Source organism: Vigna unguiculata, chromosome 4 (genome assembly GCF_004118075.2).
Source record: "Vigna unguiculata cultivar IT97K-499-35 chromosome 4, ASM411807v1, whole genome shotgun sequence".
Classification (NCBI taxonomy): domain Eukaryota; kingdom Viridiplantae; phylum Streptophyta; class Magnoliopsida; order Fabales; family Fabaceae; genus Vigna; species Vigna unguiculata.
Window position 1 is genome coordinate 26,260,531 of NC_040282.1, and position 72,089 is coordinate 26,332,619.

Here is a 72,089-nt window from a genome sequence, read left to right on the forward strand (position 1 = left end):
TCTTGAGGCACTCATCAGAAGACGTAGAACACGGGTAACATGGTGGTGACCATGTGATGTTGAATCAAAGGATGAAATTCCTTTGGTGTGTTTACACACACACACACACACACACACACACACACATATATATATATATATATATATATATATATATATATATATATATATATATATATATATATATAACTATTAGCTCACCCTATATGCTTGTGTTTGGCGATGATCGTGTACACGGTGCACGAGAGCAGATGATATTGCAGGTGGATCTAGTGAGGCATAGAGCCGGAGTGGGGTTAGTTTAGGGAAGAGAATTTTATCAGAATTTTTATGTTTTATGCTTTTAAATAAATTGTAATAATTTATATTTCAAGATTTTGAGATTGAACATGGATTTTATAATTGAGTATATTAGAGGTTTTACGATACTTTATAATGTAATAAAGTTTTAAATTTTCCGTGTTTTTGGGAAAATGATATTTCAATAAATGAGGTTTATTTATTAATCCTTAATTTTATTATTTAAATTCGTAATATCCGGTCGGGATGTTATAGTTTGTGGGTCCAAACTAGAATCGATTTTTACTTTTCTCCTTAAGGAGATTTCTACTTCCTTCAAATCTCCTACCGACTTCGGACCACGATGCTCCTCTGAGGACCTCAGATCTAGCTCAACCTCCACTGCTCCATCTGTGACGGGACTTATCTGAGCTATGGTATAAGTTCTTTGTGTATGCAGGCTGTTCTCATAACATTTGCGAGCGATTTTTTGATCGACTTTCATGGTGACGACCCCACCTTCTATAGGGAATTTCATCTTCATGTGGGTAGTAGAAACCACTATCCCTAATTTAGTTAGAGAGGGCCTCCCAAGTAACAGGTTGTATGAAGAGGGTGCATTTACCACTATATACCTTACCATAATTGTTTTCGTCGCATGCTCATCCGTAAAGGTCATTTGAAGGTCTACATGGCCTCGAAATTCTATTGGTTCACCTGAAAATCCTACCAATACTCCATCAAAAGGCTGTAGCTGATATCGGGGAACCTGCAGACCTACGAACGCGTCCTAGAACATCACATCTATCGAGCTTCCCTGATCAATTAGAACTCGGTGTGCATTGCTTCCCATGATGATTACTGATAGGACTACTGGATCATCCTTGTGGGGACATACGTCTTTCATGTCCTGCCCAAAGAAGGTGAGAATTGGTGTTGGTGTGACTACCTCTATAGTGATTGTCGTCATGATATTTCTAGCGTAACGCTTTCTTGCCGACCTTGTTGGACCTCCACCTGCGAATCCTCCGGTTATTGTATTAAAATCGCCTAGAATCGAGGTCTCATATGGCTCCCCCATTGGCTTCACATGTCCTGACCGACCATCTTCGTCTTCCTGTTTGTTTGAGCTGATGTACTTCCGAAGCATTCCTCTGCGCGCTAAACTAGCCAATTTCCATGTTAAAGGGAAACAACTTTCCATGCCGTGCCCATGTTAAAGGGAGTTTACTAAACCATTTGAGAGTTGTACCAGTGAGCGTTCCTACAAACATTTTACAACGAATGACGTCACTTCCTCCCAAAATCAACATCTAAGCTCGGAAAGCTTTGAGATGGGCTTCAGGGTCGCCCTCCCCAAAGAACGATGGAACTTTGGGATGATAAAATGTGGGGGAATCAACTCCTCCATTATTCTCCTGGCAAAGGGATGCCCTTCCTCTTGATCTACGCACCTATTCACAATGTTATGGTCATGAAAATGACCACGATCTCTCATCCACGTGTGCAAGTCCTCGTTGCACTTTCGCAATTGCTCCTGTTGACGTAGTGATTCTTCTAAGCGTTGTCGGAATTCTAGTGTCTCCTTCCGTAAGTGTTCACTTTTTGCTTCCACTTCGGCCCGATGTCTCGCCTTATGTTCTTGCCACCGAGCATGTTCGTCATTCATCTGCTTCCGCATTGCTTCATCCTCATGCTGTAAGTTTTCAATATGTTGCATGATTGACTCCATGGTGAGGGAATCTCCTCCATTATTTCCAGGGGTACTCATTGCTATATCATTTTATGTGGACAGGGATGCTAGTTTTACCTACCCCACGGTGGGCGCCAATGTTCCGGTCTTGAACTAGTGACCAAAACCAGAACTGTGATTTTTTTATTACCGTAAATCAAAATTATGATTTTTTTATTACTGTAAATAAATTGCCTCAACTTTCTATTTTTTGTCTATTTTCACTCACACTAATCTTCTGTTTATCTCCCATAAAAAGCTTGATTTCTTTTTATTTCTTAATCTCTCATATATATATAGGGTCTTTCAGTCTTATAGTTGTTCCCTTATTGCCAAATTTTGAGCTAACCAACATGCCCACTTTCTCCACTATTTTCTCCTGCAATCTCGCATACGTGTTGTTCCTAAAATTCAGGGATATTTAATTGACAGTTACCATTGTTTACGCACTCTTTCCACACCACGTTTCCTCCTTTTGGGTTGTCCCCTTTGAGTTATTTTGGGTCGTGCTAATGAGCCATAATGGACCATTCTCTGATACACGTATGTTCCTATTAATTCCAACCTTCACGATTTCGACGAGATGTACAATGAGCTCGTAAAACGAGGTCAAATTCCGACCTATGAGATTGAAATCCGACCTGAGATCACAAAGAGTACAATTATCATAATTGCGTCTGTTAAAAAGATTTTTCAAAATTAAAATTGTTAAAATCCCGTTTGTAATATTTTACAACGTCACAAGCTAGCTTAGATATTTATTTTTCTCTAATTTCTGTTCAAAACAATATTTTTAAAATAATATCCAAATTGTGAAAAACTATAGATGATTCAAAAAACTGTAAAAAACTATTTTCAAAGCTGACAAAACGACATTATTATTTTTACTTAGGCAATGAGGAAAGAAATCTCATTACCGACCCCATTTATGCATGCACCCACAAGAAGCCAATGTTCAATAGTTTTGTTTGTTATTTTTTTAGTTGGCAACAAGGCGAAGAAATCTCACTCATGCATGCACCACATGGAGTCAACTTCCATTAACATATTTTCTGCCACCTTTAGCTATTGTTGATCTATTCTCGTATTAAAATAAAAAAAATTCTATATAAACTAAAATTATTTTATATTTAATCTTACTTATAAAAGGATAAATTATGCTTTGGGTATTTGAAAAATAGAAAAATTGATAAAATTGATTAGGCATATATGTTTTGACTCCCCCACTGTTTAGGTCGTAAAAAACAAATAAGAACGCGCTGGTCCTTCATGTGTGGCTTGTCCTTCATGTGTGAGTTCAGATCAGATCTTCATGGACCGAGTCAGTAGGGATCAAAAGAAACAAATCGCTACCAATCGACATCTTATAGCATTTATATTTTTTATGATTCGACTATTTTTTTTTTAATTTAGACTTTATGATTCAATTTATTTAAATTTATCTTCTAAAAATTAAATTTATGTACTAGTATTTTATTGCACAATTTTATTTATATTATACTTTAAAATTAATTATAACTATTTCAAGGCTAAATATACTCTTCAAATATCTTTGCAAACCACTCTTCATGCCTCCTTTAAACTCTAAATCGATATGTTTTAGGTCCAAGTCTCATGCAATTCAAAAGGGGTGTGTCTACAATAGACAATCTGATACTCAAGTGAGTAAAGTGTGTCAGATAATAATAAATATTTTAATAATAAAATGTAATTAATTTACTTCATGAGTTATTTATATTGTATTTATAGTCTTTTACTTGCACAGACCTGATCCACATGATTAATAACCTTAATTAATTTACCTAAACTTTACTAATACATTTTAACAATTAGCTTAAGTTAATCACAGCTACTATTGCTGTCATTATATTGTATTGTTCGAACATATGTAGATCGGGTAATCAAGATGATTTCGGATTTGTATAATACAATTATTTATCTAAATTTATATTTTAAAGAATTGATTTAAAATTAAAAAAAAAAAAGGATATTGTTTTGGAAGTATAAAATAGTGAATAGTTTTTTCATGAATATCTAGCTCACAATAAAACAGCTAACGAAATGAGTGTTGATGAAGAGTAGTTACCACTCTATATTCATTCCGACCCACACTATCATCTTAGAGAGTGTAACTCCAAGTTTATTTTATATATATATAGAGAGAGAGGTAGGTAGAGAGATTTCAAATTGTCATATTAATTATTGAAACCTAATATAAATTATAGTACTACGTATTTGTAATTTAAAAAAATACATATAATATTTTAAATTGTATTTATATTAGTTGTAATAGGCGTTTTTCACATGTAGTATAAAAAATTAAAAAAAAAAAAAAACTGAGGCCAGCTCACATGATTTGAGTTTTGGGTTACCATAATGGACTCTTCTTGCCATTTTCTTTATTTGTCTTACGCTCATCATTTCTCGGCCCTTATAAATTGGCATGTATGGGAGATGAGACTCATCATTCATAGCACAACCAAAACTTCAGCATGGCTTTGTTATATTATGGTTTCTTCGTTGTGCTTTTTCTCTATTCTCTTAAGGTCTTGTTCCGATCACGGAAATTCAGAAACCTTCCCCCAGGGCCTCTGGCTTACCCTATAGTAGGAAACCTTTTGCAACTTGAACAACCTTTTCACCGTTTTTTCACTCGCTTGTCAAAAAAACATGGCAAAATCTTCTCTCTCTGGTTCGGCAACCGTCTCGTTATCGTTGCTTCTGACCTACCCGTGGTGCAGGAATGCTTCTCCAAATACGACACCGTGTTGGCCAACCGACCCCACTTTCTCCTCGGCAAACACATCAGTTACAACAACAGCACCATCCTTCACTCCTGTTACGGTGAACATTGGCGCCATCTCCGCCGCATCTTGTCCCTCGAGGTTGTCTCAACGCACCGTTTGAATGCCTCCTACGAAATCCGAAGGGACGAGCTCACCAAACTCTTGCAGAGACTCGCTCGCACCTCGCGCAACGACTTCACTCAAGTGGATCTCAAAAGCATGTGAGTTATTAATAATATCAAACCAATATTTTTTTACGTAACACTGCTTAAACAATCTTACATATAGTTAACAAAAGAGTTTATTATTACGTTACACGTTTATCTTAGTTGTATTACTTCATCTAATGGATAAATGACATGTTTAAATTAAGGGTTATGGAAACGTCGCTCAATACTATGATGAGGCTGGTGTCCGGGAAGAGATTCTACGGTGATGACTGTGATGTGAGTGATGTGGAGAAGGCGAGAGAATTCAGAGGTATCCTGAGAGAGATGGTGTCATTGGCAGGAGTAAACAACCGTGGAGACTTCTTGCCTTTCATGAGGTGGTTTGATTTGGATAATTTGGAGAAGAGGCTCAAGAACATTGGGAAGAGAATCGATACATTCTTGCAATCTATCGTTGATGAACTTCGTGCTTCAAATAAGACTACCAATACTATGATATCTCAGCTCTTGGTTCAACAAAAATCACAACCCGAACAGTACAGCGATCAAATCATCAAGGGACTTTGCATGGTAATTATTTTTGTCCATGCAGATCAATATTTTATTGTTGAAAGTGATGAACTAGTATTTTGGAAAGAAACTAAGAAGGATTGTTATTGTTTTGGATTTTGCAGAGCATGTTACTTGCAGGAACAGACACATCAGCTTTGACTTTGGAATGGGCAATGGCTAATCTATTGAACCATCCAGAAGTTTTAAAGAGGGCTAAAGAAGAGTTAGACGCTCATGTGGGATCAGATCGTCTGGTGGATGAATCAGACATGTCAAAACTTCCTTACATTCTTAACATATTTTTCGAGACAATAAGATTGCATCCTGCTGCTCCACTTTGGTCTCCACATATGTCTTCTGAAGATTGCACCATCGGAGGATATAATCTCCCGAAAAACACGATTCTGTTGGTGAATGCTTGGTCGATTCATCACGATCCAACTTTGTGGAAGAACCCAACAGAATTTAGGCCCGAAAGGTTCGAGAAGGAATGTGAATCAAGCAGTTTGCTTTCATTTGGAATAGGGAGGAGGTCTTGCCCTGGAAACATGTTGGCTCAGCGCACTGTGGGTTTAGCTTTGGCTTCATTGATTCAGTGTTTTGAGTGGCAACGACTTGGTAAGGAAGAAATTGATATGACTGAAGCAAAGGGAATCACTATATCAAGGCAAAACCCGTTGGAAGTTATGTGCAAAGCTCGTGAAATCCCAGCTGTTACGGATCTATATTGATTTCTTGCGTCGAGTACGATAATGTATTTTGTGGAGAATAATATGGAGTTAGCCCGTAAACTTGCCAGAAATAAATGTCTCTCGAGGGTGATATTTAAAGAATAAAGATAATGTACTGTGTGTATAACAACTATGTATTTATCATCATGATGTGGTGAAAATAAATGTTTGTACTCATTGTATGTTAAGTTGAAGCTTTAATAAATTTATATAATATTATTTCATATTATCTTGATCAAGTGGAGTATTCAATTCATCTGGTAGTTTGATTGATATATTATTTAATTATTGTACTTCCTATCGAATAAATTTTAACTTATGTCACGAGTGTGGTAGAATTTAGTAAAGAAATTATTTTTATTGTTTAATTATTCAATTAGATAATGTTCTTGAAATTAGAGAATTCAATCTAAAGATTACTAACGATATGTACTGATTTCTCTGTTATTTAAAATACAAAGATCATTTAATGTTCTTAAAATTAATAAAGTTGTACTATCGAATAAAACATAACATAACTAAATCAAAGAAAGTGAAGAAGTTGAAACCTGTAATTAGTTAATCGGATAATTAAATAACATAACCAAACTAAAGAGTTGGCGTATCAAAATCATTGTACGTATATGTTCCTTTTTTTATTATTTTGGCCTCCTCCAATTAGGACTTGGGTTCAGTAAACTTAGCTTGGTCATATATATGCTGAGACCTGTAAATATGGTAAGTACGAGAATTTTATATAATAAGTAAAATAAAATTCATATCAATAAACATAAAAGAGGTCCCACTCGGCCTAAAACATAAAATACTAGCGAACTAAAAGTAATAAGTTTGGTACAGACAAGAAAGCATAGCAAATAAATCCTTCAGCAATGGACCCTAGAGTGGGCCCAATACTCGTCCAGTCCATCAATCTGTAGCATTCCTATCATCATTACCACTACTAGGGGTTCTCCCATCTGCTCACATCAATAAAATCGATGATCATCGCAATAGGAGAAGAACCACATACAAGACAACTGTACTAGACCAGAGGAAGTCGGTTTCAGATTGAGAGGATAAGTGGGTGTTGTCTCGGTAGGGTGCCGAGGGAGAATACTGTGCCAGAGGGGGTTGGTATCAAACTGAGAGGATAAGGGGGTGTCGGCTCGGTATGTCGATTCGGTAGGTTGACGAGGGAGAATATTGATCTAATTAGTTTTGTATCTGGTGATATTTTTGGGAGTTAGTAAGGTGGTTATTATATTCGTAGATATTTTAGGAGTAAAAGATAAGTTCGTTTTTTAGGGTTGTTGTTATATTTCTTAAATATTTTAGGATTAGAGGATGGGTTTTCTTTTAGTTATTATTTGGTAAATCTTAGGATCAATATTTTGTAACTAATTATGATATAAATAAGAAAGTTACTCCCATGGTCAAGAGACGAAGGTTTTTTGGGCCTAAGTAAGTCATAAAAACTTTCTTTTTGTTTTGGTGAGGAATTATCTCGTATTTTTCTGAATCAGAACATTGGCGCCCACCGTGGGGTTCGGTAAAACTTGATCCTTACCCCATTAAGATAATAAATAGTAAAAAAAAAAGAAAGGAGAGACGAATTGGAGGATGAATCGAGGCAGAGGAGTGGCGCGTGAAGGACCTACCAGGCAGCAAATAATGCAGAGCATACTGGAGTTACAACGACAGAATGAGGAGATCAGAATGAAGGCGGAGGCGAATCAGGCTCAGCTTGAAAAGGAGAGAGAAGAAACTCGTAAGAAGGCAGAAGAAGACTTACAAGCGTTAAGGGAAGAGGCTTTGGGAGAAAGAGAGAGGTTGCGAAAAGAGGCGGAAGAAACACATCAACGATTAGAAGAGGCACTTCGGCAACAAGAACAGCTACGGAAGGCGAACGAAGATATGCAAAGTCGATTGGAGGCCACTAGGGGCGGTTTCCGATATTCATGTCGGTTAAACCCCGATGTGAGTGACGTCAGTCCTCTGGTAGATGCGATTATGGAAGAGCCGATTCCATAGAATTTCGTGATTCCAAAAATCACACCTTTCACAGGGAATTCTGATCCGGAATTACATTTAAAAGCGTTCCAGGCTCGGATGATGATATCGGGCGGTAATGATGCTATACGTTGTAAAATGTTTGTGGGTACGCTAACCGAAATTGCCCTAGAATGGTTTAACACTATACCGAGTGCGTCCATCAACTCGTTCAATGATTTCAAACGTCTTTTCCTGGAGAGATTCTCAGCTAATAGAGCCAAACCAGTGGAGATGGCAGACATGTTTGATATAAGGCAAACCACTGAAGAGACGTTAAAGCAGTTCCTTAATCGATTCACCAATATCAGTATGAGGCTGATAGACCCTAACGAGGGTTTGCTCGTCAAAGCCTTTGTGAAAGGACTTCGAGCCAGCTCGTTCGGTGAGTCCCTGTACTGATATCCTCCGAGGAACTTAACAGAGATTAGACAAAGGGCAGCTGTGGAAATCGAGACCGAGGAGGCCATGCGTCACAAAAAGGCAGGGGACAAAAGACCGTTGGCCCATTCCAGGAGTGAAAGAGATATGAGAGCTTATCGAAGGGAAAGAACTCCACCTCGGACGAAGTCAGATCGACGTTTCGTCCCTTATGTCGCACAACGAAGGACCGAGTATCGGCAAGCTCAAAAAATCCCGAATTTCAAAGTGCCTCTTGCCCAAATATTGGAGGATGTGGAGATAGCAAAACATTTGCGCTATCCTAACATCGCGGGGAAGGCACTTGGCAGTAGATTGGATGCTTGGTGTGGGTTTCATCAAGCTAGAGGTCATGACACCAACTCTTGTTATGCTTTGCATTATCAGCTTTCCATTTTAGCGAACAGGGGACTTTTGGAAAAATTCACGAAATCGGATGCCGATGAGAAATCATCTGAGATTCGCACGATTCCCGATGTGCATGAAACACCCATTTTGGGGGATTTTAATATGATAGTTGGAGGTTTTGCGGGAGGAGGTCAGACCAGCTCGGCCAAGAAGCGATATGTAAGGAGTGTCATGACTACAGCTACGATTGACAAGCCGAGGAAAGTTCCGGACATACTATTTTCAAGTGATGATTTAAAAGGGGTAATCCCACATGAAGACGATCCCATAGTCGTGTCAGTGATTATGATGGGAAGGAATGTTCATAGGGTACTAATTGATCAGGGAAGTTCTGCCGATGTGATGTTTTGGAGTACCTTCATAGGGTTACAAATACCGATGGACCAGTTAAAGCCATTTGACAGAGTGCTTGTCGGTTTCTCAGGAGATCAAGTGGAGGTCAAAGGGTATGTTGATCTTCGAACAACCTTTAGAGACAAAGAAGATGCAAAAACCATATTTATACGGTATATAGTAGTCAATGCTCCTTCATCATACAATTTACTGTTGGGAAGGCCTTCCCTCAATAAGTTGAAGGCTGTAGTATCGACAGTGCACTTGAAGATGAAGTTTCCTTCTGACGAGGGGAAAGTACTCACTTTAGCCGTAAATTAGGAGACCGCTCGTAAATGTTACGAAGACAGTCTGAGGCTAAGGAGGAAAGTGGCATATTCAGTGAGCACAACTGAAGTAGTCCTGGATCCCGAGTTAGATCCAAGATTGGTACACCCTGAAAGAAGGCCTCAGCCTGTAGGGGAGGTGAAGGAGGTGCTTATAGAGGGGAAGAAGTTGAGAATTGGGGGCGATATGAGTTTAGAGCAAGAACAACAGCTTATTCATGTGCTGAAGAAAAACCTTTCTTCATTCGCTTGGAGTGTGACGGATATGTCGGGGATTGATCCCGATTTTTTATGTCACAAGCTTAACATTAACCCGTCGGCTAAACCTAAAGTTCAGAAGCGTAGGCGGTTGAGTGGAGACCGTGCTCAGGCAACTACCGAGGAAATATATAAATTACTAGAGGCGGCTCATATACGGGAGATACGGTACCCGACCTGGTTACCAAATGTGGTGATGGTGAAGAAGTCTAATGGAAAGTGGAGGATGTGTGTGGATTTCACGGATTTGAATAATGCCTACCCAAAGGATTCGTATCCTTTGCCTAATATAGATGTCCTAGTTGATAGTGCATCGGGCTGTGCTTTGTTAAGCTTTTTAGATGCTTATTCAGGCTATAATCAAATCAAGATGCACTCGTCAGATGAAGATAAGACGGCGTTTATGGGAGGAACAGCTAATTATTGCTACCGAGTAATGCCGTTTGGGTTAAAAAATGCAGGAGCTACTTATCAAAGGTTGATGGACCGAATTTTGGCATCCATGTTGGGAAGAAATGTCCATGCGTGTGTGGATGATATGGTGGTCACTTCGGTAGAAGAGAAGAAGCATAAGGAAGATCTGGAGGAATTGTTTGTTACAATCAACAAATACAGACTTAAGCTTAATCCCGAGAAGTGTGTTTTCAGGGTTAAGGCTGGAAAGTTTCTGGGTTTTTTACTTACCGAGAGGGGGATAGAAGCTAATCCCGATAAATGTGCAGCCATTATAAATATGAGGAGTCCAAGTAATGTAAAAGAGGTATAAAGACTGACGGGAAGGATGGCGGCTTTGTCCCGTTTTCTTGCTAAAAGTGGGGATCGGGGTTTTCCTTACTTCCAATGTTTGAAGAAGAATGAAAGGTTCCAATGGACTGATCGGTGTGAGGAAGCTTTCCAAAAATTGAAAGAGTATTTGAGTAAGCCACCAGTATTGTGTAAGCCGGAAAAAGGCGCTGAATTATCGTTGTACATATCGGTAACCGAACATGCGGTCAGTTCGGTCTTAGTCAGAGAAAGTGGTGCGGAGCAGAAACCGGTATATTTTGTAAGCAAAGTGCTACATGGTGCCGAGGTGAGGTATCCCACTATAGAGAAAGCTGCGTTGGCTGTGGTAGTGTCTGCTCGGCGTCTGAGACATTATTTGCAGAATCATAGTGTCAAGGTGATGACGAATCTTCCCATTAGATACATATTACAAAAACCTGATATATCGGGCAGGTTGGTTAAATGGGCAATAGAGTTGTCGGAGTATGGGATACAGTATGAATCGCGAGGACCGATCAAGGCTCAATTTTTAGCTGATTTTGTGGTGGAATTGTCTGAGCCACCTGTTGCAAATCAGGGCGTAAGGGAAATAATGTGCATCTTATGGGTGGACGGGGCTTCTAATTTAAGGGGTAGTGGTGCTGGTATAGTTTTGGAAGGGCCAGAAGGGGTATTAATCGAACAATCATTGAGGTTTGCTTTCAAAGCCAGTAACAATCAAGCAGAATATGAGGCTTTGATAGCAAGTATGCTTTTGGCCAAAGAGATGGGAATTACTAGGTTGTTGGTTAAAAGTGATTCCGCATTAGTGGTAGGTCAGGTGAACGGAGAATTTCAAGCTCGCGACCCACAGTTGGCCAAGTATTTAGAAGTCGTCCAAACTGTTGCGAAGAATTTTGTTCTCCTTTAGTTCGTGCATGTTCCGAGGGAGCAGAATTGCCGAGCTGATTTGTTATCCAAATTGGCTAGTTGTTCGAAACCGGGGCAGCATAAGTCAGTGATAAGGGAAACATTAATAGCTCCTCGGGTGGATACGCAGGAGAAGCATCAAGTGTTGAAGATTTTGACAACCGAAGAATCTTGGATGACACCTTTAAAAAGTTATCTTGCAGATGGTAAATTGCCTGAGGACTCTAATGAGTCACAGAAAGTAAAGAAAAATTCAAGCAGGTATACGCTGATAGACGGTTATCTGTTTAGGTATGGATATTCCAGACCTTTGATGATTTGTGTAGGAAGAAAGGAGGCATCTCGGCTTATGGCCGAACTTCATGAGGGCATCTGTGGGAGTCATGTTGGGGGAAGAGCATTGATGTTGCGAATAATCCGAGGAGGGTTCTTTTGGCCCACTATGAAAGGCGACTGCGTAGAGTATGTCAGGAAATGTGAATCATGTCAGAAACATGCCGATTGGAGTCATGCTCCACCAGAGGTGCTGCACTCTATTAATACACCTTGGCCTTTTCACACTTGGGGAATAGATATTTTGGGACCGCTCCCCAAAGCAGTGAGACAATTCAAGTTTTTGATCGTAGCTGTAGAGTATTTTACAAAGTGGATTGAAGCCGAGCCGGTTGCTGTTATCTCGGGTGGGCGGATTCGAGAGTTTATTTGGAAGAATATAATATGTCGATTTGGCGTACCACGTCGAATTATTTCAGACAATGGAACTCAGTTTGCATGTTCGCAGGTGAAGCAATTGTGCACTGAAGTCGGGATTAAACAGGTTTTCTCTTCGGTGGAGCATCCCCAGACGAATGGGCAGGCGGAAGCAGCTAATAAGGTGATATTGAGGGGTGTGAAGCGAAGATTAGCGGCGGCAAAGGGAGAATGGCCAAACGAGATACCTCGAGTGTTGTGGGCTTACCATACCACTCTCTAGACGACTACCCGAGAGACTCCTTTTTCTTTGGTGTATGGTACCGATGCAATGATCCCTATTGAGGTCATGGAAAACACTGGAAGAGTGAGGTTGTTCGATGAGGAGGTTTCTGAGGTTGGCTTAAGGGCAAACCTTGACGTTATAGATGAGGTTCGGGATTTGGCTCAGATTTCTATTGAAGCAACGAAGAGAAGGTTAGAGAGAAGTTACAAGACTAAGGTAGTACCTCGGAGGTTTCAAGCGCAAGATTTGGTATTAAGGAAAGCACAGTTAGTTCAGATGGATAGCAAATTGGCGCCGAAGTGGACTGGGCCTTATCGTGTTAAGCAAGTATTGGGAGAAGGAGCTTATAAGTTGGAAACATTAGAGGGAAAGGAAATCCCGCGAACATGGAATGCGGCAAATTTACGTTTTTATTTTAGTTAATGTTTTGGTTAAGTTGTTTTGTTTTTGTAAAGACATTTTTGCTTTGATTTTTAATACTACAGTATTTCAGTTTTACATGTTCTATTCCGAGCTTACACGCTTGAGGTTAAAAGAACCTATGAGTTCTATTCCGAGTTTATACACTCGAGGTTAAAAGAACCTATGAGTTCTATTCCGAGTTTATACACTCGAGGTTAAAAGAACCTATGAGTTCTATTCCGAGCTTATACGCTCGAGGTTAAAAAGAACCTATGAGTTCTATTCCGAGTTTATACACTCGAGGTTAAAAGAACCTATGAGTTCTATTCCGAGCTTATACGCTCGAGGTTAAAAGAACCTATGAGTTCTATTCCGAGTTTATACACTCGAGGTTAAAGAACCTATGAGTTCTATTCCGAGCTTATATGCTCAAGGTTAAAAAGAACCTATGAGTTCTATTCCGAGCTTATACGCTCTCGGTTTATAAACGAGTCATTATTAGCCTTGGTGTTTGCAGGATTGAGAGCTCAGTTTATAAACGAGTCATTATTAGCTTTGGTGTTTGCAGGATTGAGAGCTCGGTTTATAAACGAGTCATTATTTGTTTTAGTGTGGTATTTGCAGGTGTCATTATTCGCTTTGGTGTTTGCAGGTCATTAGTAGCTTTGGTGTTGGCAGGATTGAGGGCTCGGTGTATAAACGAGTCATTATTAGCTTTGGTGTTTGCAGGATTGAGAGCTCGGTTTATAAACGAGTCATTATTAGCTTTGGTGTTTGCAGGATTTAGAGCTCGGTTTATAAACGAGTCATTATTTGTTTTAGTGTGGTATTTGCAGGTGTCATTATTCGCTTTGGTGTTTGCAGGTCATTAGTAGCTTTGGTGTTGGCAGGATTGAGAGCTCGATGTATAAACGAGTCATTATTAGCTTTGGTGTTTGCAGGATTGAGAGCTCGGTTTATAAACGAGTCATTATTTGTTTTACTGTGGTATTTGCAGGTGTCATTATTCGCTTTGGTGTTTGCAGAATTGAGAGGTCGGTTTTAAAACGAGTTATTGTTTGGCCTTAGTTGGACGCTTGCTTGTAGTGTGGAGAGATCGGTTAGTAAGCGACTTATTATTTTGTCTTAGTTTGAATATGGGCAGGACGGAGAGCTCGGTTCATGAAAAAGTTATTTGTTAGTAAGCGACTTATTATTTTGTCTTAGTTAGTAAGCGACTTATTATTTTGTCTTAGTTTGATATTTATAGATTTAAAAGTTCAAGTTTGTTGTTATTTGTTTTAAAATCGATGTAAGGAGTTAAAAGGGTTATCTAGTCGATTAAATTTTCATCCATAAGTTACGTAAGAAGAGAATAGGGGAAAGTAAGACTAAAATTTTAAAACATAATGTCTCAAGCCATAATTGGGAAGTAAAAGTAGCAAGCTATGAGTTCGAAGGGCAAAAGGAGAGCGGGAAGATTAGAAAAGAAAAATGAATGTTTAGTCATCAGTATCCACTAGTTGTCCATCAACCACCGACTTGGAGATGTCCGCTGGTGATAGATCTGCATCTGGGTAAAGAACTCGGACTTGTTCTAGGGCTAGTTGGAATCCCATGTTTAGGGAGGAACCGATCTGATCTTTAAGAAGTTCTGAGTTGTGGAGAAAGTCTTTCTCTTTGATAACCCAGTTTTCTTTCTCGGCTTCAAGGGTTCTCAGCTGATTCTGCAGAAGCAAGTAATTCATCCGATTTTTTGACTTGGGTGGTTAGTTCAGCAACTTCGTTGGTTAGGCGGGACGTTTCAGTTTTGGAAAGAGCCAAGGCTCGGTCTTTCTGCTCTAGGTCAAGGGATTTCTGAGTAGATTGAAGACTGAACTGGTCCATTAGCATGATGCTAGATGCCTCTGCCCTATGGAGATCAGCCAGGAGATTTTCATGAAGAGTTTGGAGGTCTTGGGCTCTTAACAAGTTGACGTCGTGGCAAAGGTAATTGTGCTTCCAACTATGTTGGGAATGAAGGAATTGGGGATGCCAGAAGCTTGATTCAGTATCGTCCGCGGTGTGGAGTGGGGCTACTGGAGTTTGGGAGCTTGAGTGTTGGGAGGTGGTTTCGACAACTTTTTTACCTCAAGCTCTGGATTTTCGAGTTAGAGCTTCGAGGTCAGGCTCGGAAGTTTCTTCGTGGAGTTCAATACGGGGAGGAGGAGCTGAAGGGCTTGCGCCAGGGGTAGAAGTTTTTTGTCTTTTAAGTTGACGGGCTCGTTTCAGCATATCTTCGTGGGACATCGCCATCAGGTTCTCTGTAAAAATAAGTAAGATCGGTTAAAAGGAGAGGGTCGATATCAAACATGTTATAATAAAAGGACGGTTGTAAAGTAAGTACCGATGTGGAATTTTAGATCTACCACTCAGAATTCCAGCTCTAAAAGTTTTTGAGTATCAAAAACAACATCCAGTTGTTCCAGCATCAGGCAGTCTTTTTTCTCGGAGGGGTCCAAGTCTTCTAATTATCGAGGGGATTGAAGATTAGGTGATTGACACCAATACAAGGGGAAGCCTTCTAAAAGGGAAGGACTGTGGTCGGGGGCAACTATTTTTATGAAGATACCTTTGAAACCCTTGTAAGAGGAGTTATATAAGGTTAGAAGGGCTCGGCCACTAACTCCACTGAGAGAGGCTAGTAGTTGTTTGTGAGGGGCTCGCAATTCAAAAAAGTAGAGAAACATGTTGCTTGAAGGGGTAATACCGAAATGGGTGCATAAAATCTGAAATGCACGGATGAAGGCCCAGCTGTTGGGGTGAAGTTGACAAGGAGAAACGTTCAGGATGGTAAGAAGTTCCTTTTCGAAGGTGTTAAAGGGAAGACGCAAACCTAGCTTTTCAAATAAGGTAACATACATAAAGGTAAATTTGTGAGGGGAAATAGGGAATAAATTGCCATCCCTACAGATAGGTTCATCGCTGTCATAGGTGATTACAGTTACGTCAGATTCATTGCTTTTACACAACGTTTGGTGGCGTCTAAAAGCCCTAACCCTAGTAAGGGTGGTCATGGTGGAGGTTTCTCTCCGCAAGGCCAGAGGGGCCCAAGAATAGAGGGCATTATAGTGATCGTTCATGGAGGGCGATTAAAGTATGTCGAAGGAGAGGTATTCTCAAAATAAGTTAGGGTGATCAATAAAGGGAGAAAAAGAAGGTGCAAGCTAAAACACAGTACAGAAACAGAGATAATGTATAAGAAGCCAGTACAGGAAGCAAGAAAATGCAGGTGTAGAATCTGAAACGAGAAAAGAAGAAATACCTGGAGGAAGGAAATGGCGGTTGAGCAAGATGTTGGGGAGTTGAAAAGCTTGAGTGTGACGAATGCAGGGGGTAGGGGGATGGTTAATGGAGTGAATTGAAAGGGGGAAATGAACGTCGTTTAGTATTCAAAAAAGAGGAAGTTGAAAGGGTGTCCGTTGGATAGATTACACGTGGAGGCGTAAATGCAGGGAGTAACGGCAGATAAGTTACATGTGGATGCGTAAGTGTAGGGAGTAATGATGATTTTACGGGAAGTGGTGAAGGGCAGTGTTGACAAGACAAATTCTGCTCTCTTCGTCTTAAGGGCGAGATCGTGTAGAATTTGGAGAGCTATGTACTAGACCAGAGGAAGTCGGTTTCAGATTGAGAGGATAAGTGGGTGTTGTCTCGGTAGGGTGCCGAGGGAGAATACTGTGCCAGAGGGGGTTGGTATCAAACTGAGAGGATAAGGGGGTGTCGGCTCGGTATGTCGATTCGGTAGCTTGACGAGAGAGAATATTGATCTAATTAGTTTTGTATCTGGTGATATTTTTGGGAGTTGGTAAGGTGGTTATTATATTCGTAGATATTTTAGGAGTAAAAGATAAGTTCGTTTTTTAGGGTTGTTGTTATATTTCTTAAATATTTTAGGATTAGAGGATGGGTTTTCTTTTAGTTATTATTTGGTAAATCTTAGGATCAATATTTTGTAACTAATTATGATATAAATAAGAGAGTTACTCCCATGGTCAAGAGACGAAGGTTTTTTGGGCCTAAGTAAGTCATAAAAACTTTCTTTTTGTTTTGGTGAGGAATTATCTCGTATTTTTCTGAATCAGAACAACAACCAAACACGCAAACAGAGTAAGCTAGAGTAAAGAAGTCTTATGTCACAATAGTCAACATGCAATCTCAGAGTCAAACATGAATAGCAGACATTCACACATGGATTACCAAAATCATTTAAGACTCCCAAGACTTGACTATCCGGATATGCATAATGAGGCACCACCACGTGGCGGTGGAATTATGTCCTAGCAGTAAGGCGTCACCGCGAGGCCTTCGCGGAATTATACCCTTACAAGAGGCACCACCACGTGGCCTACGTGGAATTACGTCCTAGCCTTGAGGCACCACCACGATACTCACGTGGAATTACGTACTTATGTTGAGGCACCACCATGAACTCTCACCACGAGGTTCATGGAATTAAGTCCAATAGGTGAGGCACCACCAGGGACTCTCATTAGGAAGTCCATGGGATTATGTACAAAAGTTGAGGCGCCACCAAGAGCTCTTACCACAAGAGTCATGGAATTATGCCCTACTCACACTTTGTACATGCTTCACTAACCATTCAGAAATTTCTCATAGCACTAACATCATGAATAAACAACCAATCATACATCTCATGCTTTCCCACTCATACACAATAAAGCAATATATCATTTCCCCTTCAACCTCATATAATAAACAAGGCATCATCCCTCATACCATTCAAGTAAAGTATTCAAGCCAGGCAAACAAGAAATAACATCATTGACCATTCACATTATAGCACACAACTCGCCCCTGTCTCGCTCAGGCTAGAAGAGAGAGTTTGACGGCTGCGAAATCTGTAGAGTAAGAGGAATGGAAGGATGAGGGCAGACTTAGGGTCTCCTTTTTCCCCTTTGGACTAGCCCTTAGGCCCAATAGCTTGGGGCAGCCTTTAAAATAAAAGGTAGGAAATAAAGTGGGCCTTACAGCTTGGTCATATATATGTTGAGACCTGTAAATATGGTAAGTACGAGAATTTTATATAATAAGTAAAATAAAATTCATATCAATTTATGTATTATAAATATTAATTTGCACTTTTATTTTTAATATATATTGTATTCAAATAATACAACAAATTAATAAATTTATTTTAAATATAAATCAATCTTACAAAGTGGGCGTTTAAGTTAAGGTTATACAGTGTAAATTGGTTTTATTTCTAATTGTTATAAAATTTTCAACACACTTTTTCACACCGAAACATATACATATCACTCATCAAACTAGATATTGATGGGTGATCCAATAACAAGTGAAATAATATATCCAGCAAATAACAAACTTTGTTAGAATATACTATAATTCATGAGTCTTACATCTATCAAAAAATGAATTTTAAATCTAAAACAACCTTATAAAATTAACTAATAAAGTGAGATCTACACCCAGTTATAGAAATTGGCATTATCTCTCATTTCAATGATAAAGGGTTTGGTTAAATGATTTTGAAAGTGTAAGCCCCTTTTATTTTCTGTCCTAAAACAATGGGTTTGTCCTTAACTGTTGGGCCTAAGGCCAGTCCATAGGATGTTCCAAAGACCCCTTACAACCACTTGTTTCCTTTCATTTTGCACTTTGCCAAAAATAGCTCTTTCACTCACTTTCTCTTTTTCTACAACAGAGCTTTGCTAGGGTTTGCCTCTCATTCTTCGTCGAGCTAGTAAACTCCAGTTTTACTCCACGTGAGTTGGTCCTCAACCCATACCTTATCTTTTCTAGTTTTACTTTTGTAGTTCCAGCTAGGGTTCATCGTAGTAACCTGTCTTCGTTCTGGTGTTGGTATTTTCAGCTCACAAAACTGTTCTTAGAGTTGTGGTGCCATTTTGCTCGTGCCTAAACCCCCTCACAGTAGCTTTCGATAAGGTAAGGGAAGCTAGGGTTTCACTATTTTTACGTTATTTTTCCTGATTGGATCTGTTTATGTTATGAGTGCTTGATATGTACTATTGAATGTGTGATAATATACTATTTGTGCTCTTGGTGTGGTTGGAATCTGGTTTGGCACGCATGAGAGTAGGTGGGTTCTACTGAACTCGCCCAGGCGAGCTGGGTGCTCGCCCAAAATGAAAAGCTCTCGTTTAAGCAAGGAGCTCTCGCTTGAGCGAGAACAGCAACAACTCACCCCTCTCTCTATTTTGAGGACTCGCCTAAGCGAAGGCCTCTCGCCTGAGCGAGATGGGCTAGCTTGAGCGAGACCTCGAAGTGCCCACTGTTTGCAATCTCGCCCAACGAGATCTGGTAGCTTGAGCGAGAGATTCCTCTCGCCTGAGCGAGAGCTCCCTAGCTTGAGCGAGATTGACAGTGTTGATTGGATAAGTGTATGTTTCTAATGATTGGTTGGCTTGTCACTTTAAAAGTTATGTATGATGCCTTGTATGTATTCTATATAACACAATGAAACTGGAATTTATGAGCTTGGTATGAGTAAATGCATGTATCATGGTTGGTTGGTTGGTTGTATATTTGCATGAGATTGGTATGCATGATAAATCTATGGTTCGTTGGTGAGACATGGCTATGGTATTAGTTAGACGTAATTCCATGAATCTCTCGGTGAGATCTCATGGTGGTGTCGTATGTGATGGACGTAATTCCATGAACCTCTAGGTGAGACTTCATGGTGGTGCCTAATGTGATGGACGTAATTCCACAAACCTCTTAGTAAGGTTTCGTGGTGGTGCCTTAGTGTATATAATTTAGTAAGGATTCAAGTAAGGATTGCATCCTGAAACTCTAAAGAGTCAAGTCTCACGTAGATCGGACTGACTCAAGTGGTGAGAGTAGCAGTAGGCCCTAGTCTTTGGCAGGATAATGGCCTTAGATGTTTGAAGGCTAACCTTGTGCGTGGTAGGGTGAAACCCATTGGCAATGGCTCTGCAGAGCAGTAGAGGCCATCACAAGTGCAAACATCTAATGAATCCGATCGATTATATGTATCCGGATAATTGAGTCTTAGAGTCTTGCTTGGTTGCTATCACATGATTGTTTGCCTGTCTTGTTGCATGTTTATGATCTGTTTTAAGTACTTGCGTGCCATAACATGTGAAAATAATTTATACTCTAGCTTACCCTTTCTTTTTGCTTGTGTTTGTCTTGTGTGTGGTTTTTCCTTTTTGCAATGATCATCAATTTATTGATATGAGTAGATGTGAAAACCCCTAGTGGTCACCAGGGTGATGAAAACTCTGCAATGTAGCCCGGCTTGGGTTGGATCTCATTCCCTCGAGTACTCCCTATAGGCACTGTTGCCTATGTAGTATCTTGCTTATGAGCGAGTTATGTCAGATAACTGTGAACTTTTATATTCCTGACATTGTGTAGTGTCTTTGTTTTCCTTTTAGGTATATTTGGATGACTGTAAAATTTTTATATTTTAAGTCTCATGCCTTTGGATATTATAATTTATGTAATGTTTTGTTTAATTAGATTTATCTATTAAATTAAATGGGACGTTACAAAAAGAATCTCTTAAATAATATTTCTCTAATTTCAATTAAAAATAATTTTGAAAATGATTGAAATCGTGAAATAAATTATTGAATCAATAATAATGATGGTAAAAAAAAGTATAAAAGATTATATTGAAAGGTTTAAAAGCGACATTACTTTTGTAGTTAGGTACCAGGAAAAAAAAAAAATCTGAGTACCCCACCCATGCATGCATTCCTCGAAGGCAACGGGCAGTAGTTGTGTTTGGTATTCTCATTTCATTAGGTAGCGAGGGAGAGAAAAGAAAGAAAGAAGTGTGTATACATGCCCCACCTGAACCCAATGCCCAGTACCGTGTCTACTTCAAAGAATCTAAATTATGATACTACGTATTCGTATGTTTTAAAAACAACGTTAAAATTTCTAATATTTTATAACAAATCAATTTGAGCGTTTTAGGTGCGTTATATTAAAAATTGAAAAAGAAAACTCTGACCTGTCACATCTGTGAGTTCCGGGGATTGCGGACTGAATCGTGCCTAGAAATGGCAAATAAACTCATTTTCGTAGGTATTGTCTGAATTCGTCTTCGAGTTGACGGGGAATCTCCGCATTGACTGGGTATGGGTATGGGGAATCCCCGACTTTTTTAATTGGGTATGGGGATGGAGATGTACATATCCCCGCCATAATACTCGTCCCGGCCATATCTCTATTCCCGCTTAAATTATTAAAATCTTCATAATTAATTAAGTAACCATATATATATATATATATATATATATATATATATATATATATATATATATATATATATATATATATATATACTTTATATTTTTTATTTCTTCTAATTATTTGGTTTGTATGAAACTCATTCGTATCCAATATATTTTTCATCTTATCATAAATCTTTATGTAATTATGTTAAAATGATGTATGTAATTAAAATTTTTTATGTCTCACATTTGAATATTTATATCATTTTTTAATATTTTTATTTATTGTATATTTTCCTTTCACATGAGAATGTTTAATACTCTCAATTTAAGTGTTTAATAGCATAAACCTTTCATTTACAAGGTAATATAAAAAAAAATCTTTACTTATTATTAATAATTTTTGTTTCATTTAAACAATTTTTTTTGTTTCTCTAAAATAATTTTTGTTATTTATTGACCATTGAGTATATATGTTGATATTTGAAAAAAAAATAGATCTCTAAGGTATTTTTCATCTTATCATGTCCTTAATTATACATTTATTTTCCTTTGTGCGATTTCTTTTAGTAGACTCTCAAATTGTTTCTAAGACACACATTTGTTATTTTTTAATACTTTTATTATTGTTTATTTTAATCATGTAGAATACTCTTTTGATATATTTATCTAATTATTTTTTATTTTCTAACTCATTATCAATCATACTGTAATATTTTCATTATAATTGTATAAATAACTTTTATTTATTACAATATAAAAATTTAATGTAATTGCCATGAATATTTTTTTATCACCATAACATATATTGGAGTTCAAAAGATCTTTTGCGGCATTTTGATCAAGTGATGTATTATAACTTTTTGGTTAAATAATTTCTTTGGTCCCTATTTTCGTAGTAAAATATCAATTTGGTCCCTCAATTTTTTTTTATCTCAATTTGGTCCCTATTTTGGGAAATTTGATGCAATCAAGTTTTTTCCGTTAGTGGTGCAGTAACGGTGTTAAATGGGGCGCCATGTGTAAGTTTCTGAATTTTTTGAATTTTTTATTAATTTTTTTTTAATTTTTTTTTTATTTTTTAAATTTTTTTTAAAAAATTAACAAATTTGCCACGTGTCAAGCTGACATCGTGTCACATGGTAGTGATAGTGTCACGTGTCACAATTATGCCAGGTGTCATTTCCTTATTCTCAATTTGGTCCCGGTATTTTAATTTTTGTCTCAATTTATTCTCAATTTTTTGTAAAAATGGTGTAATTTTGTCCCTCTCCAAATTTAAACCAAATTAAATTTGTATATAAATGTGCACAAATATTTCTATCAAATTTGATAATTCAAGTTAATATTTTTAACAAGATTAAGTTTATTTTAATTTATATTTTACATCAAACTTTATTTAAAATTATTTTAAAGTTGTTAATAAAAAATAATGCTAATAACAAAAAAAAATCATAAATTATATTGATATTTTATTACATCATACTTTAATATTGTTTTTTATTTGAATTTATATTTTAAATAATTGCATATTTTAAAATGTGTAAAATTCAATAATTTTTATACAAATGTTTTAGTTGGTGTAAAAAGAATAATTATATAAATTTAAGAAAAATTAACTAGTTTATGTAACAATAAAAAACAAATAAATTTAAAATTTGAAAACAATTTTAGGTAAAATTGAATGTGAAACAAATTTAAATAAACTTAGTTTTGTCTAAAATATGTAATAAAATTATCAATTTGAATAAAAAAAATCAAATTTAATAAGAATATTTGTATAACATTTATATAAAAGTTAATTTTTGTTTCAATTTGGAGAGAAGCGAAATTGCACAATTTTTATAAAATTTGGGACTAAATTGAGACAAAAATTAAAATATAGGGACCAAATTGAAAATGAGAAAATGACATCTGGCATAATTGTGACACGTGACACTGTCACGGTCACGTGACACGATGTCAGCTTGACACGTGGCAAATTTGTAATTCTTTTAAAAAAATTTAAAAAAAATAATAAAAAAATTCAAAAAATAATAAAATATTCAAAAAATCTAGAAACTGACACATGACACAACATTTAACATCGTTACTACACCACTAACAGAAAGGACTTGATTGCATCAAATTTTCCAAAATAAGGACCAAATTAAGATAAAAAAAATTGAGGGACCAAATTGATATTTTGTTACGAAAATGAAGACCAAAGGAATAACTTAACCTAACTTTTATTAGTGTATAAAATAAATATTGATTAGAATTTAAGAAATTGAAGTAAACAAACATTTAAAATATATTTTAATTTGAATATTTGTTTTTCTTTTATATTTTAAAAAATATTTTTAAATTTTATCAACTAGGTTTCATTAATGTTTGCAAATTTAATAAATATTTTTGTTCTAATGAAATTTTATTTGGTATTCTAATCTAAAATGTAAACAATTATAATTTATTTCAAAGTAATTGATATTGAAGAAACAACCATCGTCCTATATATTTGATAATATTATGTTTCTTTTACCATAATTTTTATTATTTTATAAAAAATAATTAAAATTAACATTGAAGTGGTAAGACAACGAGTATGAGTATGGGTACTAAATTATACCCGTTACCCGGTGGGGATGGGGATGAGACAAAAGTTTGATACCCGTTGAGTTTGAGTATGGGGATAGGGATAAATATTTTTTATGGAGATGGATATGGGATAGCGAAACTCGTCCCCGTCCCGTCCCGTTGCCATCCCTAACCGTGCCTTACCATTTTCTATATTTTTTTTTCTCTCGTCATTTCTCGATCTTTATAAATTCATAACTATAATGCAGAACTTCAATATATGGCTATGTTTTATTTTTGTTTGGTAACTGTTCTTTTTTCTCTTTTGTCCTATTATCTCTTTCAAAGCTCATGTTCGAAACAAGAAAATTCAGACCAATTTTTTCTAAACAAAATTAAATATTTTTATAATTTTTTTTAGATTTTTTTTCGTATTTAATTTCTTGTTTATAATTTTTGAATCAAATATTTATGCTTGCTTTCATCGTTTAATAATATAAAGAATGTTAATGTATTACTGAATAAACAAATAAAACATAATTGTAAATATTTGAAATTATTAAAGATAAAATACTATATTATTGTGGGAGGAATAAATATCAAGTTATATTTTTAGATTAACTTAAAGGACATAAAAGTAGAATAATAGGTTGATTGTGATCAACTCTCATATGTCAAATAGTTGCAATATGAAGAAAATAAACCAGCATCCATTAAATTTTAATTGCGACGTGTCATTGTATATATTTTTTTTACGAAAGAAATATATCATATACCAAAATTAATTTCAAGTACAAGAAGTTTAAAAATATAAAATTATAATAATTATCTATACCTATATATAGGATTTTTTTTATCTACTTTTGTTTTCCAATTTTATATTTTAAATACTTTTTTTAAATTAAAATAATTATTTTAGCTTTTTAATTTTGGCTTAAATACCTTTTTGGTCCTCATTTTCATAATGTTTGTTGCGGATGGTCCTCATTTTGACAGAATGTTTAAAATGATCCTCATTTTTACCGAATGTTTAAAATGGTTCTTATTTTCGCAATTCGTGTTTTATTTGGTCCTTTTCTGTAACGCCGTTTAAATCATTAACGGAGCATTGTACAGGTGACATGGTTTGTATTAGGGTGTGTTACGTGTACTGTACAGATGTGATAATTAGATATTTGGGATAAATAAATGAGCTAGGGTTTTGGTAAGGAATGTTTGGGTAGTTGGTGAGTTTTGGCAATCTTGTTCCTCCATTCCTAATTGGTGTTGTTGCAATCTTCTTCTTCCTGCAATCCCATTATATAGGTATGCTACGGTCCCAATCTTCTTCTTCCTTGCAGCACCACTACCAATACCAGAAGAACCATCTCAGCAATTTAGGATGAAATCACAGATTAGGAGGAGGTCATGATAGCAACTACAAACGTCTTATTTATTTTTTGGAATTTCTGATGTAGAATTCATTATTGATGTACTGCATTTTGACTTTCCTTAAACTTCGTTCAATTTCACTTTTGCCAAACATTGATGTAGTGCATTTTGATGAGGATGAATTAATGTTATGAATTTAACTTCTTCCATACTTATATCAATTTAATTTTTCCCAAGCTTAGATCAATATCACTTACTTCATTTTCAATGCTCAGATTAAGATGTCATTTTGAACATGTTGGGACTAATATCAACATAATCAAACTAATTCATTTCTTCATTTAACAATAGTACAAAACAGATTAGACTTTAAAAGATACACACAATAACAGTACGAATAATACAATAACAACACAAGTGAACCCTATTACTAATTGCAGCCTCTTCTCAGCAACCTTCAATGACTTCTCCAAATCATTAATTTGCCTCATTTGTGTCATGATGACGACATTCTTTTCATCAACACCACCATTTGAAAAAGTTGGAGCCCACATTATTGGAACCACCACTCTGTAAATCAATAAACCAAATATTAAAATCAATTTATTATTAACACAAAAATAAAAACATATTGTACCCAAAATTTTCTACCAATATTCTTTGGAGTTCTTGTCATCCTCACAATTGCCATCTCTCCGCAGCTACAAATTGGGGTTAGTCCATTTCTCATTGAACCACCAATAGTCCACGAAGTGATACAACACGGTTGTCTCCAACGATTACAACCAGAGGTAAAGGAAGAAGATTGAGACCGTAACATACTTATATAATGGAATTGCAGGAAGAAGAAGATTGCAGCAACACCAATTAGGAATGGAGGAACAAGATTGCCAAAACTCACCAACTACCCAAACATTTTTTACCAAAACCCTAGCTCACTTATTTATCCCCAAATATCTAATTACCACATATGTATAGTACACGTAACACACCCTAATACAAACTGTGCCACCTGTACAATCTCCGTTAATGATTTAAACGGCGTTACTGAAAAGGACCAAATAAAACACAAATTACGAAAATGAGGACCATTTTAAACATTCGGTAAAAATGAGGACCATTTTAAACATTCTGTCAAAATGAGGACCATCTGCAACAAACACTACGAAAATGAGGACTAAAAAGGTATTTAAGCCTTTATTTTTTAAGTAACAATCTCTTTAAATTTGATTGTTTTTTGTTTGATTTGACCGTTTTTTTAAATTTAATCAATTTTCTAATTATAAAACTATCTACAAAATAAATAATGTGTTGTCACTAATTATAATTGAAGAAAATGGATAAAAATAATTAACGATAAAATTTTGAAGTAAAATATGAAAATAAAAATAATGTGGCTACAAAAGGAGATAATAATAATAATAAATAAATACATAAAATGGTATTTAAAATATATTTTGATCCTATTTAATTTGGGTTGTTTTTAAAAATTCTAACCGCAATTATAAGAAAAACCAAGATTACATATAATCAAAATTAGTAGAAAATATTATACATTTGTAGGTAATAGTTAATTACTAATGGATTAAAAATAATCCGTACATAGAAACTTCATAAATAATAATTATATATAAATTTCTAAATTTGTAGGTAAATTCTGTAATTCATAATAATTACTTAGAGACCCCATATAGAGGTAATTACATACATATGAAACTTGTACCTCAACATTTTTGTTGACAATTCTAATATACTTTTGGATGCCAGTCCCTTGATATAAATTAGATAGTGTCACACTTATTGAGTATTTCTTTTCTATCTTTCCACTTAAATCAAAGTTAAGTTTCCAAAAGCAAATTCTCATTAAATTAAAGAAAGAAAGAACATCACAAAAATTTAAGGAAAGCATATGGAATTTCAAGCGAACTTACAAAGATCATTTTGAATAAATGATCAAGACTTTTTATACGAAGAAATATCCGGGAAGATGCAAAATTTAGATTTAGCAAAACTCCAATGACTAAATTTTCAACAACTATAAACAGAGGACAAACTGGTCAAGAAAAATACAACAACGTTTACAACAATAACAAAGAACAATTCATTGTCAACTTTACTTAATGAAAAGATTAAGTTTGAGAAAAGGAAGAGTGATAAACATAATATTATCCATCTTCGCCGTCATTTTAGCAAAATTTACACACTACCTTAAAGATAAATAAAATTTTAACTATACTTCTTGAACATGGTGTAGCCCGATCACATTAATTCAAGTATGGTTGACAACTATGTATGTGGCATATGTGAAGGCTCCATGCTATTATATTCCTTTGCTTTCGTGCTTGTTGTCTTAACATTGTTAAATAAACTTAAATGGACAATTTTAAAGGGTAGTTAATGTCATAGCACTTTTGTTAGTTATAGAGTACAAATGTCAAGAATTTATTGTGTCATGTTATGATAATGGTCAACATTGTGTCATGTTATGACAAATTTTTTTGTCGGTAATTACTGACGAAATTCTTGTTTCATTGATAAAATTAATAATGATGATTTTACTGATAAATTTTTGATAATCGGTAATTTTGATTTACCGACAGATTTTAGTCATTGGTAATATCAGTTTTTCTTGTAATCTGTGATCTGTTTGAAAAGGTTCAATTGGGTTAATTTGTTTGATTTGTGAATTGTTGCTTTATCAACTTCTTTGAAATATGGGTGTCTTGAAAAGGAAAGATAAGGAATGTTTGTCTGTGTTTGAATTAACAAAAGAAACATGGTGAATTGCAGTACACTTGGTTTAAGTTATTAATGCCAATAGGAGCCAAGTGTTTATGCATATGTTTTTAATGATAAAAGTTTTGTTTAACACCATACAAAAATGTATTTGATAGTTTCATATGGGATATTGAAGCTTGCGACAATGTTCTTCTATTGGTTGTACTAACTACATGGAATATGACTAAATTAGCCTTTACATAGTGAAATAAATCACAAACTTATTAATTTTTCTAAAGTTAAAAGGTAGTGTAACATTTTTATATGTTATAAAATTATTTTTTGAGCAAAATTGTTTACGAATTGTTGGAAGTCTCACATCGACTAGAGATAAGGCAATTTCATAATATATAAGTGAGATACAAACCTCACCTTACAAGCCGGTTTTGTAGGGTTGAGTTAGGCTTAAAGCCCACTTCTAACATGGTATCAGAGCCAAGTTAGAGTCTATCATAGCGAGCTTTCTTGGACCTTCTGGTCTATCCGATATCAGGCCGCTAACGGACCACCCACTAATTTCTAGTCCCACGCACGAGATGAATATACCTCGACGTGGGGGTGTATTGGAAATCTCACATCGACTAGGGATAAGGCCAATTAACAATATATAAGTGATGTACAAACCTCATTTTACAAGCCGATTTTGTGGAGTTGAGTTAGGCTTAAAACTCACTTCTAACATGCATTATGGTTTTGTTTAATTTATTATCGCACTTCTTATTTTTCCTTCGTTATTTTAACTGATTCTTTCTCTACAAGAATCACTACAACAAAAATTCTAAATAATGACCAATTTTAGTGACAAAAAATAATTAATTATTATAGTGACCAATTTAAATATCAATTAATAAAATAAAAAATATTGGTAGTTAAAATAGTTTCTAAATTGATCATTAATAATGAATTGGTCAGTAACATTAGCTACCAAGGTTTTGGCTACCAAAGAAATTGGTCTCTAAATTAGTAACTATTAGAAACCAATTTAGAGACCCAAAATCTTGATAACTAATGTCAGTGACCAATTTAAAGACCAATTCACTATAATGGTCAATTTAGACACCAATTTAGAAGCTATTTTAGTTATCAATAATTTTTAATTTATAAATTGGTATCTAAATTGGTTACTATAATGACTAATTGTTTTAATCACTAAAATTTGTTATTATTTAAAAAATCTTAAAGTGAATTGAATGTCACTCATACAACTCAACCCAATTATAATGACTTATTACATTTGACTTGTAGTAGTAATTTTCCTTAACTTTATAACTATGCATTTCATATGTTCTAAGTCTTAAACTTTAGGTGATAATAATTATGAATAATTTTTATTATCAATTTGTTATTCTTTCTGATAACTATAATACCTTCCAAATTGAATGGATTGGAATGTTATCTTCTATCTTCATCAAATATCACTAACAAATTTATATTTTATATATTCATATGCACTAATTCATTCGTCATTTATCTCTCAAATTATTGTTGGGTTGGATTCTCAACTATGTGTCTAAAAGATCTAATATAGTCAAGTCCAACTCAAGTGGAGAAAGGTGTTCTAGATTAAGAGAAAGTGTTATTTTCGTAACATTTGAAAGAGAGAAAAGAGAATAAATTTTGTTAGCATATTCACTGAGGTACTTCAATAAAATTACTATTATTTCTTCATTCGTCATCGGATCAGAGTCAAATTTTGATAGCAAGTTTGCGACATATGGTTCTTAATTATTGTTAAGACAATCAATTGAAGGTTTGTAGTTAGAGAAATCAATCTTTGGTTTCTTTCTTTATTCTTCATATTTGACATTAGATTATATTACTTTGATGTATTGGTTGGTTGTAATCTTGTTGTGCTTTTGATTTAATTATTTTGTACTCATGTTTGATCTTAATAGAGTTTGATTGATTGACTTGTCTCCTTGAGTTTTTTATTTCTCACATAGAAAGAATTTTTCGATGTTCAAAATATTGGATGTTGTCTTTTATGATTGTTGTCATTTTGTATTGTTGTTGCTCCTTACATATTCTTAAGTTTAGAAAAATTAATTTTGTCATATACATTGATATATTTAGTTATTGTATTATTCCTCCGATCAATCATCCATGTCCTTTTCTTTTTCTTGTCTTCATTTCCTTGCCCATACAAATTTCATTACTAACACATTTTTAATCACTAGTCCTTATTCAAATTATGAAATTCGATCTCATCCTTCATTAAAACAATATATTTTCTCCACATATATTACTATTCCACCACACTTCAAATGTTCTCCAAGTATTAATTGTAATTCTTGTACTTTTTGTCACACCCATCATACATCTTTAAGTTTCCCTCCTCAGTATGTACGTATAATCACACCATGTTTCAATATACCTCCATTTAGACATGTCTTTTTCTGACCTAATTAATCAAATAACATTTTGTTGTGGGGTTGGAGTTGAGGTCGGTGATGAGTGTGATCATTATGATAACGAATTGCTTTAGAATATTAGGCTTCAGAATATGAGACCAAATTTAGATATTAGATATATAAATGCTACAAACATATCTCACTGTTAAAAATAAAGGATTCAGATATGTTGTGGAGTGTAGTTGTTAACAAATATGTAGAAAAAAGAAGCTCAATGCAGACAATTATTGTACTAAGAAATTGTTTACTGTTTTTTAAGATCTGGTGTTGCATAACTGGTTTATGTGAGGCAAGGTTGATAGAACCTGTATCAATTAAAATATTAATTTTCTTAGTTTCAGCATTGTTGCAGCATGTGAATTCAGACTTTCAATTAATGTTAAGTTGTAGGGTTATGTCATTCTATCACCTTAATTAATTCTTTAACCAAGAAATACAATATGTAATATAACACATGCGTTCATCAAATCATCTTATCTATATTCGTAATAACATTGTCATGTAAATTTAAAATATCTTATTAATTAAAGCATTAAAATTAAACAATTATTTCTTTAATATATTTTTCAAAATATAAAAATAATATGTTGTCCTTTTATACTTTTATAATAGTTTATTACACTTTTCCAACACCTCATATTTAATTAAAATAAATCCTTAATAATATAAAAAGAATTAAAAAAATAGTCATTTGAACTCTTGTGTTCCAAAGTCAATTCAAGCAAAGATAAGAAAAAGAAAATAGGAGTGATAAGGTGGTTAAAAGGAAGAGGAAGTGGTGGGTTCAACCTCTTGTTAACAATTTTTGGTGAAACAAGATTGGTTTGATGATAGGATTTTAGAAGGAAGAATGAAAGAGGTCGTGGATTCAATTCGACTCCTCCTTAACAATTACCAGTAAAAAATTAATTATTTTAATGTAATATATAATTAGTAATATAAACAAAATTAGTTAGTAATCAAGATTATAAGATAAATATTATTTCTTAATGATTTTAAATTGATAAATTTTAATTTCACTATTCTTATATAATTATGATAAAATAATATTTAAAATTCTTATATGAGAATTGTTTATATATATATATATATATATATATATATATATATATATATATATTTATTTATCTGCTTAGATTTTTAATCATCGTATTGAATGTCATGTTGCACATACACCAGATTGAGATGGCTTAATTAATAATTGAATGGCCCAACAACGTAGAGACAAAACTGGATGTTTTGTAATGCAATTTTGGCCTATCCCGTATTACAATTATGAGTTATTTTTTATATTTAAAAGGATTAGTAACTAATCAGTTTAATTTATCAATTTACTCCGACTTTTAAAACTATGATTAAAACATTAATCCTTTTATATTTTTTTAGTTAAAACTAAAATCTTACATCAATAAAAACACAAGTCTTTATTCCTATCATGTTGAAATTTAATTTCTAGTAAGAATAATATTAAAAAATACTTAAAATAATATATTTTTGGATGACAAAAAATTTCATACGAACACATATGTGTAGGTAAAATTGGTGACAAAATCTATGATAAATATTAAATAAATATTTTTAATGAATATCATAAATAATGAGTACGAGTATTTAATTTTGATGAGTTGATATAATATCAATGATATTCAACCTGCAAATATATTTCATGTTAATAATTATTAGTGAATTTTTTTTAAATTGCAGTAATTAAAATCTACTTATTAATGAAAGAAATATTAATTATGAAAGAATTAGTTAAAATTTGACTTTATATATTTCTATATTTTTTTATTTAGACGTGGTATGCTTTGATTAGCTGGTTGAAGGTTCAGAAAATTAACAACTAACTCTGTAATGAAAGTAAAATAGCAAATATTTATCAAAAAACGTATATATACATTTTCTAATTCTAACTTTTATTTTACATGAGAATATATAAAGTTCATATTTTAATAAATTTCGATCTATAATAATGTATCTCCAAATAAACTTACGTTATTATATGAATATTTTATTAAAAAATTAAAAATAAAAAAATGTGGAAACTACACCAAATTTATAATAAATATACACATTTCTTTAATTTCAACTTCTACTTTTCTGAATATTCATTTATAACTCTCGGCATCTACATATAAGAAGGAAAAATTAGCAAATGGATTGAATGCTTTTTTTGTTGTTGTTGTTGTTGAGAAAGTCGCAAAACCACATAACTTTAATTATTTTGTAACTGATTTTTTTTATACATTATTTTTTGAGAAATTGAAGTTGATCATTCAATACATAAAAATTAACTAAAATTAGGTGACTTTTCTCGAAAAATTATACTCACTTTTTCAATCTTACAAAATGCTCGCGCCCATTTAATTTTAAAATAAATATATATCTGCTTTTTTATTTTAAATAAAGTCGTACATATTGACTAAATTTAAACAAAAATAAAGCTAAAATTAAAAAGCTTCAACTGAAGATCAAAAAAGCTTTCTCAATCTCTTCATGAGATTAAGAACTCTCAAGATAACAAAGAAATAACTCTCCAAAAAAAAAAAAAAAGAACAAATAAAGCAAACAATGGTATAACTTCATAAAGTGAAGCATATTACATATAGGTTTCACACTCCCACCGTTTATAATGATTAGATATCTCATTGTATCTCTTTCTCTGAATCTCACTTTTTGTTTCTTTTTCACTATTTTTGTAACTTATTGTTGTATCTCATACTTTGATTTTTCATTCAAGTATAGTTTTTGTAGCTTCATAAAATATAACCATTGTAGCTCATGAAAGAATAACATTTTATGTTGTAGATCAATGCATTTAATGTGGTATATCTTTAGAGTATTATTTCTAAAAAACCTTGATGTAATGCATTCACTTGAAGTTCTTTTGATCTTTGCCTTTCATCTTGAGATTAGAAAATGCATGATTTATTCCTCTGTAACATTTAGGAATGTTTTTGTTAAAGGAAACATTTCAAATAGATTATATAGATATAACATTATCGGTAGCTCAAGCATAATTGTCCATAAGATAATTTTTTTACTTGATTTAAAATCATATTATAAGAACTTATTCTATGTTTTTTCATTAGAAAATACTCAGTAGACAATTAGTGTTAGATATAAAATCATATTATATCCTTTTTAATACTTGATACACATAAGTTTATCATTTGGGATCTTTCATTTGCATAGTTAAGCATGTTAGATAAGTAAGATCATATACTTTCATCACTTTACATTGTTTGTTATCATCAAAACTACTTAGAGTTTTTGTTTAGTGCAGTATGTTATATCATATGATCTTAGCAATATTTTGTACATACAATTATGGCGTTCTTATTCGATGATTTTCCTTTTCATTTATCTTATTTTTTAGTTTTTAGTTCATTTTCTTTCATTAATAATAAATTAAGTTCATTAGTAATAATTGACTTACTTTCACATTTGTAACTCATGTGACATTTGCTCATATTTTGGTTTATTTTTTTTATGTAGATATCAATTTTGACCGATTTTAGATGCATCGAGTTCTACACTTTCAGGACTTAAAAATGAACATATAAATAATTGGATTTGGATCCCTTAAAAATGAATATATAGATTGTTGGATTTGAACCCTTGTTATTTTGTTTTAGAAGTTTAGGCATTATTTTTAAATGCATCATGCAAAATTAATTTGCATATTTTTAATTGGATTTCTAACCTAATTAGGCCATTATTCTTCATAATTTGCATCAATAAAGTATAGGTTTAGAGCCTATTTTAAATGTTAATTGTGCTTGAACTAGGGAATTTTTTTTATTGCACTTAAAATTAATTATTTTTATATGGTATGACAATTTCTTGATTAAGATATATGTTTTTTAAAATAAAAATACTTAAAAATGTTGCAATTAAGGTTTAATAGGTGATGTTTTATTCTTTTCATGGTGTAACTATGGATATTTCACAATTTATCACAATTAATCTCCTATTATATTTTTATTTTCTTTAAATTAACCTTAAATTCTCACTTGATATTTTTTCATGTTAACCTCCAACATTATAGAATTTTAAATTTTATTAGTTTACTATTCAACATGTTAACATTTTTTATAATTATTAAAAGATGAAATCAAGAATAAATTTTTATTAAAAAAATATAAATTGAAAAAAAAAATACGAAATTATAATTTAAATTTTTTGAGGTAGATACGATTTTAATGGATCTGGTAACCATGAAGGGTGCATCAGACACGGTACTCATGTGGGGGCATGCAAGAATGAAATGACTACTAGTTCTCTTTCACGCTACCTAAATTAGAAAATAATACCAAACACTTACACTTCGACACGTTGGCTTTTCAGTGGTGCATGCATCAGTGGGGTCGATACTGAGAATTCGTTTTAAAATTGCCTACCTGAGAAAATAGTGTGGTTCTGAAACATTCGAATTATAGTTTTTCTTTTATATCTTTTTAAATCATCGATGTAACTTTTCCACATTTTGAATTATTTATAAAATTATTTTCTTTCTATCGAAATCAGATAAATAATTTTAAAAAAATTTGATTATCTTTCAGAACAACTTAACCAAACCTTTTCCCATTTCTATGGCTACTTCAATACGAATGGTTTTCATGCAAACTTTTACTAATCCCATTTTAAAATAGTAGTGACGTACTATTTTAGTAAATATTAGAACACCATATACATTTTTAAAATAAAATAAAAGTGTATATTAATATTTATAATACAAAAATATAAATTATTATATGGCCAAGCTTAACTTGGTTAGCAGCTCCCAACTCCTAATTGGAAGAGGCCATATATTTCAAGAAAGGAAAATATGATTCTTCATACTCCAACTCTTTAGTTTAGTTATGATATTTAACTATCTAATTAACTAATTACAAATTTAAACTTTTTCACATTGTTTTTTACATTTAATTCCTTCAAATAACAATGGGTCCTACACTATTTTAGCGTCTAAGCTAATAAGAATTCTTTTTAATAAGAACATTAAACGACGTTCATATTTTGAACAACGCAAGAAGTCGGTACATATCCTTAATTATTAGTGATTGACTCACTAGTTGTTCTAATAACATATTCAACGAAAAAAAAAATATCCATTTTATTTTAAAGGTTGTCTAATAAGTAGCATAAAAGATTTAAATATATAATTAAACAAGTCTTGAAATGTTAAGAAAATATTTTTTTTAATAATATGGTAAGTCTACGTCTTTACTACAGGAAAATAGATATTCAGTGATAATCAAAAGTCAACATTAATCAGCACTAATATCATATTTGTGTGGTGCTTGTGTGTAATTTTAAAAGTATAGACAATAATTCAATGCTGTTAGAATTTGAAAACCGGCTCTAAATAGCATTAAATCAGTGATAATTCATCACCAATTTTTAAATTAAATTTTTAATTAAAGTATTTTAGTATGGACTAAACTGATGCTAATGTATTTTTATTTTAAAATCTATTTAGTTTAATATTGGTAATGACACTAAATAGAGTCTATTTTTAATGTTAATTGAGCTTGCATATGAATTACACTAATGACAATAATTTTTAAATGAATTATTGGATGATGAAAATGAGCGTTAAGAAGGAGACAAGGAAAAGATTGTGAGTAAAGAAGATAAGTATAAGTAAACAAAATGAATATGATGAAGAAAATGAATATAGATGAAGAGATTTATGACAATGAATGAAGAAAATAAATATAAGAATGAAGAGATAAGTATGAGAAGATTTATGACATTGAATAAAGAGATAAATATGAGAATATTTGTATAGATAGAAATTGACGGAGAAAAATTGTAAAGGAGAACATATTAACATTTGATATTACACTATCATAAATTAGTTCTTCCAAATATTGCAATCACTTTGTGTATAGCAATCGTTGATTTCTTTTACTATTATTTATCAATTTCAAAATTAAAATAACTTTAATTAAATCTAACGATTTTCCTTTAACTAAAATATTTTCTGATTTTCATCTTTATATTATTTATATTTTCATGCTAGTAAATAATGGAATAATATTTTACATAAAATTAATCACTTATTTAATTATATCAAATTTTATATAATTACAGATTAAAATTAATTTCTTTAATAAATATTGTGTAAAAATTATAAGAATATCAATTTCTTTTGTCCTCTATGACTTTGAATGAATTGATAAGTATAATATAAATTTATATTTCCAAAATTTAACTTAACATGATAAATTTAAGAAAAAAAACATTTTCTTACTTCATTCAATTTACTACTCAAGTTTTAATTTTAGTACAAAATTTAAAGTCATTATCTTGAATCCATGAATCGTAGACTTATAATTAATACTATAAATATTTAATAATATCAATATTCCTTCAATAAGTATTGCAGAATATTAGGTATTCAAAATAAAATTATATAACAACTCAAAATGTTATCTAATATTTAAATGTCTTATTATAACTCTACGATAAAAAATAATTAAAATTAAAATTGTGAAAAGTGTTTACTTTTAGTATCATAATTAAAAATCTTAAATCATAATCATACACTTTATCAAAACACTCATTAAATAAACTATATAATAAAAATTGATTACAAACCTTATCATGTATAATGAACACAAATATGTCTATTTTCACCACATCACATGATAAAGGCATGTTTCTTCTTGACACAATACATTATTCTGTCAATCTTATTTCTGCAGGTTACATGCTAACCCCATATTTATTCTGCTAGAAAATCATTAGACACAAGAAATCAATATAGATCCATAACAGCTGGGATTTGACGAGCTTTGCACATAACATCCAATGGATTTTGCCTTGATATAGTGATTCCCTTTGCTTCGGTCATATCAATTTCTCCCTTACCAATTCGTTGCCACTCAAAACACTGAATCAATGAAGCCAAAGCTAAACCCACAGTGCGTTGAGCCAACATGTTTCCAGGGCAAGACCTCCTCCCTATTCCAAATGAAAGCAAACTGCTTGATTCACATTCCTTCTCGAACCTTTCGGGCCTAAATTCTGTTGGGTTCTTCCACAAAGTTGGATCGTGATGAATCGACCAAGCATTCACCAACAGAATCGTGTTTTTCGGGAGATTATATCCTCCGATGGTGCAATCTTCAGAAGACATATGTGGAGACCAAAGTGGAGCAGCAGGATGCAATCTTATTGTCTCGAAAAATATGTTAAGAATGTAAGGAAGTTTTGACATGTCTGATTCATCCACCAGACGATCTGATCCCACATGAGCGTCTAACTCTTCTTTAGCCCTCTTTAAAACTTCTGGATGGTTCAATAGATTAGCCATTGCCCATTCCAAAGTCAAAGCTGATGTGTCTGTTCCTGCAAGTAACATGCTCTGCAAAATCCAAAACAATAACAATCCTTCTTAGTTTCTTTCCAAAATACTAGTTCATCACTTTCAACAATAAAATATTGATCTGCATGGACAAAAATAATTACCATGCAAAGTCCCTTGATGATTTGATCGCTGTACTGTTCGGGTTGTGATTTTTGTTGAACCAAGAGCTGAGATATCATAGTATTGGTAGTCTTATTTGAAGCACGAAGTTCATCAACGATAGATTGCAAGAATGTATCGATTCTCTTCCCAATGTTCTTGAGCCTCTTCTCCAAATTATCCAAATCAAACCACCTCATGAAAGGCAAGAAGTCTCCACGGTTGTTTACTCCTGCCAATGACACCATCTCTCTCAGGATACCTCTGAATTCTCTCGCCTTCTCCACATCACTCACATCACAGTCATCACCGTAGAATCTCTTCCCGGACACCAGCCTCATCATAGTATTGAGCGACGTTTCCATAACCCTTAATTTAAACATGTCATTTATCCATTAGATGAAGTAATACAACTAAGATAAACGTGTAACGTAATAATAAACTCTTTTGTTAACTATATGTAAGATTGTTTAAGCAGTGTTACGTAAAAAAATATTGGTTTGATATTATTAATAACTCACATGCTTTTGAGATCCACTTGAGTGAAGTCGTTGCGCGAGGTGCGAGCGAGTCTCTGCAAGAGTTTGGTGAGCTCGTCCCTTCGGATTTCGTAGGAGGCATTCAAACGGTGCGTTGAGACAACCTCGAGGGACAAGATGCGGCGGAGATGGCGCCAATGTTCACCGTAACAGGAGTGAAGGATGGTGCTGTTGTTGTAACTGATGTGTTTGCCGAGGAGAAAGTGGGGTCGGTTGGCCAACACGGTGTCGTATTTGGAGAAGCATTCCTGCACCACGGGTAGGTCAGAAGCAACGATAACGAGACGGTTGCCGAACCAGAGAGAGAAGATTTTGCCATGTTTTTTTGACAAGCGAGTGAAAAAACGGTGAAAAGGTTGTTCAAGTTGCAAAAGGTTTCCTACTATAGGGTAAGCCAGAGGCCCTGGGGGAAGGTTTCTGAATTTCCGTGATCGGAACAAGACCTTAAGAGAATAGAGAAAAAGCACAACGAGGAAACCATAATATAACAAAGCCATGCTGAAGTTTTGGTTGTGCTATGAATGATGAGTCTCATTGCCCATACTGCCAATTTATAAGGGTCGAGAAATGGCGAGTGCAAGTAAGAGTCCAGTATGATAACCCCGAAACTCAAATCAAGTGAGCTGGCCTCAGTTTTTTTTCTCTCTCTCTTTCAATTGTTTATACAGCATGTGTAAAACGTCTATTACAACTAATACAAATATAATTTAAAATATTACCAGTATGTTAACGTGTTTTTTAAAATATACAAATACTTAGTGCCGTAATTTAAATTAGGTTTCAATAATTAACATGTAAATAACAACTTCAAAGTATAATTTAAATGAATTTGGTCAGTAAAATGAAAGAGGTTTTGACATCATGAATGACATAAGGGATATTATTGGTGGAAGAAAGAGAAGAGGAGTGAAAAGGAGAGAGAGGGAAAGCGAGAGGAAGAAAGTGGTTATGGATTTGAATTGCAAATCGACTTTCCAGCCATTATTATTTACAACGAATCTGCACCAAAAAAATTTACAGACACAATGGAACTCATTTATAACAACATCAACATATAGTCTTTCTCAAATTTTCAACACACTTGTCTTACCTAGTGTTTGTAATGGGTGCATATCTATCCTACTTTTTAAATACTTCCCTTTTAATTTTTTTAGTCTATTTTTTCGCTTATTTGTTTAATTTTTACTTTCTAAAATACATAACATATATATATATATATATATATATATATATATATATATATATATATATATATAAAAGTTGGTTCAATTCTACTTTTATTTTAAGACAAGTTCACATACCCCATCTAAAGGAAAATTCAATTTTTTTTGTGTGATAATATCTAATAAATAATACAGATTTTTCCTTATAATCGATTGAAAAATAATGATTGGATTTAATTTAAAATTTAAACGAAATTATATTTTACTGATCAAGTTTGAATTTGATGACTTCATATTGAAAATGTACTAAACCTAGACGATCAGGACCGATATTGCTAACTACTCGGTCCAAACTGTCTAAGACTAATCCTATCATAAAAAAGAATAGATGGTTAGTTAGCCGCACAAAATGATAAAACATACATAGCGCCACCTACTTTAAGAATAATAACACACATGAGTAAAAGCCGCCAACTCTTTTAGGAAATAACAATAGGACTTCTAGTGTCAGATCATAAACTCGGGACTTGGGTCTAGCAAAGGCTCAGTCAAGGCCCGAACAATAGCCTACCGCAATAAATAGGGGTCCAGCCCATTAAAGGCGTAAAACATGGTTAATAACTCTATAAATACATGTGAACTTCAACAATTAAAGTTACGCTTTCATTAATTCAATAATAAGTTATTTGACCTTTGAGAGTCTTTGCTAACTTGATCGTCTGAATCTTTTCCACATATAATCCCCTAAGGATCCAATCCGCCAACATTAGAAAAAATACATATAAACCGAAGAGTAACCGGACTGAAAAATCAATGATTAGGGGTAAGATATAATTTATGTTTCCTGATATTCTATTATTATTTTCGCAGAAAAAAAAATCAAATCAAATTAATCCACGATTACTAATATCATAATTCACGAGTGTGAGCATGGTCTCAGAGGTGGACAAAGTCATTTTCAGGGAGTTATATTTCTTCTTCTACTGTTTTTCTTCTCCAATTATTGTTTTATCTTTGTAGAAGTAACTATGCATTATTGTCGTCTTGCAAATTTATAGAGGATGAAACATTTTAATGAGTGAGGTCATTGTACTGCCACAACATTATTTATACTCTTAATTACATTGTGATCAGAACGATGTGAATATTAATAGAAAGATTACATCCAATTGATTTAAAAAAAACAGAAACTAAATTAAAAATTTTAAAAATATAAAATAATTTCAACGAATCTTAAAGTTGAAAAGACTATTAAACCAGAATTTTAAAATATCTTTTAATAATTAATATTTCGATCAATAATAAAAATAATTTATGTTTTTAAATTCTTTAAAAAAAAAACTTACTAAAAAAGGTTAATGAGAGTAGGGTATACCTGTATCCGCCCTAACTAAAAATCGCCGTGCATCTAACTAAAATAGGCGTGCCTATTATTTTCTTTTAGGTATCCATTAAATATCCTCTCTGGAAGATATGCATTATTGGTGCCTTTTTTTCTTTTTTTTTTCCATCGATCAAACTCTATGGAAGATCGGATCTGAACTCACAGTCTCCCTTGAATAAGAAGGACCAGCACGTTCTGATTTGTTTTATACGACTCACAAAATCGGGAGTCAAAACATATATGTGTAATCAATTTTATCAATTTTACTTCTTTCTAGATACCAAAACATACTTTACCCTTTTATAAATAAGATGAAATATAAATTAATTTTAGTTTATATGAAAATTAATTCTATTTTTCAATTTTATCTTTTAAAATTGGGAAAGAATAACAAATCTACAAATAGAGTAGGTGGTTACCTATAAATACAATGTTAATAGATCATATAAACATATAAAGTCTTTAAAAGTGAATATATAATTTTTCAAACCCAACTGCATTATACTTTTTTCACATGTTAAACAATATTACAATACGGTATTTGAACTTTTTCATATATTTCAGTTCAAATATTTAATATTATTGAATTTAAATGACTGTATCTATATTTTTAAAGTTTAAAAACAAAAATATATTAAAATTTAGGACAAAAACTAATTCTAGTTTCACATTCAACTTTAGATGTATTACAAATATATTTAATGTAATTATAAAAAGAATTGTTATTATTATTACGTAGGTTAATACATGTATTAGGAAACTAATTAAATAGCTTAAAAGATCTCAATATGTTACAACTTTTTCTTTATCGAATAAAAAACACAATAATGATTAAAAAACATAATAAGATAAACGATTGTTTGGTGTACTGTATATAATAATGATTTAAAAAAAATAACTCTTAATCATAGTGAAAATTGTATCTTTAGTACAAAAGCATCTGGATAATCATCATTTTATGATAATAAAGAATTAATTATTATATCAATTTAGATATTAATTTATAAAATTATTAATAATTAAAATAATTTTTATTATAAATAATTGATCTTTAAATTTATAATTAAAATAGTTTATTTTATTTTTGAAGTTAAGATTTTCACATCTTACGAATATTATTATATCTTACGTTGTTACATCTCACCTTATCAGGTGCTACACCTTTTTTCTTGTTCTTTTTAAATCAAGGTTAGTTGATACACCTGGCCTCTTTTCTACCATTTTTTGACATCCAAACGAAATTTATCTTTCTACCATTACTTACCTTTTTACTGCAATACCGTGAAAATACTTATTTTCTTATTATATAGTAAAAGTTAAATAAAAAAATATCGATACTTAATTTTATAGGGATAATTAAAAACACAAAGTTAGTAAAAATAGATACATGTTTTTTTAATTTGTGAAAACTAAAGAAATAAATATATAATTAATAAAAGTTGTAATTTGTAAAAATAAAATCTATAATAATATTTGCAAAAAGATATATAACAACAATGATATTACATTTAATTCCAACAAATTCCTACACTTCTAGCCCTAACAACAATGATAAATATCTTTTGTTTTCACATATTAAGATTTGTCTTGGCCATTCTTAGTTCAATAGTAAAGATTACATTTCTTCTATATACCAATGCAACTCATACCCTTTCAATTAAAGAGTGATATTTGTTGCAACCGTTGAATGTGAAGTTCTTATAAGATTAATGAGCCCTTTGCGGTGCTGCCCATAATTATGCAACTTCTAGTGGTGCATCCTATAGCATTCCAAATAAATTTCTTGCATCCGTTGTTCAAATTTGTGTGACCCCAATTTAAAATGGATTGAAACTGAAGCATATTGTCACTTCTCATGATGCATTTCATTCCATCCTCCAGATTTGGTATTGTATAAATGTCGATCCTTCACTTTGTGATAGTGTGCATCTTTGATGTGGCATTGATAATACACTCTACTTGTAGCACATTTGTTCCTATATGTCCTTGCACCTGTATATTAATTTATGCAAAAGCAAACCTCTAGGCTAAACTGTCTGAGTGTGGTTACTGCATTGTATCTTTTCATATTTGCATCAACCCCATTCTTTTGTTTCATAGCTATCCCATCTCGTGTGATTATTATCATACTTGATGCATTATGTTTTGCCTTTTATTTGATCAATTTGGTCCCTTGAGATGGTTTATTTTGTTAGTTAGTTTGTTTTCTGACTTAAATATGCACCCAATATTCTAGCTATGTCGTTGTAGAGTCTGTCACAGTAATGTTCTAATACAATACATAGGGCAAACATACCAATCGAAATATGGGAAAGTTGCCTTGTCATTTTTGCTCCTTATCCATGCCCACATTCTCAATTGTGTCATACATAAAATTTCCTCCGCATCAGGCTTGTTTTTTTCTAAATATAGTTCCATTTCTTTGATTTCAGATACACCATATCAGTGACGGATTTTAATAGGGGCAGGGAGGGGCCTCGGCCCCCCCAAAATTTTAATTTTTTTTAATTTATAATATATATATATATATATATATATATATATATATATAATTTATTAAATTGTAGGTAACATATTTTAGAAATTGATGAAAATTAAATTGTGTATTTTTTCATTTATTTTATAAAACACATAATTTAGTTAATAGATAATAAAATTAAATATAATAAAGAATAAAAATATTTAGGCTTAATTTATTTTTGGTTCCTCTTTTTGTCAAAAATTGATCCTACAATAATGTTAATTACACCAACAAAGCAAGCCATCCATATTAAGAGTTTTAATTTTAATAAAAAAGTCATTGATCTATTTTAAAAAATTTAACGTTATTTATCGTAAAAGATCAAATTGTATCAATTTTTCAATAACTGGGACAAAATTGAAAAAAACTGGAGGACCAATTTAACATTTTTAAACCAAAACATGAATCAAAAGAGTTACCAAATATTTTTTAAGATAATTTTCATTTTCTTTCTTATTATCTTTTTAGTTCTTTACAAATTGTAATAATTTCTCACTACAATATTGTAATCATTTGTTACTCTCATATATTTTCTTTCTGTTCTTGAAGAAAAAAAAAAGTTAGAAACAAACTTATTATTTTTGCTCTCATTTCTCATTTATCGCATCCCTTTCTTGTCTCTCGTCTCAATAATGAAAAACATTATTTTTTATCTCATGAGCCTTTTTGTATATTCATTTTTTTATGAATATAGAAGAAAATTAAATAGTGTATTATGTGTTTTTTCATAACTGTTTTTTAATTATAACTTGATTATAATATATTTTTCTTTTAATAATTATGTGTCTCAATTATAAAAAAATACTATGATAAATTATTTTTTAATGTTATTTACATAAAAAAAATATATATTGATAAAGAATAAAATTATAAATTCATTATTTTAAAAGTGATAAAAAAACTATTGATGAAAAGAAAATAAACTTTATTTCTTCATATATTTTGAAGCATTAGACTAATTATCAATTCAATTAGAGAATTCATTTCTTAAAGCATTATACTAATGATCGAATCTACTAATCTCAAAATTATATTACTTTGGTCCCTCCAACATTTTTTGTCAAGATCCGTCACTGCACCATATAATTGTTATCCACATTCCTTTTCAGATCACATTTTCTTTTTTCTTTAACTCCACTAGTTATAACTGTTTGAAATGTATCATTGACCGGTTATGATATACATTACTAACTCCAACCCAAAAATCACATATATTCGATATTCAAATAACAAATGATTTGTTGTTTCATATTTGAATTGACATATAATCTAGGATATGTTTTCGTATTAGTGTTCACTTCCCAAGTCCACTTCAGTTTTCAGTTTTTTCTCCAATATGTATAAAAGGAGGAAAAATCATAGAGAAAACAAAAGCAAGAGTTGAGAGAACAAATAAAGAGAGAAAGAAGCATAAAACAACAATTTTTTTGACGCATAGGTATGTGAATTTGTTTCCATTTTTCCCTCTATCATGAAAGGTTTATTCTCTCACAGAACATGAAGTGAGCGTTTCCTATATGAACCCATTTTCATATAGTAATTCATTTTCTACCTTCTAATATAAATGGGTGCATGTTATGAGCATGTAGAAGGTAATGTTTTTATACAGGGTTTTATGGTAGCATTAATAATCTGACTATATATATGCGGGAAATTTGTGCCATAACTTCAATTGATTGACCCACATTTCCCCAATCCTTACGGGTCCAATCTGTCATGTTCAAAATACTATATTTACTTTAATGCATTTTTTTCCACTTCGGGATCTGAACCACCCTAAAGTAAGGATATATATATATATATATATATATATATATATATATATATATATATATATATATATATATGACTTCTGCTGGTCTGAGTTTATTGTTGGTATCCAAAGTATTTTTGGATTATCTTATTTTGACACTTGTAAAATTTGTACACCTATATTATATTTATTATTTTTTAATAAATACAAAAGTTTATTTATTAATAACTATTGTTTCTTTAAAATTAAGTTTTAAGTGGTTTTTCTAGTGTAAAAAATCATTTCCGAATTTCTTTATGCTTGACCCTCATAATTTCATGGTTATGGCAATTTAGATTTTGATGCGACAAACATTTACAAGTTATGAAGCTTTTGGGATCTACCGCAACTTACTTATTTTGATTATGTATAAAATCAAAATGGATTTCAATATGTGAACTAATCAGATTAATTATGGTTAAAGGATAAAGTTCTCTTAGACAAAGAGTTAGATATATTTTTCCTTTATAATTTCATGAATTAGGCATTGTCAATTTCAGAAGAACTATTTATTTCATACAACCACTTTAATTTGGACAAATAAAAAAAATGCACACCACGCAGAAAGAAATAAATACATTTAACTATTAGAATCTTACCAAAAAAAGGAAAAGAACAATTATTGTAAATACGCGTGACCCCACAACATTTTAAATATAGGAATTAGTTAGGCATTAAAGTTGCATTTATTACATTTCTCTTGACAAAACTAGGATATATAGAATTATTGTTTCAATATTGTTCATCAAATGATATTTGCAGAAAATATGAATGAAAAATTAAAAGCATAATTTAATACTTCCCTTCTGTATTTTTTTATATTTCAACAAATCTTATAGTCCTCCTATATTTATATATTTATAAATTTATACAGGTAGAAAAAGACGAGTAGAGGGAAAATAAAGAAAATGGTAATCGGAAGTCAAATAAGTGTGGTAGCCTGATTTTATTTCTCAATTTTTAATATAACATAAGTAGATCGCGCAAATTTATTTATTTCAAGTATAAGTAAAAATATTACAAGATCTAACGTGGATTTTAAAAAAATGGAATATGTAGTATTATAATTTAAATTGTTTGAGTGGATACGATTTTATTGGATCTGATTAACCATATAGGCCGCAATAGACACGGTACTGCGCGTTGACTTCACGTGGAGCATGCAGGAGTGATATATGAACTAGGTTTTTTTTCGTGGAAATCTAAGTAGAAAAAATGGCAAACAAATAGTCACGTTGGCTTCATGTGGCATGCATGCATGTGTGGGCTCGTCGGTAGTGAGATTTGTTTTCCTCATTACCTAACTCAGAAAAGAATGTCGTTTTCAGACGCTTCAATATAATATTATTTATATATATATATATATATATATATATATATATATATATATATATATATATATATATTAAATCAGCAGTAGTTTTTTAACAATTGATTATTTTTCACAAAACCTTTTACCATTAATGGCTATTTCAATACGAATGTTAAATCCAGGGGATTAATTTATTTTATCACCTCTAACTTATGTAGAAGTTAAAGAATCACTTTTTAAACCTATATAAAAAAAATTATGAAAATTTTTATGCAAAATGGATTCTTGAAAAAGGGCTAGCTAGTACTTGTTTTTATTTTAATTTGTGATTTTTTTAAAGTCCATTAAATAAATTTTTCCAAAATAGTATAAATTTGTATGTTTAAACAAATTATTATTATTATTATTATTATTATTATTATACTTTCCTTTGCGTGGAATATGTGATAACAACTTATTAATAGGTATAAAGAACACATTTTATATCGTAAGAATCATTATGTGAATAAACATATAAATATTTATGTTTTCAAGAGAAAATCATAAATAAAAGATAAGAAACGAAACATAAACAAATTCTAAATTTAAAGAATTAAAGAAAACAAGGAAACCGTATATGAAAGAAGAGAGCTAAAAAGTTGGTAAAAAAGTACATAGCAATTTCAATCCCTTATAATTAATGTATCGGAGTATTTTTGAAAAGTGAGTTTATAAATATACTTTAGGTAAGAAAAGTAATCGGTAAAAGAAATTTTATATTAAACCAGTCTAACACTCTCACTTTCTTCTCACTTTTAGAAAAATCAGTTTCTCAAGCGCTCCCTTGTTCTTAGCAGAAGCTCTGCTAGGGTTTGGTTATCTCTTGTTCACGCTAGCTCAAAAGCTCACCCCCGTCTCACATAAGTTAGTTCTTGAACCGTACTCTCTCCTTTCTAAGTTTGTTTTCGTGGTTTCTGTTAGGGTTCACAGTAGTAACCCTATTATTCTTTTTATGCCGCTGTTCTCAGCTCTCGAGTCTGCTCCTGGAGCTGTTGGGTTCGTTGGCTTAAGTGTCGAAGTCTGTTACTAGCTCTTTCCAAGTAAGAGAAGCTATGGTTTTCATATTTTCTTAAGTGATTGCGTGTTCTAACTTTGCTTCGTGTTCATATATGGCTTGTATGCTACTGTGATTGCCTGGAATACCTCGATGTGTGGTTTGGAATGAAATGTATGGCTGATGCAGGTACGAACAATGGCGAGAACTAATATTCTCGCCCAAGCGAGCTCGTCTCGCATAGGCGAGAAAAGTAGAGACTGACCCAGATTCCTGCTTGAGCTCTCGCTCAGGCGGAAAGCTCTTATTTTGAGTGAAGTGTCATCTCACTCAGGTGAGAGGGGCTCGCCTAAGCGAAAACGCGTGAGAGTCTGTTTGTGTTTCGCTTGGTTGCAGCTCAGGCGAGAGATCTTACTCTTAAGCGAAGAGCAGTCTCGCTCAGGCGAGGAGGTCTTGCCTAAGCGAGAGCTCGCGAACACTACAGTACTCTCTGTTGGCAGTCTCGCTTAAGCGAGGACCTGCAGCTTGAGCGAAAGACCCCTTTCGCCTGAGCGAGGGTCCCTAGCTTAAGCGAGACTGGTGTAGGGATTTGTGTTCTTTGCCATGTTTTTGGTTGTTGGTTGTAGGATTTAATTGGAATACTCTATTTAAAGCATGAAGTATGTGAATATGCATGTAATCTTTGATTGTGTGGGCTGAATTGATGAGTTTGGCATGATCTTGGCATGTAATATGAATGGGATGGGTGGTTACAAAGGTTGATATGGAATTGGTATGTATAATGACTTGTCTTGGTTGGAGAAACATAAATTTGGTGCGGTCAGGACGTAATTCCACGATGGTTTCGTGGTGGTGCCTCATTGGTCAGGACGTAATTCCACAATGGTTGGGTGGTGATGCCTCATGGTCAGGATGTAATTCCATGACCCCTGTTAGTGGGAGTTCATGGTGGTGCCTCATACTTAGGATGTAATTCCACAGTTCATGGTGGTGCCTTATTATATAATTTAGTAAAAATTCAAGTAAGGATTGCATCCTGACACTCTAAAGAGTTAGTGAGTCTCACGTAGAGTGTACTGACTTAAGTGGTGTGAGTAGCAGGAGGTCCTAGTATTTGGTAGGATAATGGCCTTAGATGTTTGAAGACCAACTTTGTGAGTGGTAGGGTGAAACCCATTGGCAATTGGCTCTGCAAAGAACTAGAGGCCACCACAAGTGCAAACATCTGGTGAATCCGACTAATTATATGTATCCGGATAAGTCGTGTCTTGAGTCTTAGTGTCTTGTTTGCGAGTTATCACATGCTTGGTTGATGTATGTATCTTTGGCTATCAAATTGTATGCAATTACATGATAAAACATTTTTCCACTCTAACTTACCCTTTATGCTTTTCTTGTGTGTTGGGTGTGTTTTCTTCTTTTGCGATGATCATCAATTCATTAATGGGAGCAGATGTGAGAACTCCTCATGGTCGTCAAGGTGATGGAGATTCCGCTGCATAGCTTTGAGTTAGATATCATTTTTTCGAGTTTCTTTTAGGGTTGTAGCCCATGTACTACGTTGCTCTTTGAGCCTTTATATTGGATGCTGTTAAATTTTATCCTGTTTTGTATTGGTATGGTGGTATGCCTTAATTTCCTTCAGGTTAGATTATTGTAAAAAGTGATAATATACTCTATAATTTTGCTCTTAATATTATTTTGTGTGACGTTACATTTAATTAAAGTTAATATTTAAATACGACGTTACACAGATAAAATCAATTTCTCGATAAAAATAATAAGGGAAAGTAATGGTAATAATGAAAGGTATTATTAACCGAAATTTCCATGGATAAATTAAGAGTCAAGTACGGAAATATCCGTTGGCATTATACATCAAGAATGAATATAATTCTTTTTCGTTGGTAGTATATCTCGGGGCATTAAGCACGAAGTAAGAAAAGAACAATTTTCGATATTTAATTTTTAATTGTACTTATCTGTCGGTAATATTCATTAATCGATAATTATTTGATTGACAAATTGAGCTACTTTATATTATTGATAAATTTATCTAACGGTCAAATAAACAGTAGCTTCTGCTTGACAAATATGGTATCGAAATGTTAAAATTATTGAATGACATCTTGGATGTTCCGTGCATATCAGTCAATAAAATTGTGTAAAATAAAAAAATGTTAATATAAATTATATTTTATTTTAATTATTGAATAAATGTAATTATAATTACGAATTGAAATATAAAGTTTTAAATATTATTATTTCATCATTGTTTGAAACCTAACTTGTACACAAAACCTAATTTAAAGTTTGCATTACTGGAGCTTGTAGTGTGGTGGGTAAGGATGTTAATGGAACGAGTAGGGTACAGGTAGAAACTCTCATGTACCTTACTTGCTGGATAAATATTTATCACGTATCTGTATCTATATTTGTCAAGTATCCGTTATGCAGGTACCTGCCTATTTTTTTCATATTCGCGGGTATCTATGGGTACTGTGGGTATTTATAAAAATATTTTAAAAAATAAATATTTAACCATAAATTCAAATAAAATAAAATAAAATACATCATTGTCATAAATTTGAAATAAAGTTCAAATAAACTCAAGTTCATACAAGTCCAAATAATTATAAAAGTAAATATAAAATTATGTTCAACACAATAGAAATTTTTTAATTAGTGCTTGGATCAACAAGTCCACTTTCTCCGACTGATTCCTGAAAAACAAGCAAATAAAAAATCACTAACAATTTATATTGTAGTTTATTTTTGAATGAAATATTAAAGAAATTACTAACTTCATCAATGTCCACATCTTGCAACATTGTATAAAGTTTCAAGTTGTCCAATTTTAATCTAGGAGCCGAAAAACATAAGAAGTTCATTAAAATTTTCTAACAATCACTTAATTAAAATATCTAAGTAAAAGTGTTAATTTCATATTTTGTTAACTCCATCATTTGACAACAAGCATACCATAAACGTCATTGTCTATATAGGGTTTGATGTATATATGCCCAATTTCAAAGAAAGGAAAGAGAAGAATGTTAAGGAGTGTACCTGGAAGAAGACAACATACAAATACTTGAAGCTGGAAGAATGAAGACTGGAAACAAGATGTGCAACTTAGAAAAAATTAGGTCATAATGTTTTTTACTAATATATATATATATATATATATATATATATATATATATATATATATATATATATAAGAGCATTTTTGTGAATTAAAGTTTAGCGGGTATGGGTATCCACAGGTACGGATACTATGATACCCATACCCGCCACGTTAACATGCGAGTATCAAAAATACCCGTACCCATGGGTAGCAGGTATCCATTTTTAATATCCATTTCCTACCCGTTGCAGGTTTTATCCGCAAATACCGCAGGTACAAATTTTTTTGACATCCCTAGTCATGGGTGGAGTTGCACTTATCACCATTCCGGGTCCTAATGTGGTGTTCTTCGAAATCATAACCTAAGTGTCGTGACCGAAATAGATGCGTCAACTGTAAAAATTATTAACGAAATTTTATTGATGTAAAAAAATTGTTGAAAAAACAAAATTTTCAATGAACTGTATTGATTGAACAAATATATTCTTTGGTAAAATGAAATTAAAGTTTCCATTTTGAGATTTCACTATTTTGGGTAAAATTTATCAATAATTGACTTTATTTTTAAATTTTACAAAATATTTGTCAATAAACTTTTTTTTTTAAATTTGTCGATAGATTCATCGTTATTGAATTGTTTTAAAATCCATCAATAATTGATTTTTTTATTGGCAAATGGACACCAAATTTCTTGTCAAATTTAACAAAATATTTTGTGCTAAATTAATTAGAGATGAGTGAGAAGAAGAATGAGGTGGGGAAGGAGAATGGGGAATCAAACCTGGTAACGACAAAAGCATTGGTGAAGGTAACGAAGCAAGAGAAGGAAAGGAGGAAGAATGAGGAGTAGGAGGAAGGAGAGGAGGAGAAGGAGAGGAGGAAGAAGGAGGACGAGGAAGAAGAAGGAAGAGGAGGAGGAAGAAGAGAAAAAGAAGAAAAAGAAGAAGGAAAAGGAGGCAGATGAGAAGGAAGAGGAGAAGGAAAAAGAACAAATCACAATAGTTATTGATAGATTAATTATCAACAACTAAAATTTGTTGGTAATTATTAATGGATTGTCAATAATTACAGATGAAATTTGATTGTCGGTAATTACCAACGAATTATTTCTATCCGTTTGTAAAATTTACCGATGAACATTTTGTCGATGGATTTTTATGATAACTAGTGGATATTGCCTGTCGATAATCCTTTTTTTTTGTAGTGGTTGGAGTCATTGTTCTCACATCAATTGTTGTCATCGATTTTGCATTGGTCTATTTTCTGTAGTTGGTTGTCGTAGGCAATGAACATTGCACGACCTTGAAGGTTTGTTTAGTTGTAAGAAGGAGAAAGTGCTTATAAGTATTACACAAAAAAATTAAATTTAAAATTTAAAATCTACACAATCACTTTGGTCATGGACCACGTTTGTTGAAAACATAAGTCAATTATTAATGGTCTTTCTCTTCCTATGCATGCTCTTGGTAGTAAAGTTGTTGAAAAATCTTGATCTGAATGATCTGATTATGAAAATAAAAAAGCTCAAAACAATTGTATAACAAAATATATTATAACATATGCTCTAAATGTTGATGAATTCTACATAGTGTATTAATGCAACTTAACAACGAATGTGTGGGATACAATAGAAGTCTTGCATGAAGGTACATCAAATGTTAAAAGAGTTTGGAAACATGTTCAAGAGTATAAATTGTTAGATGTGCAAAATGCTTTATACATATTTTAAATCATTGATTAGACATGGAAAAGATTTTGAAAACAAAAAGTTGAACATCAAGTGTTGAAATGTTTGGGTTGGACTGTTAAACCCTTGGTTGCATTCAAATTTAGGAAAATCCAAAAGTTTTCTCCTAATGTAGTATCAGATCAACCAATGTGTCAATATAAGGAAATGTGATCTTAAGTTAAAAGTACTAACCTAAAGCATGAAATAAAAACATTTCAATAAACAAAAAACAACACAGGAAAAACAAGCGAATGTAGTGGCAGAATGCATGACGATAAAAGTTAGTAAAATTGCAAAGACAATGTAAAACTGGATTAAAATGGGCAAGAACTATTGATGATAACAAATAAAGTAATGAAAAGTATATTGAAACATGAAACAATAATGAAAAGAATGGAAATCAATGAGTAATAGGGACAAATTAAAGTGTTCGGTGAAATGTCTCAATGAAAATGTAAATACAAAAAGATGTTCAATGAAATGCCTGAATGAACTAAAAAAATGGATCATGGTGACTGAACCATAAATGGACCAATGAAAAAAATTAAAACTTTAAAATGAATCTAAATGAGCAAATTCAAACTAGAAGACAAAACAATACAACAAACTGGTATTGAAATAGTGAAAAGCATATAGAACTAAAATCTAAAACTAAGCATTGTGGACTTGAATTGCACAACTAAAATAGAATGAAATGAAGTAGATTGAAACAACAAGTGTTAGATGAAATCTAGAACGAGAAATGAAAAACAAACATCAATGAAGAATTGAATTAATAAAATGGTGCAAAATTGAACCAAAACAGTAGTGCAAATGAATTAGTATACTTTAAGTCAAGTGATCATGGTCACAATGAAACAAGAAAATGGATAAAACCGAATTGGGAAGGGAATTGAATCATAGATAAAAAATTAAGGAAAACTAAACCTAACTTTCTAAAATGGGTAAAATTGAAATATTAAATAAAAAACCGAATTGGAAAGGGAATTGAATCATAGATACAAAAATATAACTAATGCGGTGCATAGAATTGAAAATAGAATGCATGGCCTGAATATGAAATGCTAAAGTAGTGTTGAAATGAGAATGAAGTGTGTAACTAAAATCCCTAACTAAATAGAATTAACTACCATTATGATCATGTAAGAAGTTTGAAAAGAAACTTGAATTATAAACGGGTACATGAAACACATTATGGAAACATATTAAAAACATCGCTCTAAATTGAAAATAGAATTGAAAACTTAAATTCAGAAAATAGGTTTGAAAATAGAAAATAAGATGAAATAGGTAAATCTGAAATAAGAGATAAGACCAAGGGTTGATTTCTAAATACTTAGAACATGAATATCATTTTAGACTAATTTGTTGGAAGTTTCACATCAACTAGAGATAGGACTAATTCACAATATATAAGTAGGTGTAAACCTTACCTTACAAACTGATTTTGTAAGGTGGACTTAGGCATAAAGTTCACTTTTTAACATGATATTCGAGCCATGAGTTAGAACTTTTCCTACCGAAATTTGATGTTTGTTGGGTCAATTGCATGATCCACTAGCGGACCACTATTAGACCACCAATTAATGGTTATTCTCACACACGAGATATATATACCTTGGCATGAGTGAGGTGTGTTGGAAGTCCCACGTCAACTAAAGATAAGGCTAATTCATAATATATATATATATATATATATATATATATATATATATATATATATATATATAAGTGATTGCAAACCTCACCTTACTAGTTGGTTTTGTAAGGTTGAGTTTGGTTTAAAATCCACTTTCTAACATAATTAGAATTCATATTTCAAAAAACAATTGAATTTAGTATGATGCAAGGATGAAAATTGAATGTTTGTGATCATGTTTTTGATTTTTTAATTTATAATTAACAAAAGGAATTGAAAACATTGTAAAGGAAATTAAAATGGGCAGAAAAACTGTAAAATATGATTGGAAATGAACAGAACAATGCAAAAACAATGAAAGAAAGAAGAATTGAAAACAACAAACTTAACTTGCAATGAATTCAAATCTTGAACAACATTACAAAACTTTAGAAATCTCGAAATTGAGACATGAAATATTGAATTGTGCAAAGAATATTGAAATTATATAAAAAAAAAACTAAAAGTGTTTCAAAATGTAGGAATGTAGGAATGTGATTGTGTTCTTTCACTAAGTCAAGTTCAAGCCTTACATAGGATGAAGTAGGTTTGAAAACTAAAAAATAAATGGACAAAATTGGTTATAAAAGGTTACTTAGGCAATGATTACTAAAATTGACTTGAACTAATATGAAGTATATTTACAATCAACTCATATGACAAGTTGAACAAGTTAAATGTTTATTCCATCTCCAAATAAGTTAGCAATAGTGATTGGATAGTGCGACTTACTCTAACTAGGTTTCACTAGTTTCTTTTTCTTCAACTAGCAGCAACAAGTCCAACAACATTGGTCCAACAGGTTTCAAATTTGAAGAATAACATGTTTTAGGTTACTCGAGGTTGCTTCATTGACATCTTCAAGTTTCCACGAAAAAAACTGACAGTTGAATATAACATTTACTCATTAATTCAACTTCTTCAACTCTTGAAACAACCAATAACAAGTTGTTCTGGTTTAGTAATTGGTTGTAGCAAGTTGCATTCACATGTAACATAATGATGACTTCTAACTTCCATGTTCTATGCAATGATTACTTCCACACTACAAAAAATTGTATAAATTGTGACAATTTTAATACGACAGTTGTTTAAAATCACCACATTTTACAACATAATACGATATTTGAAGATCTGCCACCCCATTTTACATGTAAAATGTGGTAGTTTTAACTGTCATTTTTTAAACTACCATATTTTGTAGTAAAACATGACATTTATAACCACCATTTTTTAATAAATATAAACTCTCAAATTTTCCTTCTCCATACTTTTCCAATTCATTTTGATTTTTCAATAAAATTCACATCAATTTTATTCAATCTTTAACCTCTCACCTTACGTTCGCTCTCCAAATCCATCTGCCACAATCACATCTTTCACAACGTCTACCTCCTCATCCCCCACATGTGTCTTAAGGGCGTCCAACCCGACAAGACCACCTACGTTATCCTTATCACTCTCTAGCACTCCTTCCGCAAACTCTATGAGGCCAAGCTCTCTGGGAATAAGCGATAAGGGCTTTAACCCTCCTTTCAGGGATTAAAGAAGAAATAGTGCCATTTAAATCAAACAAGACCTACTATGGAAGAAAAGCAACATGATAACCACAATAAGTGACATCACTAGAATCCACCATATTAATCACATCATCATTCGTTCAATTCTCGTCTTCTCCTCATACGTTATGCCTCACGCCTCTGCCTGCGCACACGAACTTCCCTCAGGTACAACCTCACCGCATGTCTCAAATGACCTCATCCTTCTCCGTAGCACAGAGGTATATCAATGCAAACTTGGTGGCCAATATCCAAAATAATCACAGTCAAAACTTTTTCCTACATTGGTGTTGTGTCTGGTGTTTATGTCAATATTCATGCTAATAGGTTCGAGTTGCAAGAGGTTTCCTATTATAGGCTAAAAAATGGTCTTTGATCCAGGAAGGTTTCTAAATTTTCTTGTTTGAAATAAGAGAGAAAAGAGAAAAAGCAGTTACTAAACTGAAATAAAACATAACCATATTGAAGTTATGCTTGTGTTGTGTATCATGAGTCTGCGTGTTTTTTTTTTATTTCAAATTTTTATATAACATATGCCAAACATTATTACAATTAAAATAAATATAATATAAAATATTACAACTACATGTTTTTAAAAAAATACAAATATGTAGTATTATAGTTAAATTAGTTTTCAATAATTAACATGTAAGAAACAAAAATTCAATTTATCAATATATGCATAAAAGACTTGGAACTACTGTATCAAACTCCTTCAAAAATCAAATATGAACCCACAATTTGCCTTGAATATGAATGACCAAAATCTTTTTATCTGCTTTTCACAACCTACAAACTATGGGTGTCAAAACATCATTTTATTCATTTGTGATGGGAAAACAACAATACAAACAATATACTAGAAAATGCAACGAATATAATTTTCCCTAACTTGCAAGAACATATCAGGAACAACTATCAAAGAACAACAATAATACATCACCACAATCACAAATAAAGACACTAAGATTTTTAACATGGAAAACTCCTCAAATCAAGGATAAAAACCATGAGTCATCCAGACCAAAGAAATAGTTCCACTATGATCAACAAGAGTACAAATGACTCTTAATCAACTGTACAAATTAGTGCTAACACCTAACCAACTAGCAAAGCAACATATCTTTAAAATAAAGAAGCATGTAAGACCCGGGAAAATTAAATAGTTATTTAATTAATTATTTAATTAGGACGGGTAGCGAGAACATTTAAAGCAATAAATGTGAGGGACTATGACGTGGAAAAGTACTAGCTCATGTGGTTGAGAGTACTTTATTGTGTGTGGGAACTTGGGTTTGAGTCCTATGTGTGTCACTTGGATGTTATTAAATTATGCATTTTTATGTAATTATATATTGAATGCGTGGTGTCATGATAAACTCTTAGAATTGTAGGATTTATCATGAAATAAGGATTGGTTGAATGGTTTGGCCTTGGTTGGGTATATGTATGAGTGTGGGTTCAAACCTTGGTGATAACTAAATAAGTTCTTTTTGCCAAATTTTTCTTTTTGCATGAATGTGAAAGGACTAGAAACCTAGCAGCCAAAGGAGAGGTAACCTAAGGGCTGGAAAACAGAGGGTTAATTGAACATTGGGCTAGCATAGGTGTAATTCTTAATTAAAATTCGTCTAAGGCACTAAAAGGGTAATAAGTGAGAGTGATTGTGAGAGAGAAGGTCATAAGCAGAGGAAGAGTGCACTATAAATTCGTACTCACCATAAGCGAGGTTTTTTCTTAGTTTTGGGGCTGATTGAGAGAAGTGGTAGGGCTGAAATCAGCAAGGCTTGGACTGGAAACAAAGGCTAAGGAGGCTTAGTGAGAGGATAGGCATACAGATTCAAATTTGGCAAGGAATCCAGGTTAGGGGAGTTGCCTGCTGTGTTATATTTCGTGTTTGATTAGTTATGTGTTGTTTTGTAAGAATGCATAAGTTTTTCTTTCTCTCTGACGCTGTTCCACGCAAAATTCTGGGAATCTGCCCAGAAATCGCCTAGCGGGCATGCAGGTGCCGCCAGGCGGCACATCAGTTTGACCTAAAAGTGTTGTTTCTGCTATGAACTGCCTGGCGGTGGGATTGAGCCGTCAGGCGATGTATGCTGTATTGATACTGTTTGATTGAACTGTGTTGTATGTTGTTTTGTGTGGATTGCAATTAACGGCTATAATTGCGAGGTTGTAAAAGACCCTGATGTTTCTGGTATTGACATGCGTTAGATTGTCATTGGGGTAGGAATCGTGGGATAAAGGAGAGAATTCGATGGTTATTGAATTGGGTATGTAATGTTGTGTCTTGAAATCTAATGGGATATGATGAGTGATATGATGGAGAGCATGTCTAATAAAATTATGCGAAATTGATGATCATTGTTAGAAGCAAAAGCGGAAATCAGATTCTGGAATTTTGGGGTTGAGCGCGTGTGCAGAAATCTGGGTATGATACCCATGATCTGATGCACCGCCTGGCGGTGGATAATTGGCCGCTAGGCGACAGTGTTCTATCAGAGTGGTGTGAGAAATCTGGAGTGTGTTGGATGGAAAATAAAACATGAGAGAAGTATAAAGGAAATGTAGGGTAGGTTGATGATCGAATAGGGGAAAATGTGAGCAAGGGTTGGGATTAGGAAATGTTAGGTATTGGAATGTTAGTCAAGGATGAAGGGAGGATGGAAGAAGGCAAAAAGAGGGAAGGAGCATATGAATTGGGTATGAGAGGAGTAAGGGACCGTGGAGTTGACAAGAGCATGCGGTATATTTAGGGGTGTGATAAAAGGTAACTGTAATGCTAGCAGTCTCCTAGGATGGATGAAGTGGTAATTTTATGTCTAAGATCTTGTTAAATTAAAGAGAACTTAAGTGAGTGGATTGATAGGAGTAAAAGTCCATGTATTTGGTTACATATGATTGGTTGTAAATTCACCTATTGCGAGGGCTTGATATTGGGGTTCTCCTGTGAACTTTGTGACTGAGTTAAATGGTAGATTGGATTAACGGGGTGTCATAAACCAGAAAAGTACTATTCTGGTATGGTGCCTGGCGGTACACTGATACCCGCCAGGCGATGGATTTAACAGGAGAGTGCACTGTACTAAGGTGCGCCTAGCGGCACGTCGAGCTCCGCCAGGCGGTGATGAGAAAACAGTGGGTCTGGGAGGACGCTGGCGCCTGGCGGTGAGTGAATACCGCCAGGCGGTCTGGAACGGTTTTACCTAGCGGTGTGTGGGCCGAGCCAGGCGGAGATGCTGTTGTTCTTTGCTTTCTGTTGTGTTGTTTTAATTGATAAAGATGCTTTGCTTGGATCGGGAGGTGCTGTGCCATGAGCGGGTAGGTTCATGGATGTTGTTTGACATGTGATGATATGAACGGGGAGGTTCATATCTAGTTACTCTCACGTGGGGATACGAGCGAGGTAGGTTCGTATGTTCCGTGCTCACGTTGAGAGATGCCACGTACGGGGAGGTACGGGGGCTGGAGGATCACATGTGTTAGACTACGGGTAGGCAGGTCCGTAGAGTAGGACTACGAGCGGGGAGGTTCGTAGAGGCAGGACCACGAGCGGGCAGGTTCGTGTGAGCATCAGGTTCCCGAGTTCAAGGCTAACCAATTATATGATTTGAAGACTGCTAAGTCTTGGGGTTAGGGTCTTGGCCAAGAATTTTATATAATGAATAAGATGGGTATATGATTTATCTCGTTTTGTTTATGCTTGTTATTTTATTTTTCTCAGCTCACCCTTTCTGTTTGTGTTTGGCGATGATCGTGTAATTCGTTACACGGGAGCAGATGTTACGGGGTTAGGGTTTTGCTCATATGTATTTTATGTTTTAAATACAAATTTTGGGAACTTGTAACATTTTATGAATTCAGTTATAAGTTTTGGCGCGCTATTTTAATAAATTGAAATTTTCCCGCGTTAGAATTTTTATAAAGATGACTATTAATATAATTATTTCTTTTACTATTTATTTTTAAGTAATATTCCCTAGGGATGTTACAAAGCACAAATGGAAGAAAAAACCTATAAAATCATTGTTGCAGTGTGAAATTAATTTCTCCCAACTCAGTCCTCGCATTGATGAAATAACTGGTCAGAATGAAAAAAAAATGTGTTTTGAACCTACTATAAAATTTTCAGCATGATCCAATAGTGAACTTATCCGTAATTCCGATTTTAGGATGGCAACTCAGCAAAAAACGTGAACATATTTTTTCCTCTATCTCTCCCTCAATGTGCTAGGGTTTTCAGTGGATTCTGACTTTATTGTTCTTTCTGTCTTTTTATTTTCCAGCTCCCTCTTTGCTAGGTTAAGTGAGACATGAGCTTCTCAAATTTTGGATCTTTTCTCCACATAAGAAAGGAGTACAATACCCAACAATTTGGCTACTTTTTCAGATACCAAAGTATAATTTCTATAAACAATTCTACTAGATATCACTATAAGATCTAGTGTGTCACTTAAGGTGACACTTCAAAATTCAACAATCATATATCATCACATAAAATATATTACAAAAGAATGAAAATAGAGGATACAAAATATTGGGAACAAACAAAAATCATGTAAAGAAATACACTATCCTTTAAATATATTAATTAACGTTTATGTATGGTCTATGATAAAAAAAAATCACATAAAGTTTGATTAAGGATCATGAATCGATACCGCGGAGTATGTTCGATCAGTAAATCAGCCATCATGGTCTTAAAGTTCAAAATAATTAATTAAGTTGTCCCACATAACCAAATTATAGATGACCTAAACTAATTTTTAAACGGATTTGTAAGGCCCAATTTTAATTTGCTACCCTTATGTTTAAGGGCTGACCTTAATATGTTGGGCCTAAAGGGTGGCCCATAGGGTGCTAAGGCCCTAAAGCTGCTAGGGTTCCCTTTCAACCTCACTTTCACAATCTGAACCTAAACACTGTCCCTTTTGTTTCAGAGCTCCGCTAGAGTTAGCCGTCACCCTCTCCAAGCGAACTTCAACTTTTTCCACTCCATGTAAGTTATTCCTGAACTCGTAGTAGCTTCCCTCTAACTCTATTGTGGAGTTCCCTTGAGCTTCATTTCGATAACTCATTCTGCTCTATTTCTTGGTTTCCTTCCAGCCACTTATTTCATTCCTTGAGTTGTTGCGCTCTTACGTTCTGTGTCGAGGGCGCATCGAGAATATCTTACTAGCTTCTTTCCAGGTAAGGGAAGCTAGAACCCTTTGGTTGCGTGATGCGTTTTCTGTGGTTGTGTGTTTGTATGGTGTTTGATTGAAATGGCATGTTATTGTGAACGTATGAGATGGCTGGAAATATTTCTGGGTGTGAAATTATAACTGATGCAGGTTGAACAGTGGCGTGGTCTGTTGTTCTCACCCAAGTGACTTGATCTCGCTTAGGCAAGACTTGCAGAGAACCAACCCCAGCTCACGCTCGAGCTCTCGCTCAAGCAGAGGGTCTTAGTTTTGAGCGAGGTGCGATCTCGCTCAGACGAGAGACGCTCGCCTACGCGAGCTCGCGTGGGAGTTCGAGGTTGGGTCGCTGCAGTTGCAGCCCAAGCGAGGGACCTCACTTTTGGGCGAGGAGCGGGCTCGCGCAGGCGAGGGAGGACTTGCCTAAGCCAGTACGCGAGAAACACTTCATTTACCTCTATCGCGATCTCGCCTAAGCGAGGGTCTATCACTTAAGCGAGGGAACCCCTCTCGCTTGAGCGAGGGCTTCTGGCCTAAGCGAGAGTTGGGCGAGAGAACGTGTGGGTACTGTTTGAATCTTTGTTTTGGGTATTAAACACATGTTTGGTTGCATTGTTATGTCAAAATATGAAATGAATGAGTATGCATGAAATGGAAGGGTGTATGAGTTATGAATGGTGAACTTGGATAAATCCTTGGCATGTGATGCATATGAGATTGGTTGGTTATGAATGTGACATGGTAATGAGATGAGTTGACACTCTATACTCATGGGTGGAGTATGACGAGTTGGTATGAATTTGAACTGGAACATGAAAGGGGATTGGCTATGAGGGTTGACATGATGTATATACATGCATGATAAATATTACCTGGTTTTATGAATATGATTTGGTCCGAGTCAGTGCGTAATTTCTTGGGATCTGTAGGTGAGATTCTCAGGGTCGTGCTTCAGTGGGCGGGACGTAATTCCATGGTCCTTGTTAGTGGTGTCCATGGTGGTGCCCCATCTGTATAACTAGGTAAGGATTCAAGGTAAGGTTGCATCCTAACACTCTAAGGGGTCAGTTAGTCTCACCTAGAGCAAACTGACTCTTGTGGTGAGAGTAGCAAGAGGCCTGAAATTCATTAAGGGCTAACCTTGTGGTGAGGGAAAATTGATTCATTGTAATACTTGTAACACATAGCTCGGGGGTGAGCAACTCAGGGGTGAGCAGAGGTATCCACCACAAGTGCAAGCATCCACTGAATCCGACCAGGTTATATGTATCTGGATGAGTCGAGTCGAGTCTTAGTGTATTGCTTGGAAGGTCGTAACATGCTTGTGTGATATATGTATAATGGACTGTGAATATGTATCTGATTTCATTAATGAAATGGTTTTAGCTCTAGCTCACCCTTTGCTTGTTTGATTCTCTTGTGTGTGGTTCTTCTCTTTTGCGATGATCATCAAATTATTGATGTGAGCAGAAGCGAGAGGTTCTCGTGGTGAACAGGGAAATGGTGACTCCGCTGCGTAGCCCACGTGGGCTAGATCCTGATCCATGATATTTCTTTTAAGGCCACGACCCATGTAGCATCTGTCCCTTACATTTCAAGTTGATTTCTGTAGAATATTTTGTAACTGTTTCTTTTGGCATCGTTACGCATTTTGGTTGGTTGTGTGGAGTTACTTTTAAACTTCGGGACTGCGCTAAGATATTATTCTAGTGTGACGCTTCTTTTAATTACGCTATTAATTAAATGGGGTGTTATAGATTTATACTAATTCAAGAAATATATTTGGTTACTAGAATAGTAAAGTTTTATAAGAGTATAAATGGATGGTGTTGTCTAGCACTCCAAGATTTTAGTTTAAGGAGATTGTTTTCTATTACTAAAAGCTTTTAGTAAGAAGTTTATTTTCTAATACTAGGTTAAGTATATTTTTAGTCCCTGAACTTTAACCTAAAATTGGAATTTGTCTCTGTCTGAAACTTCATTACATTTTGGTTCCTAAATTTTAAAATGAATAAATGTAGTCCTTTTAACCCAATTAAATTAACATTTTTTGATGTGTCGAGCGCGTTTCATATTAATATTGAAGTTGTTTACACCGTTTGACACATTTTCGATTTAATATTTGTTGGGAAATGCATGTGGCACCTAAAAAAAATTAACGTAATTAGGTTAAAAAGATTATATTCATTCATTTTCAAAGTTTATGAATCAAAATGTATCAAAGTTTTAAATAAGAACGAATTCCAATTTTAAATATGAGGGACGAAAACATACTTAAAACTCTCTAATACTCCATGCCTTTAATCTCACGGATTTATTTTCTATTACTTCATATTTTTAACTTCAACGGTATATATAAATATATATAAAGAGAATATCTCAATAAATATAAGAAATATAAGATTCTAATCTAGAAAAATGATTCGAATTCTCTTACTTGAAGTCTTTACATTTTAAACAAGAATAGTTTATATAGATAATTATTCTACTCTTTTTAAGCAAGAAGAAAGAACAAATCTCCAAAGAAATCAAGTGGTTTTCACATATATACGATTTTAATAGATTTGATAAGCATAAAGGTCGCAGCAAACATGTTATTGGACGTTGACTTCATGTGGTTCTTACATGATTGAGATTAATACTGAGATTTCATTTTGCTTCTTTACCAACTAAAAAAATACCAAACAAAGGTAGTGGTGCATATGCAAGAATGGGGTTGGTATTGCCTGAATAAAACATAATGTAGTTTGCAATATTTGAATATATTTTCTTTTATATTTTTAAATGATCAATATTTTTTCATAATTTTTTATTATTTAAACATTATTTTGAATGCAAATTAGAGAGCAAAATATTTAATCTAATTTGTGACATTGTAAAATACAAAATCTGAAGATTTTCACTATTTTAATTTTGAAAATTCGTTTTAGTAGACACAATTATATAATACGAATAATTAATATTATTGTACAGGTTACTATACATGTATTGGAAAATAGTTAAATGACTTAAAAAGAACTCAATATCCTAACACTTGATTTTTTTTTTTAATGTTAAAACCTTTTTAATATCAATCAAAATTTTACCATCTGAATTATCACTTTTTCAATACTAAATAAAATAAAATAAAATAAAAACATCTTCTCATGTATCATGTTTCTCAAGAAAGAATTGTTATCGTAGAATATATAAACAAAATAAGAGATCTTTAAATACTATTGCATTAGCGAAAAATGTGTCTAGTTGAAGACAAATTTGACATAAAAAAAGTATTAGTGACATGACATGTTTGCAAATTTTTCAAGCTTTTTTTTATTGTTAAATGCCTGAGCTTATGTAAAAGGATAATATTTATGGTGGGCATGACATCATTTCATATGGTTATTGTTTGTTTATATTAGATCTAGACCCTCTAACATAAAAATTAATGGCTCAATATTATAATAGAACTCTTAGTGCCAAAAAACTAGTCAGTGCGATGTTTTAATGTCTTTGAGTTCTTGTTTGAGTAAGCGGGTAAGCAAGCAAGTATGCCTGAGTTATGTAAGAGAACTAATAAGTCTTTTCATCTCTAAACCAACTAATTTCTCACAAGCTGCACACATTTGTGTACTTCTAGCCAAGTACACCTTAGTCAATTAGGTCTTTTTTTGTCATGACTTTTAAATTGTTAACTGTTCAATTAGACCACATCATATGAATCATTAACGATTTAAACATAGTTACGGAAAAGGATTTAATTGTCCAAAATTTATGAAAATAGGAACATTATTGAACATTGAAACAAAATGAAGATCAAATTGAACAAATTAGATTAAAATAGGGACCAAATTAGCATTTAAGCCAAAATTAATTTCTGTAAATAATATTATTTTCATCTTCTTTGTTGCACTTATGGTACGAGAACATACAAAAGAGTGATATGGTTTTAGCTCGGACTATGCTCATATTCACTCTAGGCAACATGGTCTTTGTATCTTCTTGTCCCATTTTGCCTAAGAACTTTCTCTTTGATCATATTGAACTACCTCATTCTCTTTTGGTGAATATATGTCATTTAGGTTAGTGCTATTATATTGTTGAAATTAAAATAAATGTTTATTTCATGAATTTCAATCGAGCACAATACATGAATGTCTCCACCAAGGTGTTCATTTCATGTTGATATTAAAATTTTGAAAAGAACAATTAATATTAATTTTGTTTTGTAGGAGTAAATATATGGTTTAGTTTCACTACTAGAAATTTTCAAATTACATGGGATTTTTCTTGCAAATTTGTTAAAACAATTTGCAAGAAAAGACTTTTTATGCCATTTTTTTCAAGAATTTTGATTGGCAGGTAATTCCTTCATGGATAATTATTTCCCACAAAATTATAAAATTTGCAAGTATTTCCTACAAATTTTTTTGCGAAAAGTGTTTCATACAAAATATTTTGTAAAAAAATTGGCAGCAATTTCTTACAATTTTTCTTTCATAGCAAAATTTGTAAGTATTTCCTATGAAAAATTTTTCAAAACAAAATTGATACAAAATGAGTTTTTTAAGTAGTATTTTGTTTCAAATAAAGTACTAAAGGTGGCAAAATAGGCTAGGCCCAATAGGCCAACCCGTTAACTCGTTAGGAAAAGAGTGAGTCGGGTCAGGATATTCAACCTGTTAGCCTGTATCAACCCGATCCGTCTGGCTTGTAAGCCCGTTGGGTTGCATAATGGGTTGGCTGCGGAGTGGCCCATAACCCATTTAATATTTTGAAACGAGCTGGCTCGTATAATTATTATGCTTGAAAGAGTAGGGGTAACCCATTTGATCATTGTGAAATTGAATCATGGGTTTCTTTCTCTCACAAGCAAACACAACCTATCTTTCGCTATACAACTCGAGAGAAGAAGTGAGTGAACCTAAGAGGAAGAAACGACTCGCGACCACTACAGTGGTCCTCGACAAAGACGAAACCCACAATGCTGACAGTGATCCACTAACAACAACGAGCCAAGTTCGTTCGTAATTTTGGGATTTTCCCTTTTTTGCCCTAATCGTTCTTGGTTTATTCTTGGTTGGGATTTGACGTCATTTTTTAACTTTGCAACAGTGAAGATAACCCATACAACGATAGAAACCCGAAACAAGAAAAGGTTGGTGGTGGTAAAGAAATTTATCTTTCAAAGGGGCTTGGGGTAAAGTGTTATAGTGATGACATAGGTGGAAGCAGAGGAGATGTTGGAGGTAGTGTTGATCACAATTTTTTGGGTTCTGGAGGTAATGATGGAGATAGGCATGAAGTGGAGGAATATTACAAGAAAATTGTAAAGGAAAATCTTGGGGATGAGATCCTTTGTATGTGAGGAATTATGTTATTTTTTGTATCTGGCAAGTATTGTTTCCCTGTTTATGAGGGATCCTTTGTTTGTGATAGCCAAATTGTTGGGTCATAATAAGCTACTTTTACAACTTATTTTAGAGGATTTGGTTACTTGGAAGTGAGAAGAATGATTGAATGTTAATTGTTGAACATTGAATGTTGTTTGATGGTTCTAATGGAAAAACCACTTTCTATTTGGTTAATTTGTGAAACATTTTTCAAAGTGGGAAAGCCTAAGGGTAATTGTGTATGTTTTTTAAAGCTACGAAAAAGAAGGACGGGCCAGATGGGCTGGCCCGTTAGCCCGTCACAGAATGGTGTAGGTTGTATTTTCTGACATGTGTTGGTGTCTCGTCCCGATCCATTTTTAACAGGCCAAAAATGGGTTGGGTCAAAATGGGTCAAGTTGACCCATTTTGCCACCCCTATAAAGTACGTTGTTTTATTTAGTTTTACATTTTATAATTATGTGATATAAAATAATGTAGTTGACACGAGTAAATATTATGTAATTTAGATCGTAAAAGTAAATGTTTTGAAATATTTTAAAATATAAAGACTAATTATTTATTTTAGTTCTTGGAATAATAACTAAATAGTTTAGTCATTTGAAACTCTAAAAAAAGAAAAATTTATTAGAAAAACTATAGGGAAAAATTATACATTTTTGTATGTATCAATTACATTATTTTATTAATAAGTACAAATTAGGTATAGCGTTAAATTTGGAAGACTTTTGGTTCAATCTATCTAGTACTATTATCTGAGTGCATACTCGATTGTGATTTACTCTATCTGGTTTAATCTATTTTTGTTCATAGGACATGCTAAGAACTAAACTAGTATGAATTCCTAAGTCTCAATATGATGTAAGATATGAAGGTAAGGGTACTTGTAATGTAAAGATTACAATTTTTTTTTGAAAATAAGTGTAACAAACACATTTGAACATAATAAACAACACATTGAATAAGCATAACAAGATATTCCTAGCTTGGTTTAAGAAAAATGTGTACGATGAGGTTAATGTTTTAGAAACACTTTTAAGCTAACTTGATCGGCTTAACAATGATATTAACAATTATTACATTTGGTGAGTAAGATATTAACAAGTATACTTTCTACAAAAGACAAAATATGACAAAATTAGAATACAAAATAGTAGTATTAACATTTAAGTTGACTTTGTTCACTCTACTAGTTCTAAACAACAACAAAACAAAATCTCACCCATTGTAACATCTGAACACTACAACAAAACATAGTCTTATAGACAATTTTGCATTGACGAAATAAAATTCGTTGCAAGATATGATTTACGCACAAATATCTTCATCAATATGGCTTAAGTTATAAAGCTTATGGCAATAAATATATCAATAAAGTTATGTATTTATTGTTTGTTATTTACCTATGGATAAACTCGTCAAAAATTTCATTACTAGATTAAGAATCATTTATTAAGAAAACACTTGTCTTCTTCCTTGCAAAATAGAACCAAAATAAAAAGTATCCTAATTTCCAAATTGAAAAATCTTAATAGTAGTGGCACACGAACTAAAAACATAAATAAGGTTATTCCATTTATTTGAACAATCCATCACTTTTTGCACAAACAATAATATTTATTTCAATTTGGTTAGTGTTTCTTTTCTCCTTTCAGTCTTTCTTCTAGTTTTCTATTTCTATGGAATGCAAATCTATATTGATAAACTCAAGGCACACGACCGTCTTGAATTTCCGAAGATCATACTTCTTGTCGTTGAACATAGTTGGACGATTAATAGCTTGACCTTCACCTTCCATAAATTTTATCAGGATCAAACCTCTCGTTCTTGTCAAGAACTTAACCTGGAGGAAGGTTCTTATATCACTTGTTGGAACAGGGATTGAATAAAGGCTTTGGCTTTTTTCACACAGGACTAGCCTAAATCATTTTTGTTCAATACAAATCTAGCAACACAATAATTTTATACCGTTTCACATAAACACTTGAGCTAACTCTAGGTTTCCCTTGAATAGTCTATTGAAGAGGTCACATTAATCAAACAAAGATTACAAAATGAGTACACAAACAATTATTGGTTAGACAACTACATAAACTACTTCTATTTCCCACAAATACATAAAATAGTCTTGGTTAAACTTCTTAATCTCTACCTATGAGATTAAGAACTCTCAACAAAAATAAATAAATACTCTAAAAGATAGCACAATTTAAGTTCATAGGTACAATTGCACAAAGTGAAAAATTTACCAAAAAGATATCTCCCAAAAAAAGAAAAAACCTTTTATCATTACAACCTAATGCTAACATCCAATTCCATCCAGGAGAATAAAAATTGTTTTAAAAAAATAAATATAAAAGAATAGGTGTTTAAGTAACTCTGAAAATAGGAAATTGAAATATTTTTTTCAATAATAATAATAATATAAAATCAATATATTCTTTTTCATTTAATTAAAATTAACTATCTCAAATTTTTTACAAAAAATAAAAATTTAGAAAATTCTTTTAAGAAATTTTGGACAAATAAAAGAAAAAATAAAATAAAATAAGACATAAAAATATTTGGACAAACAAATATAAAGAAAAGAAGAAAACAAGAGGAATAAAATAAAAAGAAGAAAAAAAAAGAAATAAATAAAAGAGACAAGGAAAGAAGAAAAAAAAAAGTTGGGCCCTTTTTTTGTTTGACTCATCTTTTTCGAAGAAGAAAAATAAGAGAAAAGGAAGAAGCGGTTTGGGTCTTTCTTCCTGCACCTCCAAAATTTCTTCTACACCTCTAAAATTTCTTTAAATTCTTAAAACACCCTTTGACCATTTAAGGAAATCCACAGACATCACACCCTCAAAATTACTTTCGGATGTCGATTTCTGAAAGTCAAAATATATGACTTTTGGAAGTCAAAATATATCACCAAAAATCGACTTTCGGAAGTCAAAATATATCACCCGAAGTTAACTTTTGAAAGTCAAAATGTATCATCAGAAGTCGACTTCCGGAAGTCAAAATGTATCACCAAAAGTCGACTTCTGGATATCAAAATGTATCACCGGGAGTTGACTTCCAGAAGTCAATAAACATTACCGGAAGTCGACTTCTAGAAGTCAAAAAATTAATTCTATTTTTAATATTTTTAATTCTTTTTAAAATTTATGTTTTCTAACTTTTAATTATTTTTTAGTTTATTATTTATTATTTTTTCATTTTTATGTTTCATATTTCTTAATATATATTTTAAAAATAAAAGAAATTAATATCTATATATATAATTTTATTTATATTTAATATACTGAAAAATAAATATTAATATAAAATTAGTAAAATTAAAATAATACTAAACTTTAAATAAAAGAAAAAAAAACAAAAAATTTATTCTGTTTCATTTAATTTTATTTAATATTTAAATTGATTTTAAAATAATAAAACTTTAAATTAGAAAAATAGAAGAAAAAGAATATATATATATATATATATATATATATAATTATAAATAGGATTTATTAAATTTTTAATAAATTATATTAAAAATATGATTTAAATTAAATATTTAAATTTTAAAAAAAATTGAAAAACTCAAATAAAATAAAAAAATACTATACACATTAAATATATAAATAAAATAATTATAATAATATAAAACAATAAATAATATAAAAAAATAATTTAAATTAAATATATATATATATATATATATATATATAAATAATTAAATTTTGACTTCCTTTACATTTTTTATATATATATATATATATATATATATATATATATATATATATATATAAATATGAATATAACATTTATATAGAATATAAGATTCAGTTATAAATTTAGTTATAATTTTACGATATTTACATTCTTGATATTTACATTCTATATTTAATAGATTTTAATAGAATTTTTAAAATTATTTTATTGAATGTTTAGTAAACAAATATTGTGTTTTAATTGATTCTTTCAATTTCGACAATTGATTAAAATTGGGTTATTATGGCTTCGAGTAAGTCGCTATGGTGAAATTGGTAGACACGCTCCTCTTAGGAAGCATGCTAGAGCATCTCGGTTCGAGTCTGAGTAGCGGCATCTTATCTTCTAAAAAAAAGTTCCTATAAAGAATTATTATTTCTATTCCAAGTGTTTCTATTTTTTCATTCTATATGGTATTTTTCACTTTAAAGCATATATTAACTCATATATCCTTTTTGGTCGTATCTATTTTAATTTCAATTCATTTGATAACCTTATTTTTAGGCAATGAAATCATAGGATTATACAATTTGTTCAAAAAAGGCATGATAATAACCTTTTTTTGTATCACAGGATTGTTAGTTACTCATTGGATTTTTTCAGGCCATTTACCATTTAGTAATTTATATGAATCTTTAATATTTCTTTCATGGACTTTTTCTATCTTTTATATGGTTCTTTGCTTCAAAAAACAAAAAAAAAATGACTATTTCAATACAATAATAACACCAAGTATTCTTTTTACCCAAGGCTTTGCTACTTCGGGTCTTTTAACCGAAATGCATGAATCTTTAAAATTAGTGCCTGCTTTACAGTCCCATTGGTTAATGATGCACGTAAGTATGATGATATTGGGTTATACAACTCTTTTATGTGGATCATTAATATCAATGGCTATTTTAGTCATTACATTTCAAGAACTCATACAAATTCTTGGTAAAAGCAAGACTTTATTTTTTTTAATGAATCCTTTTCTTTTGCTGAAATCAAATATATGAATATGAATTTATAAAAAGAATATTTTACAACAAACTCCTTTTCTGTTTTATTCGTCTTATAGAAATTATTATAGATATCAATTTATTCAACAATTAGATCGTTGGGGTTACCGTACTATTAGTCTAGGTTTTATCTTTTTAACAAATAGGTAATATATCTGGAGCAGTATGGACTAATGAGGCATGGGGATCATATTGGAATTGGGATCCAAAGGAAACTTGGGCTTTTATTACTTGGACTATTTTCGTAATTTATTTACATACTAGAAAAAATAAAAAATTGGAATATAGAAATTCTTCAATCGTGGCCTCCATGGGCTTTCTTATAATTTGGATATGTTATTTAGGGATAAATCTTTTAGGAATAGGACTACATAGTTATGGTTCATTTACACCTAATTAATTCAAAAAAATTCACAAATATTGGGAACATTCTATAGAATAAGAAAAAAAACTCCCAATAAAATGATTAAGACCCCATTGAATCAAGTAATGTAATATTGATTCAAGGGGTTCTCACAAACAACAAAAATATTCAATTAGAATTCAATTTCATTTTTATGTAATTAGGAAAATACAAAAAGAAATCCATTTTTTTATTGTGCATCAGATTGATTTCTATTTTTTCTTTTTCATTTATTCCCAAAAACTATCTATAAAAAATGAGAGAGAATAGCTTCAACCTTGTCAGCCGAAAATGAAAAAATAAAATCTGGATAAATGCCAATACTTATTACGGGTATAAGGATAGAAATTGAAATAAATAATTCTCGTGGCCCCGAATCAAAAAATAAGAATTTTGTTTGTTAAAAAGCTTGTATCCATAAAACATTTGACGTAAGATAGATAATAAATAAATAGGAGTTAACATCATTCCAATTGCAGTTACAAAAGTTATGAGTATTTTTATGATGAAAAGATATTTTTGATTGGTAATTATTCCCAATAATACTATAAATTCTGCAACAAAACCGCTCATGCCTGGTAATGCAAGAGAAGCCATCGATAAGGTAGTGAAAATTGTGAATATTTTTGGCATTGGGATAGCCA

General features: G+C 32.5%; 2 protein-coding genes across 2 annotated transcripts; one reads left to right on the forward strand and one right to left on the reverse strand.

Annotated features, from left to right (window-relative positions):
- Positions 1-4,465: 4,465 nt before the first annotated feature.
- On the forward strand, positions 4,466-6,438 carry LOC114182143 (cytochrome P450 81E8-like). Its single transcript, XM_028068924.1, has 3 exons — positions 4,466-5,018; positions 5,171-5,537; positions 5,642-6,438. Exons 1-3 carry the CDS (start codon positions 4,504-4,506, stop codon positions 6,248-6,250), a joined length of 1,491 nt encoding a protein of 496 aa, XP_027924725.1. The 5' UTR covers positions 4,466-4,503; the 3' UTR covers positions 6,251-6,438.
- Positions 6,439-36,983: 30,545 nt separating this feature from the next.
- On the reverse strand, positions 36,984-38,984 carry LOC114182199 (cytochrome P450 81E8-like). Its single transcript, XM_028068998.1, has 3 exons — positions 38,427-38,984; positions 37,908-38,274; positions 36,984-37,803 (listed from the first exon to the last, which is right to left on the reverse strand). The coding sequence occupies exons 1-3, from the start codon at positions 38,939-38,941 to the stop codon at positions 37,195-37,197; spliced, it is 1,491 nt and encodes a 496-aa protein (XP_027924799.1). The 5' UTR covers positions 38,942-38,984; the 3' UTR covers positions 36,984-37,194.
- Between the last annotated feature and the right edge of the window lie 33,105 nt (positions 38,985-72,089).

Bases quoted from the DNA above. Each gene is read 5' to 3' on its own strand.
- LOC114182143 (XM_028068924.1), top strand. From the start codon at position 4,504: ATGGCTTTGTTATATTATGGTTTCTTCGTTGTGCTTTTTCTCTATTCT. The intron at 5,019-5,170 runs GTGAGTTATTAA...GTTTAAATTAAG, and splicing joins CAAGTGGATCTCAAAAGCAT to GGTTATGGAAACGTCGCTCA. The intron at 5,538-5,641 runs GTAATTATTTTT...TGGATTTTGCAG, and splicing joins TCATCAAGGGACTTTGCATG to AGCATGTTACTTGCAGGAAC.
- LOC114182199 (XM_028068998.1), bottom strand. From the start codon at position 38,941: ATGGCTTTGTTATATTATGGTTTCCTCGTTGTGCTTTTTCTCTATTCT. The intron at 38,275-38,426 runs GTGAGTTATTAA...GTTTAAATTAAG, and splicing joins CAAGTGGATCTCAAAAGCAT to GGTTATGGAAACGTCGCTCA. The intron at 37,804-37,907 runs GTAATTATTTTT...TGGATTTTGCAG, and splicing joins TCATCAAGGGACTTTGCATG to AGCATGTTACTTGCAGGAAC.